We start from the raw sequence: 72,089 nt of genomic DNA, 5'->3' as shown, positions 1-72,089 counted from the left end.
CATATATATAGTAAGCATTAAAGTTGATAAACAAGGTCTAGACATATTAAAACCAGACAACTCATGTATATATCTACCCCTAACCTAAACTCTGTCTTATGAAGTCAATCATGAAGAGAAGTGGTTTTGGGTTTCAAACATGGAAATTTCAAGAACCTCCCAAAAGCTTTATTTTAGAGTGACTAAGAAGGATTCATGCTTAGCTTTTCATTTTCATATTTAAACTTGTTTAAATCTTTGTCAAACCTAGGATTTGACCAAAAGATTCAAATGGGCATAAAATTCATAAAAAATCAGAAAAATGTAAAACAAAAGCATATATTCTTCTTATGTCATATATAGTTGATACGTCTCCGACGTATCGATAATTTCTTATGTTCCATGCCACATTATTGATGTTATCTACATGTTTTATGCACACTTTATGTCATATTCATGCATTTTCTGGAACTAACCTATTAACAAGATGCCGAAGTGCCAGTTGCTGTTTTCTGTTGTTTTTGGTTTCAGAAATCCTAGTAACGAAATATTCTCGGAATTGGACGAAATCAACGCCCAGGGTCCTATTTCGCCACGAAGCTTCCAGAAGTCCGAAGAAGAGACGAAGAGGGGCCACGAGGGGGCCACACCCTAGGGCGGCGCGGCCCCCCTTGGCCGCGCGGCCCTGTGGTGTGGGGCCCTCGTGCCGCCTCTTGACCTTCCCTTCCGCCTACTTAAAGCCTCCATTGCGAAACCCCCAGTACCGAGAGCCACGATACGGAAAACCTTCCAGAGACGCCGCCGCCGCCGATCCCACCTCGGGGGATCCAGGAGATCGCCTCTGGCACCCTGCCGGAGAGGGGAATCATCTCCCGGAGGACTCTACGCCGCCATGGTCGCCTCCGGTGTGATGTGTGAGTAGTCTACCCCTGGACTATGGGTCCATAGCAGCAGCTAGATGGTTGTCTTCTCCCCATTGTGCTTCATTGTCGGATCTTGTGAGCTGCCTAACATGATCAAGATCATCTATCTGTAATTCTATATGTTGCGTTTGTTGGGATCCGATGAATAGAGAATACTTGTTATGTTGATTATCAAAGTTATATCTATGTGTTGTTTATGATCTTGCATGCTCTCCGTTACTAGTAGATGCTCTGGCCAAGTAGATGCTTGTAACTCCAAGAGGGAGTATTTATGCTCGATAGTGGGTTCATGCCTGCATTGACACCTGGGATAGTGACAGAAAGTTCTAAGGTTGTGTTGTGCTGTTGCCACTAGGGATAAAACATTGATGCTATGTCTAAGGATGTAGTTGTTGATTACATTATGCACCATACTTAATGCAATTGTCTGTTGCTTTGCAACTTAATACTGGAGGGGGTTCGGATGATAACCTGAAGGTGGACTTTTTAGGCATAGATGCAGTTGGATGGCGGTCTATGTACTTTGTCATAATGCCCAATTAAATCTCACTATACTCATCATAATATGTATGTGCATGGTCATGCCCTCTTTATTTGTCAATTGCCCAACTGTAATTTGTTCACCCAACATGCTGTTTATCTTATGGGAGAGACACCTCTAGTGAACTGTGGACCCCGGTCCAATTCTCTTTACTGAAATACAATCTACTACAATACTGTTCTACTGTTTTCTGCAAACAATCATCTTCCACACAATACGGTTAATCCTTTGTTACAGCAAGCCGGTGAGATTGACAACCTCACTGTTTCGTTGGGGCAAAGTACTTTGGTTGTGTTGTGCAGGTTCCACGTTGGCGCCGGAATCCCTGGTGTTGCGCCGCACTACATCCCGCCGCTATCAACCTTCAACATGCTTCTTGGCTCCTACTGGTTCAATAACCTTGGTTTCATACTGAGGGAAACTTGCCGCTGTACGCATCACACCTTCCTCTTGGGGTTCCCAACGGACGCGTGTTGAACGCGTATCAATAGTAAGCATTCAAGTTGATAAATTAACAAGGTTTGGACATATTCAAACCATACAAATCATGTATGTACCCCCTAACCCTAAACTCGGTCGATCTTATGAAGTCCAGCATGAAGAGAAGTCGTTTTGGGTTTCAAACATGGAAATTTCAAGAACACATCCCAAAAGCTTCATTTTAGAGTGACTAAGAAGGATCCATCCTTACCTTTTCATTTCATGCTATAAACTTGTTTAAATCATGGTCAACCCTAGGATTTGACCAAGATTCAAATGGGCAGAAAATTAAAAAAAATCAGAAAAATGAAAAACCAAAGTACATAGTCTTCTTATGTCATATACTAAGCATATTCAAGTTGATAAACCAGGTTTGGACATATTCAAACCATACAAATCATGTATCTACCCCTAACCCTAAACTCGGTCGATCTTATGAAGTCTAGCATGAAGAGAAGTGGTTTTGGGTTTCGAACATGGAAATTTCAAGAACATCCCAAAAGGTTCATTTTAGAGTGACTAATTAAGAAGGATACGTGCTTCCCTTTTCATTTTCATGTTTTAAACTTGTTTAAATCTTTGTCAAACCTAGGATTTGACCAAGATTCAAATATATGGGCATAAAATTAAAAAAAAACAGAAAAATGAAAAACCAAAGCACATAGTCTTCTTATGTAATATAGTTAGCATTAAAGTTGATAAACAAGGTTTAGACATATTTAAACCAGACAAATCATGTATCTACCCCCTAACCCTAAACTCGGTCTTATGAAGTCTAGCATGAAGAGAAGTCGTTTTGGGTTTCAAACGTTTAAGCCAAAAGCCCCTTTTAAAATATTTCAAACTTATTCAAATTTGTTTCAAATTTGAAAGACATACAAGTTATAGCACACATAGTGCATACATTTTCACACATACTGCACTAGATAGATGCTAACCCTATAGTTTGAGGCCATTTGGATGAGGTAGAAAAAATTCTTGGATTAGAATCGTGTTGTTCGAACCCCGTAGTTGGATTTTTTTGAACCTTGATCTGTAATACTGGGCAAAACCCTAGTTTAATTAACCTATTTAATTATAGATTCGTATATCGATTTTTCTACCTTTTTATTATTACTATGTAGCACATGTGTGTTTGCCCGTCTAGCTAGTGAAACTCGGAGGAAGAGGGATCACTCGGAAGGACAGAAGAAGGGAGAGCATTATGGTGTCTCCCCTTTTTCGGGTGACGATGTTGACTATTGTGCATGGTTTGTCAGTGAGCAGGAGGTGCGAGCGAGCGAGCGAGTCGAGCGAGGCCGAGAATGAGAGAGATTTGTTTTTTTTTGTGTGAGAGGGACAACCGAAGGATCCTGAAGGACCCAGAGACTTCCAATACGCATCCTGATGCGTCTTCTCTTGACAAAGAAGATGGCTGGGAGTTTGCGTACCTATTGCACGTGACTTGTGCTCACTGAAGTGTGGGACCTCACGCGTGGGCACCACACGTAAGTGACAGACCTGTTGGTGTAAAAACTCGGTTGATTATTATAGTGCATTAGAACAAAGTTTCCTATGGATTCAAGGGTAGGAAATCCAAGTTAAATCATTTACATGACATTATTTTTTCCATGAAGCAAAGTTAACACATCTATCAATTGGTACATTTTGGAGTGACTAAGAAGGATCCAGGCTTACTTATTCATTTTCACGTGTTAAACTTGTCTAAATCTTGGTCAAACCTAGGATTTGACCAACAAGATTCAAATGGGCAGAAAAATAAAATAAAAACAGAAAAATGAAAAACCAAATCACATAGTCTTCTTATGTCATAGAGTAAGCATTAAAGTGGATAAACAAGGTCTAGACATATGAAACCATACAAATCATGTATCTATACTCCCTAACCCCTAAACTCTGTCTTATGAAGTCAAGCATGTGAAGAGAAGTGGTTTTGGGTTTCAAACATGGAAATTTCAAAAACCTCCCAAAAGCTTCATTTTAGAGTGACTAAGAAGGATCCATTCTTACCTTTGCATTTCATATTTTAAACTTGTTTAAATCGTTATCAAACCTAGGATTTGACCAAGATACAAATGGGTGGGCACAAAATTCAAAAAAATCAGAAAAAATGAAAAACCAAATCACATAGTCTTCTTATGTCATATCGTAAGCATTAAAGTTGATAAACAAGGTCTAGATATATCCAAACCAGACAAATCATGTATCTACCCCTGTCGATCTTATGAAGTCTAGCATGAAGAGAAGTCGTTTTGCGTTTCAAACATGGAAATTTCAAGAACATCCCAAAAGCTTCATTTTAGAGTGACTAAGAAGGATACAGACTTCCCTTTTCATTTTCATGTTTTAAACTTGTTTAAATCTTGGTCAAACCGCCTAGGATTTGACCAAGATTCAAATGGGCATACAAATTCAGAAAAAAAATCAAAAGAATGAAAAACCAAAGCACATAGCATTCTTATGTCATATATATAGTAAGCATTAAAGCTGATAAACAAGATCTAGACATATTAAAACCAGACAACTCATGTATATATCTACCCCTAACCCTAAACTCTGTCTTATGAAGTCAATCATGAAGAGAAGTGGTTTTGGGTTTCAAACATGGAAATTTCAAGAACCTCCCAAAAGCTTTATTTTAGAGTGACTAAGAAGGACCACGCTTACCTTTTCATTTTCATATTTTAAACTTGTTTAAATCTTTGTCAAACCTAGGATTTGACCAAAAGATTCAAATGGGCATAAAATTCATAAAAAATCAGAAAAATGAAAAACAAAAGCATATAGTCTTCTTATGTCATATATAGTAAGCATTCAAGTTGATAAATTAACAAGGTTTGGACATATTCAAACCATACAAATCATGTATCTACCCCTAACCCTAAACTCGATCGATCTTATGAAGTCTAGCATGAAGAGAAGTCGTTTTGGGTTTCAAACATGGAAATTTCAAGAACACATCCCAAAAGCTTCATTTTAGAGTGACTAAGAAGGATCCATCCTTACCTTTTTATTTCATGTTATAAACTTGTTTAAATCATGTTCAACCCTAGGATTAGACCAAGATTCAAATGGGCAGAAAATTAAAAAAATCAGAAAAATGAAAAACCAAAGTACATAGTCTTCTTATGTCATATAGTAAGCATATTCAAGTTGATAAGAAAGGTTTGGACATATTAAAACCATACAAATCATGTATCTACCCCCTAACCCTAAACTCGGTCGATCTTATGAAGTTTAGCATGAAGAGAAGTCGTTTTGGGTTTCAAACATGGAAATTTCAAAAACATCCCAAAAGCTTCATTTTTGAGTGACTAAGAAGGATACAGACTTCCCTTTTCATTTTCATGTTTTAAACTTGTTTAAATCTTGGTCAAACCACCTAGGATTTTACCAAGATTCAAATGGGCATACAAATTCAGAAAAAAATCAAAAGAATGAAAAACCAAAGAACATAGCATTCTTATGTCATATATATAGTAAGCATTAAAGTTGATAAACAAGGTCTAGACATATTAAAACCAGACAACTCATGTATATATCTACCCCTAACCCTAAACTCTGTCTTATGAAATCAATCGTTAAGAGAAGTCGTTTTGGGTTTCAAACATGGAAATTTCAAGAACACATCCCAAAAGCTTCATTTTAGAGTGACTAAGAAGGATCCATCCTTACCTTTTCATTTCATGTTATAAACTTGTTTAAATCATGTTCAAACCTAGGATTTGACCAAGATTCAAATGGGCAGAAAATTAAAAAAATCAGAAAAATGAAAAACCAAAGTACATAGTCTTCTTATGTCATATATTAAGCATATTCAAGTTGATAAACAAGTTTTGGACATATTCAAACAATACAAATCATGTATCTACCCCTAACCCTAAACTCGGTCGATCTTATGAAGTCTAGCATGAAGAGAAGTGGTTTTGGGTTTCGAACATGGAAATTTCAACAGCATCCCAAAAGGTTCATTTTAAAGTGACTAATTAAGAAGGATACATGCTTCCCTTTTCATTTTCATGTTTTAAACTTGTTTAAATCTTTGGCAAACCTAGGATTTGACCAAGATTCAAATATATGGGCATAAAATTAAAAAAAAATAGAAAAATGAAAAACCAAAGCACATAGTCTTCTTATGTCATATAGTTAGCATTAAAGTTGATAAACAAGGTTTAGACATATTCAAACCAGACAAATCATGTATCTACCCCTAACCCTAAACTCGGTCTTATGAAGTCTAGCATGAATAGAAGTCGTTTTGGGTTTCAAACGTTTAAGCCAAAAGCCCCTTTTTCAAATATTTCAAACTTATTCAAATTTGGTTCAAATTTGAGAGAGATACAAGTTATAGCACACATAGTGCATACATTTTCACACATACTGCACTAGATAGATGCTAACCCTATAGTTTGAGGCCATTTGGATGAGGTAGAAAAAAATCTTGGATTAGAATCGTGTTGTTCGAACCCCGTAGTTGGATTTTTTTGAACCTTGATCTGTAGTACTGGGCAAAACCCTAGTTAACCTATTTAATTATAGATTCGTATATCGATTTTCTACCTTTTTATTATTACTATGAAGCACATGTGTGTTTGCCCGTCTAGCTAGTGAAACTCGGAGGAAGAGGGATCACTCGGAAGGACAGAAGAAGGGAGAGCATTATGGTGTCTCCCCTTTTCCGGGTGACGATGTTGACTATTGTGCAGGGTTTGTCAGTGAGCAGGAGGTGCGAGCGAGCGAGTCGAGCGAGGCCGAGAATAAGAGAGATTTTTTTTTGTGTGAGAGGGACAACCGAAGGATCCTGAAGGACCCAGAGACTTCCAATACGCATCCTGATGCGTCTTCTCTTGACAAAGAAGATGGCTGGGAGTTTGCATACCTATTGCACGTGACTTGTGCTCACTGAAGTGTGGGACCTCACGCGTGGGCACCACACGTAAGTGACAGACCTGTTGGTGTAAAAACTCGGTTGATTATTATAGTGCATTAGAACAAAGTTTCCTATGGATTCAAGGGTAGGAAATCCAAGTTAACTCATTTACATGACATTATTTTTTCCATGAAGCAAAGTTAACACATCTATCAATTGGTACATTTTGGAGTGACTAAGAAGGATCCAGGCTTACTTATTCGTTTTCACGTGTTAAACTTGTCTAAATCTTGGTCAAACCTAGGATTTGACCACCAAGATTCAAATGGGCAGAAAAATAAAATAAAAACAAAAAAATGAAAAACCAAATCACATAGTCTTCTTATGTCATATAGTAAGCATTAAAGTTGATAAACAAGGTCTAGACATATGAAACCATACAAATCATGTATCTATACCCCCTAACCCCTAAACTCTGTCTTATGAAGTCAAGCATGTGAAGAGAAGTGGTTTTGGGTTTCAAACATGGAAATTTCAAAAACCTCCCAAAAGCTTCATTTTAGAGTGACTAGGAACGATACATGCTTCCCTTTTCATTTTCATGTTTTAAACTTGTTTAAATTATCTTGGTCAAACCTAGGATTTGACAAGATTCAAATGGTTACCAAAATTAAAAAAAAAATAGAAAAAAGAAAAAACAAAGCAAATAGTTTTCTTATGTCATATAGTAAGCATTAAAGTTGATAAATTAACAAGGTTTGGACATATTCAAACCATACAAATCATGTATCTACCCCTAACCCTAAACTCGGTCGATCTTATGAAGTCTAGCATGAAGAGAAGTCGTTTTAGGTTTCAAACATGGAAATTTCAAGAACACATCCCAAAAGCTTCATTTTAGAGTGACTAAGGAGGATCCATCCTTACCTTTTCATTTCATGTTATAAACTTGTTTAAATCATGGTCAACCCTAGGATTTGACCAAGAATCAAATGGGCAGAAAGTTAAAAAAATCAGAAAAATAAAAAACCAAAGTACATATATAGTCTTCTTATGTACATCATATAGTAAGCATATTCAAGTTGATAAACAAGGTTTGGACATATTCAAACCATACAAATAATGTATCTACCCCCTAACCCTAAACTCTGGCTTATGAAGTCAAGCATGAAGAGAAGTGGTTTTGGGTTTCAAACATGGAAATTTCAAAAACCTCCCAAAAGCTTCATTTTAGAGTGACTAAGAAGGGTACATGCTTCCCTTTTCATTTTCATGTTTTAAACTTGTTTGAATTATCTTGGTCAAACCTAGGGTTTGACAAGATTCAAATGGTTACCAAAATTAAAAAAAAAAGCAGAAAAAGAAAAAACAAAGCAAATAGTTTTCTTATGTAATATAGTAAGCATTAAAGTTGATAAACAAGGTCTAGACATATTCAAACCAGACAAATCATGTATCTATACCCCTTAACCCCTAATTAAACTCTGTCTTATGAAGTCAAGCATGTGAAGAGAAGTGGTTTTGGGTTTCAAACATGGAAATTTCAAAAACCTCCCAAAATCTTTATTTTAGAGTGACTAAGAAGGATCCATGCTTAGCTTTTCATTTTCATATTTTAAACTTGTTTAAATCTTTGTCAAACCTAGGATTTGACCAAAAGATTCAAATGGGCATAAAATTCATAAAAAAACAGAAAAATGAAAAACAAAAGCATATAGTCTTCTTATGTCATATATAGTAAGCATTCAATTTGATAAATTAACAAGGTTTGGACATATTCAAACCATACAAATCATGTATCTACCCCTAACCCTAAACTCGGTCGATCTTATGAAGTCTAGCATGAAGAGAAGTCGTTTTGGGTTTCAAACATGGAAATTTCAAGAACACATCCCAAAAGCTTCATTTTAGAGTGACTAAGAAGGATCCATCCTTACCTTTTTATTTCATGTTATAAACTTGTTTAAATCATGTTCAACCCTAGGATTTGACCAAGATTCAAATGGGCAGAAAGTTTAAAAAATCAGAAAAATGAAAAACCAAAGTACATAGTCTTCTTATGTCATATTATAAGCATATTCAAGTTGATAAACAAGGTTTGGACATATTAAAACCATACAAATCATGTATCTACCCCCTAACCCTAAACTCGGTCGATCTTATGAAGTCTAGCATGAAGAGAAGTCGTTTTGGGTTTCAAACATGGAAATTTCAAGAACATCCCAAAAGATTCATTTTAGAGTGACTAAGAAGGATACAGACTTCGCTTTTCATTTTCATGTTTTAAACTTGTTTAAATCTTGGTCAAACCGCCTAGGATTTGACTAAGATTCAAATGGGCATACAAGTTCAAAAAAAAAATCAAAAGAATGAAAAACCAAAGCACATAGCATTCTTATGTCATATATATAGTAAGCAGTAAAGTTGATAAACAAGGTCTAAACATATTAAAACCAGACAACTCATGTATATATCTACCCCTAACCCTAAACTCTGTCTTATGAAGTCAATCATGAAGAGAAGTGGTTTTGGGTTTCAAACATGGAAATTTCAAGAACCTCCCAAAAGCTTTATTTTAGAGTGACTAAGAAGGATTCATGCTTAGCTTTTCATTTTCATATTTTAAACTTGTTTAAATCTTTGTCAAACCTAGCATTTGACCAAAAGATTCAAATGGGCATAAAATTCATAAAAAACAGAAAAATGAAAAACAAAAGCATATAGTCTTCTTATGTCATATATAGTAAGCATTCAAGTTGATAAATTAACAAGGTTTGGACATATTCAAACCATACAAATCATGTATGTACCCCCTAACCCTAAACTCGGTCGATCTTATGAAGTCTAGCATGAAGAGAAGTCGTTTTGGGTTTCAAACATGGAAATTTCAAGAACACATCCCAAAAGCTTCATTTTAGAATGACTAAGAAGGATCCATCCTTACCTTTTCATTTCATGTTATAAACTTGTTTAAATCATGTTCAACCCTAGGATTTGACCAAGATTCAAATGGATAGAAAATTAAAAAATCAGAAAAATGAAAAACCAAAGTACATAGTCTTCTTATGTCATATAGTAAGCATATTCAAGTTGATAAACAAGGTTTGGACATATTCAAACCATACAAATCATGTATCTACCCCTAACCCTAAACTCGGTCGATCTTATGAAGTCTAGCATGAAGAGAAGTCGTTTTGGGTTTCGAACATGGAAATTTCAAGAACATCCCAAAAGGTTCATTTCAGAGTGACTAAGAAGGATCCATGCTTACATTTTCATTTTCATATTTTAAACTTGTTTAAATCTTTGTCAAACCTAGGATTTGACCAAAAGATTCAAATGTGCATAAAATTAAAAAAAATCAGAAAATGAAAAACAAAAGCATATAGTCTTCTTATGTCATATAGTAAGCATTCAAGTTGATAAATTAACAAGGTTTGGACATATTCAAACCATACAAATCATGTATCTACCCCCTAACCCTAAACTCGATCGATCTTATGAAGTCTAGCATGAAGAGAAGTCGTTTTGGGTTCCAAACATGGAAATTTCAAGAACATCCCAAAAGCTTCATTTTAGAGTGACTAAGAAGGATCCTGTGGGGCCACGGACTTACCAGTTGATGGCGTGTAACTCACACGTTCGTTGGGAACCCCAAGAGGAAGGTATGATGCGCACAGCAGCAAGTTTTCCCTCAGAAAGAAACCAAGGTTTATCGAACCAGGAGGAGCCAAGAAGCACGTTGAAGGTTGATGGCGGCGGGATGTAGTGCGGCGCAACACCAGGGATTCCGGCGCCAACGTGGAACCTGCACAACACAACCAAAGTACTTTGCCCCAACGAAACAGTGAGGTTGTCAATCTCACCGGCTTGCTGTAACAAAGGATTAACCGTATTGTGTGGAAGATGATTGTTTGCAGAAAACAGTAGAACAAGTATTGCAGTTGATTGTATTTCAGTAAAGAGAATTGGACCGGGGTCCACAGTTCACTGGAGGTGTCTCTCCCATAAGACAAACAGCATGTTGGGTGAACAAATTACAGTTGGGCAATTGACAAATAAAGAGAGCATGACCATGCACATACATATCATGATGAGTATAGTGAGATTTAATTGGGCATTACGACAAAGTACATAGACCGCCATCCAACTGCATCTATGCCTAAAAAGTCCACCTTCAGGTTATCATCCGAACCCCCTCCAGTATTAAGTTGCAAAGCAACAGACAATTGCATTTAGTATGGTGCTTAATGTAATCAACAACTACATCCTTAGACATAGCATCAATGTTTTATCCCTAGTGGCAACAGCACAACACAACCTTAGAACTTTCTGTCACTGTCCCAGGTGTCAATGCAGGCATGAACCCACTATCGAGCATAAGTACACCCTCTTGGAGTTACAAGCATCTACTTGGCCAGAGCATCTACTAGTAACGGAAAGCATGCAAGATCATAAATAACACGTAGATATAACTTTGATAATCAACATAACAAGTATTCTCTATTCATCGGATCCCAACAAACACAACATATAGAATTACAGATAGATGATCTTGATCATGTTAGGCAGCTCACAAGATCCGACAATGATAGCACAATGGGGAGAAGACAGCCATCTAGCTACTGCTATGGACCCATAGTCCAGGGGTAGACTACTCACACATCACACCGGAGGCGACCATGATGGCGTAGAGTCCTCCGGGAGATGATTCCCCTCTCCGGCAGGGTGCCGGAGGCGATCTCCTGGATCCCCCGAGATGGGATCGGCGTTAGCGGCGTCTCTGGAAGGTTTTCCGTATCGTGGCTCTCGGTACTGGGGGTTTCGTCACGGAGGCTATTTGTAGGCGGAAGGGCAGGTCAAGAGGCGGCACGGGGGCCCCACACCATAGGGCCGCGCGGCCAAGGGGAGGCCGCGCCGCCCTAGGGTGTGGCCCCCTCGTGGCCCCTCTTCGTCTCTCCTTCGGACTTCTGGAAGCTTCGTGGAAAAATAGGCCCCTGGGCTTTGATTTCGTCCAATTCCGAGAATATTTCCTTACTAGGATTTCTGAAACCAAAAACAGCAGAAAATAGCAATTGGCACTTCGACATCTTGTTAATAGGTTAGTTCCAGAAAATGCACGAATATGACATAAAGTGTGCATAAAACATGTAGATAACATCAATAATGTGGCATGGAACATAAGAAATTATCGATACGTCGGAGACGTATCAGCATCCCCAAGCTTAGTTCTGCTCGTCCCGAGCAGGTAAAACGATAACACAGATAATTTCTGGAGTGACATGCCATCATAATCTTGATCATACTATTTGTAAAGCATATGTAGTGAATGCAGCGATCAAAACAATGTATATGACATGAGTAAACAAGTGAATCATAAAGCAAAGACTTTTCATGAATAGCACTTCAAGACAAGCATCAATAAGTCTTGCATAAGAGTTAACTCATAAAGCAACAATTCAAAGTAAAGGCATTGAAGCAACACAAAAGAAGATTAAGTTTCAGCGGTTGCTTTCAACTTGTAACATGTATATCTCATGGATATTGTCAACATAGAGTAATATAATAAGTGCAATAAGCAAGTATGTAGGAATCAATGCACAGTTCACACAAGTGTTTGCTTCTTGAGGTGGAGAGAAATAGGTGAACTGACTCAACATTGAAAGTAAAAGAATGGTCCTCCATAGAGGAAAAGCATCGATTGCTATATTTGTGCTAGAGCTTTGATTTTGAAAACATGAAACAATTTTGTCAATGGTAGTAATAAAGCATATGCATCATGTAAATTATATCTTATAAGTTGCAAGCCTCATGCATAGTGTACTAATAGTGCCTGCACCTTGTCCTAATTAGCTTGGACTACCGGATCATCACAATGCATTGTTTTTACCAAGTGTCACAAAGGGGTACCTCTATGCCGCCAGTACAAAGGTCTAAGGAGAAAGCTCGCATTGGATTTCTCGCTATTGATTATTCTTCAACTTAGACATCCATACCGGGACAACATAGACAACAGATAATGGACTCCTCTTTTATGCATAAGCATGTAACAACAATTAATAGTTTTCTCATTTGAGATTTGAGGATTGTTGTCCAAAACTGAAACTTCCACCATGGATCATGGCTTTAGTTAGCGGCCCAATGTTCTTCTCTAACATATGCATGCTTAACCATAAGGTGGTAGATCTCTCTTACTTCAGACAAGACGGACATGCATAGCAACTCACATGAAATTCAACAATGAATAGTTGATGGCGTCCCCAGTGAACGTGGTTATCGCACAACAAGCAACTTAATAAGAGATAAAGTGCATAATTACATATTCAATACCACAATAGTTTTTAAGCTATTTGTCCCATGAGCTATATATTGCAAAGGTGAATGATGGAATTTTAAAGGTAGCACTCAAGCAATTTACTTTGGAATGGCGGAAAATACCATGTAGTAGGTAGGTATAGTGGACACAAATGGCATAGTGGTTGGCTCAAGTATTTTGGATGCATGAGAAGTATTCCCTCTCGATACAAGGTTTAGGCTAGCAAGGCTTATTTGAAACAAACACAAGGATGAACCGGTGCAGCAAAACTCACATAAAAGACATATTGAAAACATTATAAGACTCTACACCGTCTTCCTTGTTGTTCAAACTCAATACTAGAAATTATCTAGACCTTAGAGAAACCAAATATGCAAACCAAATTTTAGCATGCTCTATGTATTTCTTCATTAATGGGTGCAAAGCATATGATGCAAGAGCTTAATCATGAGCACAACAATTGCCAAGTATCACATTACCCAAGACATTTATAGCAATTACTACATGTATCATTTTCCAATTCCAACCATATAACAATTTAACGAAGGAGAAACTTCGCCATGAATACTATGAGTAGAAACCAAGGACATACTTGTCCATATGCTACAGCGGAGCGTGTCTCTCTCCCATAAAGTGAATGCTAGGATCCATTTTATTCAAACAAAACAAAAAACAAAAACAAACCGACGCTCCAAGAAAAAGCACATAAGATGTGATGGAATAAAAATATAGTTTCAGGGGAGGAACCTGATAATGTTGTCGATGAAGAAGGGGATGCCTTGGGCATCCCCAAGCTTAGACGCTTGAGTCTTCTTGATATATGCAGGGGTGAACCACCGGGGCATCCCCAAGCTTAGAGCTTTCACTCTCCTTGATCATGTTGCATCATACTCCTCTCTTGATCCTTGAAAACTTCCTCCACACCAAACTCGAAACAACTCATTAGAGGGTTAGTGCACAATATAAATTGACATATTCAGAGGTGACACAATCATTCTTAACACTTCTGGACATTGCATAATGCTACTGGACATTAGTGGATCAAAGAAATTCATCCAACATAGCAAAAGAGGCAATGCGAAATAAAAGGCAGAATCTGTCAAAATAGAACAGTTCGTATTGACGAATTTTAAAATGGCACCAGACTTGCTCAGATGAAAATGCTCAAATTGAATGAAAGTTGCGTACATATCTGAGGATCATGCACGTAAATTGGCTTAATTTTCTGAGCTACCTACAGGGAGGTAGACCCAGATTCGTGACAGCAAAGAAATCTGGAACTGTGCAGTAATTCAAATCTAGTACTTACTTTTCTATCAACGGCTTAACTTGGCACAACAAAACACAAAACTAAGATAAGGATAGGTTGCTACAGTAGTAAACAACTTCCAAGACACAAAATAAAAACAAAGTACTGTAGGTAAAAACATGGGTTGTCTCCCATAAGCGATTTTCTTTAACGCCTTTCAGCTAGGCGCAGAAAGTGTGCATCTAGTATTATCAAGAGACGAAGTGTCAACATCATAATTTGTTCTCATAATAGAATCAAAAGGTACCTTCATTCTCTTTCTAGGGAAGTGTTCCATACCTTTCTTGAGAGGAAATTGATATTTTATATTACCTTCCTTCATATCAATGATAGCACCAACAGTTCGAAGAAAAGGTCTTCCCAATATAATGTGACAAGATGCATTGCATTCAATATCCAAGACAACAAAATCAATGGGGACAAGGTTATTGTTAACGGTAATGCGAACATTATCAACTTTACCTAAAGGTTTCTTTGTAGAATGATCAGCAAGATTAACATCCAAATAACAATTTTTCAGCGGTGGCAAGTCAAGCATATTATAAATTTTCTTAGGCATAACAGAAATACTTGCACCAAGATCACATAAAGCATTACAATCAAAATCTTTAACCTTCATCTTAATGATGGGCTCCCAACCATCCTCTAGCTTTTTAGGAATAGAGGCTTTACGCTCTAGTTTCTCTTCTCTTGCTTTTATGAGAGCATTTGTAATATGATGCGTGAAAGCCAAATTTATAGCACTAGCATTAGGACTTTTAGCAAGTTTTTGCAAGAACTTTATAACTTCAGAGATGTGGCAATCATCAAAATTCAAACCATTATAATCTAAAGCAATGGGATCATCATCCCCAATGTTGGAAAAAATTTCAGCAGCTTTATCACAGGCAGTTTCAACAGTTTTAGCAGTTTCAGGCAGTTTTTCGCGCTTTGCATTAGAAGTGGAAACATTGCTAACACCAATTATTTTATTAGTAATGGTAGGAGGTGCAGCAACATGTGTAGCATTAGCATTACTAGTGGTGGTAATAGTCCAAACTTTAGCTATATTCTTCTCTTTAGCTAGTTTTTCATTTTCTTCTCTATCCCACCTAGCACGCAGTTCAGCCATTAATCTTATATTCTCATTAATTCTAACTTGAATGGCGTTTGCTGTAGTAACAATTTTATTATGATGATTCTCATTAGGCAAAACTTTTGATTTCAAAAGATCAACATCAGCAGCAAGACTATCGACTTTAGAAGCAAGTATATCAAGTTTCCCAAGCTTTTCTTCAACAGATTTGTTAAAAGCAGTTTGTGTACTAATAAATTCTTTAAGCATGGCTTCAAGTCCAGGGGGTGAACTCCTATTATTGTTGTAAGAATTCCCATAAGAATTACCATAGCCGTTGCCATTATTATAAGGATATGGCCTATAGTTGTTACTAGAATTGTTCCGGTAAGCATTGTTGTTGAAATTATTATTTTTAATGAAGTTTACATCAACATGTTCTTCTTGTGCAACCAATGAAGCTAAAGGAACATTATTAGGATCAATATTAGTCCTATCATTCACAAGCATAGACATAATAGCATCAATCTTATCACTCAAGGAAGAGGTTTCTTCGACAGAATTTACCTTCTTACCTTGTGGAGCTCTTTCCGTGTACCATTCAGAGTAGTTGATCATCATATTATCAAGAAGCTTTGTTGCTTCACCAAGAGTGATGGACATAAAGGTACCTCCAGCAGCTGAATCCAATAAATTCCGAAGAAAAATTTAGTCCTGCATAGAAGGTTTGGATGATCATCCAAGTAGTCAGTCCATGGGTTGGGCAATTTTTAACCAGAGATTTCATTCTTTCCCAAGCTTGAGCAACATGTTCAGTATCTAATTGTTTAAAATTCATTATGCTACTCCTCAAAGATATAATTTTAGCAGGGGGATAATATCTACCAATAAAAGCATCCTTGCATTTAGTCCATGAATCAATACTATTCTTAGGCAGAGATAGCAACCAATCTTTAGCTCTTCCTCTTAATGAGAAAGGGAACAATTTTAATTTAATAATATCACCATCTACATCTTTATATTTTTGCATTTCACATAGTTCAACAAAATTATTAAGATGGGCAGCAGCATCATCGTAACTAACACAGAAAATTGCTCTCGCATAACAAGATTCAAAAGAAGCAGGTTTAATTTCAAAGAATTCTGCTGTAGTAGCAGGTGGAGCAATAGGTGTGCATAAGAAATCATTATTATTTGTGGTTGTGAAGTCACACAACTTAGTATTTTCAGCGTTGGCCATTTTAGCAACAGTAAATAAAACAAACTAGATAAAGTAAATGCAAGTAAACTAATTTTTTTGTGTTTTTGATATAGCAAACAAGATAGCAAATAAAGTAAAACTAGCAACTAATTTTTTTGTATTTTGATTTAGTGCAGCAAACAAAGTAGTAAATAAAACTAAGCAAGACAAAAACAAAGTAAAGAGATTGAGAAGTGGAGACTCCCCTTGCAGCGTGTCTTGATCTCCCCAGCAACGGCGCCAGAAAAAGAGCTTGATGGCGTGTAACTCACACGTTCGTTGGGAACCCCAAGAGGAAGGTATGATGCGCACAGCAGCAAGTTTTCCCTCAGAAAGAAACCAAGGTTTATCGAACCAGGAGGAGCCAAGAAGCACGTTGAAGGTTGATGGCGGCGGGATGTAGTGCGGCGCAACACCAGGGATTCCGGCGCCAACGTGGAACCTGCACAACACAACCAAAGTACTTTGCCCCAACGAAACAGTGAGGTTGTCAATCTCACCGGCTTGCTGTAACAAAGGATTAACCGTATCGTGTGGAAGATGATTGTTTGCAGAAAATAGTAGAACAAGTATTGCAGTTGATTGTATTTCAGTAAAGAGAATTGGACCGGGGTCCACAGTTCACTAGAGGTGTCTCTCCCATAAGACAAACAGCATGTTGGGTGAACAAATTACAATTGGGCAATTGACAAATAAAGAGAGCATGACCATGCACATACATATCATGATGAGTATAGTGAGATTTAATTGGGCATTACGACAAAGTACATAGACCGCCATCCAACTGCATCTATGCCTAAAAAGTCCACCTTCAAAGTTATCATCCGAACCCCTCCGGTATTAAGTTGCAAAGCAACACACAATTGCATTAAGTATGGTCCGTAATGTAATCAACAACTACATCCTAAGACATATCATCAATGTTTTATCACTAGTGGCAACAGCACAACACAACCTTAGAACTTTCATCACACGTCCTGTGTCAATGCAGGCATGAACCCACTATCGAGCATAAGTACTCCCTCTTGGAGTTACAAGCATCTACTTGGCTAGAGCATCTACTAGTAACGGAAAGCATGCAAGATCATAAATAACACGTAGATATAACTTTGATAATCAACATAACAAGTATTCTCTGTTCATCGGATCCCAACAAACGCAACATATAGAATTACAGATAGATGATCTTGATCATGTTAGGCAGCTCACAAGATCCGACAATGATAGCACAATGGGGAGAAGACAACCATCTAGCTACTGCTATGGACCCATAGTCCAGGGGTAGACTACTCACACATCACACCGGAGGCGACCATGGCGGCGTAGAGTCCTCCAGGAGATGATTCCCCTCTCCGGCAGGGTGCCGGAGGCGATCTCCTGGATCCCCCAAGATGGGATCGGCGTTGGCGGCGTCTCTGGAAGGTTTGCCGTATCGTGGCTCTCGGTACTGGGGGTTTCGTCACGGAGGCTATTTGTAGGCGGAAGGGCAGGTCAAGAGGCGGCACGGGGGCCCCACACCATAGGGCCGCGCGGCCAAGGGGGGGGGCCGCGCCGCCCTAGGGTGTGGCCCCCTCGTGGCCCCTCTTCGTCTCTCCTTCGGACTTCTGGAAGCTTCGTGGAAAAATAGGCCCCTGGGCTTTGATTTCGTCCAATTCCGAGAATATTTCCTTACTAGGATTTCTGAAACCAAAAACAGCAGAAAATAGCAACTGGCACTTCGGCATCTTGTTAATAGGTTAGTTCCAGAAAATGCACGAATATGACATAAAGTGTGCATAAAACATGTAGATAACATCAATAATGTGGCATGGAACATAAGAAATTATCGATACGTCGGAGACGTATCACCAGTCCAGAACTCCTGTTATGCATACAATTTCACGATCCCAAGATCATTCCATCGTGAATACATAACCGAACTGATATCAGATTACAACATCCATTACAGTACCGAATTAAAAGTATTACGGAAGTCTTACAACATCGGCCATCAAGGCCGTAATTCAACAAACAGCAGCGGAAACATCTTGACTCCAAACGGCGGTGGAACCCAAGTCAGGCCTTTACCCTACAGGCGGCTGACTGGGAGATCGTCCTAGTTCACGTCTTCAGCGTCGTACTCTTCTTCTTCGTACTACTCCTCTTCAAAGTCTGGCCAAGCAAATAGCCAGGACAACAATGCCAATGAGTACAATTGAATGTACTTGCAAACCACCTTAGAGAGAAATAAAGGATATGCAGTATGGCAGTAGCAAAGAATAGGCACTATACTAGTGCGACAAGGAGCGAGAGGTGGTTCCTCTCGAGAGTATGACATCTATATACCTTTGTTGAAAACCTTTTTGAAAACAAGTTTATTTGAAGACTAATAGGTTAGGAGGACCCATTTTCATTTCCGGTCATCGAAGTGACCAAAACACTTTCATCTTTCCACCGTACCTCCCAGGTACATCTCCACCAGTCCCACTGGTATCTTTTCGTACCTCCCAGGTACATTTCCAAAACCTTTTTGGAAAACACTTTTGTAAAACAAAACTTTCCTTTAATGCCAAGCAACAACCTTTCCCATGTCCATAACCGCGGACACGGCTATTCGAATAGTTTTACACTCTGCAGAGGTTGTACACTTTCCCCACAAGATCCGAATACTCATCGTGTGGGCATCATCCCTGCATAATAACATATGCCACGACAAGTACTCGATCGTAGTTTTTCGCTTGCTTGCCTTAGCCTAAGACATGCCGAATGAGTTGTACCTCCCAACACCAGAGTCCGAGGGCTGTCCAGGAGTAGAAAGGTCCCCAGCACACTCGACCCTCCGGAATGCCATCCAACCACTTAGGCATATTTCAATGGGAGCTCATGCATTGTACCCCGCGTACCTGAAAAGGCAAATGGGTTGCGTCCCTTCTCATGGGAAGAACCTCGGTCGAAGCATCTGATACGTCTCCGACGTATCGATAATTTCTTATGTTCCATACCACATTATTGATGTTATCTACATGTTTTATGCACACTTTATGTCATATTCGTGCATTTTCTGGAACTAACCTATTAACAAGATGCCGAAGTGCCGATTCTTTGTTTTCTGCTGTTTTTGGTTTCAGAAATCCTAGTAAGGAAATATTCTCGGAATTGGACGAAATCAAAGCCCAGGGGCCTATTTTTCCACGAAGCTTCTAGAAGTCCGAAGGAGAGACGAAGAGGGGCGACGAGGGGGCCACACCCTAGGGCGGCGCGGCCCCCCCCTTGGCCGCGCGGCCCTATGGTGTGGGGCCCCCGTGCCGCCTCTTGACCTGCCCTTCCGCCTACAAATAGCCTCCGTGATGAAACCCCCAGTACCGAGAGCCACGATACGGAAAACCTTCCAGAGACGCCGCCAACGCCGATCCCATCTCGGGGGATCCAGGAGATCGCCTCTGGCACCCTGCCGGAGAGGGGAATCATCTCCCGGAGGACTCTACGCCGCCATGGTCGCCTCCGGTGTGATGTGTGAGTAGTCTACCCCTGGACTATGGGTCCATAGCAGTAGCTAGATGGTTGTCTTCTCCCCATTGTGCTATCATTGTCGGATCTTGTGAGCTGCCTAACATGATCAAGATCATCTATCTGTAATTCTATATGTTGCGTTTGTTGGGATCCGATGAATAGAGAATACTTGTTATGTTGATTATCAAAGTTATATCTACATGTTATTTATGATCTTGCATGCTTTCCGTTACTAGTAGATGCTCTGGCCAAGTAGATGCTTGTAACTCCAAGAGGGAGTACTTATGCTCGATAGTGGGTTCATGCCTGCATTGACACCGGGACAAAGGATGTAAAGTTCTAAGGTTGTGTTGTGCTGTTGCCACTAGGGATAAAACATTGATGCTATGTCTAAGGATGTAGTTGTTGATTACATTACGCACCATACTTAATGCAATTGTCTGTTGCTTTGCAACTTAATACCGGAGGGGTTCGGATGATAACCTGAAGGTGGACTTTTTAGGCATAGATGCAGTTGGATGGCGGTCTATGTACTTTGTCGTAATGCCCAATTAAATCTCACTATACTCATCATGATATGTATGTGCATGGTCATGCTCTCTTTATTTGTCAATTGCCCAACTGTAATTTGTTCACCCAACATGCTGTTTGTCTTATGGGAGAGACACCTCTAGTGAACTGTGGACCCCGGTCCAATTCTCTTTACTGAAATACAACCCTCTTTGCAATACTTGTTCTACTGTTTTCTGCAAACAATCATCTTCCACACAATACGGTTAATCCTTTGTTACAGCAAGCCGGTGAGATTGACAACCTCACTGTTTCGTTGGGGCAAAGTACTTTGGTTGTGTTGTGCAGGTTCCACGTTGGCGCCGGAATCCCTGGTGTTGCGCCGCACTACATCCCGCCGCCATCAACCTTCAACGTGCTTCTTGGCTCCTCCTGGTTCGATAAACCTTGGTTTCTTTCTGAGGGAAAACTTGCTGCTGTGCGCATCATACCTTCCTCTTGGGGTTCCCAACGAACGTGTGAGTTACACGCCATCAAGCTCTTTTTCTGGCGCCGTTGCCGGGGAGATCAAGACACGCTGCAAGGGGAGTCTCCACTTCTCAATCTCTTTACTTTGTTTTTGTCTTGCTTAGTTTTATTTACTACTTTGTTTGCTGCACTAAATCAAAATACAAAAAAATTAGTTGCTAGTTTTACTTTGTTTGCTATCTTGTTTGCTATATCAAAAACACAAAAAAATTAGTTTACTTGCATTTACTTTATTTAGTTTGCTTTATTTACTACTACTAAAATGAGTAATCCTGAAGTTGAAGTTCGTACGTTTAAGCAACGAGGGGGAGAATGTTTGAGAGATGCTTGGTATATAATTAGTGATGCCCATAATAGATGCACTAAGAAACACTCCACCATTATTTTACTCAGGAACTTTTATGTTGGTATCTCTAGCTGGAATAGATATGTTCTTGATAGTCTCGCAAAAGGTGACTTCTTAAGTACTCCTGCATTAGAAGCTAGTTGCATTATTGAGAGTTTATTTGGAATACCCCCTGTTGATAAAGTTAAAATTGAAATCTCTCTTGAAGATGTTATGAAAAAATTGGAAACCATAGAGAAAAAATTTCCAAGTATTGAAGCTAAATTGGAAATATTACTTGATAAAACTGATGAACTTGATAAATCCTTAGGAGGAATTGATGAAAGAATTAGTGTCCTAGAAACTAATGCTGTCCATGATGATCAAGTCAATAGGATTGACGAAGTTGAAAAAGCTATGGGAACCTTGGGTTCAACATTTTCTTCTCTTAAATATAAGGAGAAAGCTTATGTGGGTAAGGAGCAAAAGTTTATGTATGTCTCTAAAGTGCCTAGACCAAAGAAGTATTATTATAGGCCTAAAATTGAAAAAGCCCTTAGTACCACTATGGATGGGGGAGCTCATGATAAAGATGCACCACCCTTCGATAATACTTGATACACACTTTCTGCGCCTAGCTGAAAGGCGTTAAAGAAAAGCGCTTATGGGAGACAACCCATGTTTTTACCTACAGTACTTTGTTTTTATTTTGTGTCTTGGAAGTTGTTTACTACTGTAGCAACCTCTCCTTATCTTAGTTTTGTGTTTTGTTGTGCCAAGTTAAGCCGTTGATAGAAAAGTAAGTACTAGATTTGGATTACTGCACAGTTCCAGATTTCTTTGCTGTCACGAATCTGGGTCTACCTCCCTGTAGGTAGCTCAGAAAATTAAGCCAATTTACGTGCATGATCCTCAGATATGTACGCAACTTTCATTCAATTTGAGCATTTTCATCTGAGCAAGTCTGGTGCCATTTTAAAATTCGTCAATACGAACTGTTCTGTTTTGACAGATTCTGCCTTTTATTTCGCATTGCCTCTTTTGCTATGTTGGATGAATTTCTTTGATCCACTAATGTCCAGTAGCATTATGCAATGTCCAGAAGTGTTAAGAATGATTGTGTCACCTCTGAATATGTCAATTTATATTGTGCACTAACCCTCTAATGAGTTGTTTCGAGTTTGGTGTGGAGGAAGTTTTCAAGGATCAAGAGAGGAGTATGATGCAACATGATCAAGGAGAGTGAAAGCTCTAAGCTTGGGGATGCCCCGGTGGTTCACCCCTGCATATTCTAAGAAGACTCAAGCGTCTAAGCTTGGGGATGCCCAAGGCACCCCCTTCTTCATCGACAACATTATCAGGTTCCTCCCCTGAAACTATATTTTTATTCCATCACATCTTATGTGCTTTTTCTTGGAGCGTCGGTTTGTTTTTGTTTTTTGTTTTGTTTGAATAAAATGGATCCTAGCATTCACTTTATGGGAGAGAGACATGCTCCGCTGTAGCATATGGACAAGTATGTCCTTGGTTTCTACTCATAGTATTCATGGCGAAGTTTCTCCTTCGTTAAATTGTTATATGGTTGGAATTGGAAAATGATACATGTAGTAATTGCTATTAATGTCTTGGGTAATGTGATACTTGGCAATTGTTGTGCTCATGATTAAGCTCTTGCATCATATGCTTTGCACCCATTAATGAAGAAATACATAGAGCATGCTAAAATTTGGTTTGCATATTTGGTTTCTCTAAGGTCTAGATAATTTCTAGTATTGAGTTTGAACAACAAGGAAGACGGTGTAGAGTCTTATAATGTTTTCAATATGTCTTTTATGTGAGTTTTGCTGCACCGGTTCATCCTTGTGTTTGTTTCAAATAAGCCTTGCTAGCCTAAACCTTGTATCGAGAGGGAATACTTCTCATGCATCCAAAATACTTGAGCCAACCACTATGCCATTTGTGTCCACCATACCTACCTACTACATGGTATTTTCCGCCATTCCAAAGTAAATTGCTTGAGTGCTACCTTTAAAATTCCATCATTCACCTTTGCAATATATAGCTCATGGGACAAATAGCTTAAAAACTATTGTGGTATTGAATATGTAATTATGCACTTTATCTCTTATTAAGTTGCTTGTTGTGCGATAACCATGTTCACTGGGGACGCCATCAACTATTCATTATTGAATTTCATGTGAGTTGCTATGCATGTCCGTCTTGTCTGAAGTAAGAGAGATCTACCACCATATGGTTAAGCATGCATATGTTAGAGAAGAACATTGGGCCGCTAACTAAAGCCATGATCCATGGTGGAAGTTTCAGTTTTGGACATATATCCTCAATCTCAAATGAGAAAATTATTAATTGTTGTTACATGCTTATGCATAAAAGAGGAGTCCATTATCTGTTGTCTACGTTGTCCCGGTATGGATGTCTAAGTTGAAGAATAATCAATAGCGAGAAATCCAATGCGAGCTTTCTCCTTAGACCTTTGTACAGGCGGCATAGAGGTACCCCTTTGTGACACTTGGTAAAAACAATGCATTGTGATGATCCGGTAGTCCAAGCTAATTAGGACAAGGTGCGGGCACTATTAGTACACTATGCATGAGGCTTGCAACTTATAAGATATAATTTACATGATGCATATGCTTTATTACTACCGTTGACAAAATTGTTTCATGTTTTCAAAATCAAAGCTCTAGCACAAATATAGCAATCGATGCTTTTCCTCTATGGAGGACCATTCTTTTACTTTCAATGTTGAGTCAGTTCACCTATTTCTCTCCACCTCAAGAAGCAAACACTTGTGTGAACTGTGCATTGATTCCTACATACTTGCTTATTGCACTTATTATATTACTCTATGTTGACAATATCCATGAGATATACATGTTACAAGTTGAAAGCAACCGCTGAAACTTAATCTTCTTTTGTGTTGCTTCAATGCCTTTACTTTGAATTATTGCTTTATGAGTTAACTCTTATGCAAGACTTATTGATGCTTGTCTTGAAGTGCTATTCATGAAAAGTCTTTGCTTTATGATTCACTTGTTTACTCATGTCATATATATTGTTTTGATCGCTGCATTCACTACATATGCTTTACAAATAGTATGATCAAGATTATGATGGCATGTCACTCCGTAAATTATCTCGTGTTATCGTTTTACTCGCTCGGGACGAGCAGAACTAAGCTTGGGGATGCTGATACGTCTCCGACGTATCGATAATTTCTTATGTTCCATGCCACATTATTGATGTTATCTACATGTTTTATGCACACTTTATGTCATATTCGTGCATTTTCTGGAACTAACCTATTAACAAGATGCCGAAGTGCCGATTCTTTGTTTTCTGCTGTTTTTGGTTTCAGAAATCCTAGTAAGGAAATATTCTCGGAATTGGACGAAATCAAAGCCCAGGGGCCTATTTTTCCACGAAGCTTCCAGAAGTCCGAAGGAGAGACGAAGAGGGGCGACGAGGGGGCCACACCCTAGGGCGGCGCGGCCCCCCTGGCCGCGCGGCCCTATGGTGTGGGGCCCCCGTGCCGCCTCTTGACCTGCCCTTCCGCCTACAAATAGCCTCCGTGACGAAACCCCCGCACCGAGAGCCACGATACGGAAAACCTTCCGTGAGACGCTGCCAACGCCGATCCCATCTCGGGGGATCCAGAGATCGCCTCCGGCACCTGCCGGAGAGGGGAATCATCTCCCGGAGGACTCTACGCCGCCATGGTCGCCTCCGGTGTGATGTGTGAGTAGTCTACCCCTGGACTATGGGTCCATAGCAGTAGCTAGATGGTTGTCTTCTCCCCATTGTGCTATCATTGTCGGATCTTGTGAGCTGCCTAACATGATCAAGATCATCTATCTGTAATTCTATATGTTGCGTTTGTTGGGATCCGATGAATAGAGAATACTTGTTATGTTGATTATCAAAGTTATATCTACGTGTTATTTATGATCTTGCATGCTTTCCGTTACTAGTAGATGCTCTGGCCAAGTAGATGCTTGTAACTCCAAGAGGGAGTACTTATGCTCGATAGTGGGTTCATGCCTGCATTGACACACAGGACGTGTGATGAAAGTTCTAAGGTTGTGTTGTGCTGTTGCCACTAGGGATAAAACATTGATGCTATGTCTAAGGATGTAGTTGTTGATTACATTACGCACCATACTTAATGCAATTGTCTGTTGCTTTGCAACTTAATACTGGAGGGGGTTCGGATGATAACCTGAAGGTGGACTTTTTAGGCATAGATGCAGTTGGATGGCGGTCTATGTACTTTGTCGTAATGCCCAATTAAATCTCACTATACTCATCATAATATGTATGTGCATGGTCATGCTCTCTTTATTTGTCAATTGCCCAACTGTAATTTGTTCACCCAACATGCTGTTTGTCTTATGGGAGAGACACCTCTAGTGAACTGTGGACCCCGGTCCAATTCTCTTTACTGAAATACAACCTACTGCAATACTTGTTCTACTGTTTTCTGCAAACAATCATCTTCCACACAATACGGTTAATCCTTTGTTACAGCAAGCCGGTGAGATTGACAACCTCACTGTTTCGTTGGGGCAAAGTACTTTGGTTGTGTTGTGCAGGTTCCACGTTGGCGCCGGAATCCCTGGTGTTGCGCCGCACTACATCCCGCCGCCATCAACCTTCAACGTGCTTCTTGGCTCCTCCTGGTTCGATAAACCTTGGTTTCTTTCTGAGGGAAAACTTGCTGCTGTGCGCATCATACCTTCCTCTTGGGGTTCCCAACGAACGTGTGAGTTACACGCCATCAGCGTCCATGGTCGGACTGCCACTACACTTGCAAGACCCAAACTAAGGCGAGACAAACTACTACGCTACGCCCCATCCCACTAAAGGGTAATGTGGTTGTACTGGCTAGGTCCGGTTAGGTACTCAGTCACCAAAGTTTTTCGAAAACAATTTCCTCCACTTGCCTCCAGCAACTTTTCTTCCCAAAAACCTTTTCCTTTTCATAAACTCACACTTGGCAGGGTTGCCCCATTCCAAGGTTTTCGAAGAACTTTCTTTCTTTGAAAACTTTTTCACAAATCCTTTTTAAAGAGGGCTCCCGACCTATAGTCCAACTTTTCTTTGAAACGCGGCGACAAGGGTGATAAGGTCCTAAGCACCATATCACTAGCAAGTGTGTGATCAGTAGGAACCACGAGGGCTGCACCCGTAAGGGTGGAATAATAAAACTTCGAGTGGCGGAACCACTCACATAAATAAATAAAAGACATGCAATTTAACAAAACATGTGATAATGCAAGAGGAAGATAATTAGGATGAGACATGCATCAAGAGGTGGCTTGCCTTGGTTGGCTATTTTTCCCTGGACTTCATCTTCGCGAACCTTCTGCTCTTCCTTCCTCTTCGAAATCCTCACAAAGATCCTCTCATTCTTCTCCGATAGTACTCGCATTCTAACGTCGCAAAATAAAAGAGAAGGAAATCAATCCCTAGACATAGCATCAAACCACACAACAACACACGACATCAAACCACTAAAATAGAGACACTAAACACATCAAATAATAACACCTAGGACAAAATGGTTATTTTGCTAAAAAGGCTCTGCTTCACAACAAATCATAATATAAACAATAAAAGGTGGCTAGACCTTTGGAGATCACCAGTAGGGGTCTGGTGCCAAGGTTCATTAAAAAGCATTTTAAACATAAACAACACAATTTCCCTATGGATAAAATAAGCAACAACACCATATTAACAAACCACTCTATAAAAGTGCACACAAAAATTTGGCAAAATCACATAGAGTAAATCTTGACTTTATAAAGCTACAGAAATTGGATTCACTAAATTTGGGTTGTTAGAACAATAGACATGATTTTTATAAAATAAGAAATGGCTTAGGAACTAAATAAATGACCTAAATATTTCTGTTGCTCACAGAAATACATGCACATATATAATGGAAGATATTAAAATGTGGAACTCACATGCACTGGAAGTTTTCAAAAATAAGCTTTTAAATATTTTTATATATTTTGACAAGGCAGAAACTAGAGCCAACCATTTTCAAGGCAAAATTCATCAGAGCATCTCCAACCAATAAAAAAAACATATCACTTGATAGGTACTGAAAAAATGTGATCTACCAAAATTGGTTTGGTATTTTTCTGACCTATAAAATAATTTACACAATTTTTATACTAAAAAAGATACCCTGTTTAGGTTATAAAATTCCCAGAAATTAAATAAAGCTCCAAAAAAATATTTCCTTTGGCACACTAGTAGCCTAAGGTGGTACCTCGCACTGGGATTTGGGTTTGTTTCAAAAACTATTTTATTTTTCAAACTAAAAATCACAAAATGACCTACTGGTCAGATCTGAATCTATTGACCATGAAAAATCCAGGAAACTCCTGCATGTGAGACCACATCCAAAATAAAGGTACTGACATCTACTACACACAAAAAATTGGTTTCATGCAAAAAAGATTCACACAATTCACAAAATAATTAATACACAGAAACAGCAACATTTTAGATGTTTATTTATCAGCACAAATTTATAAGAGCAAACCACATGCATGCAATTGGAGGCGATTAGTATTTTGTTCAGGAGCATGTAGGAATTTGAATAATCTCATTTGGGCCAAAAATGGATTTTTAAACGATTTAAATCTAAGGTATACCTCACAGGAAAATATTTGCGCTGAGAGAAAAGGAAAAAGAGGACTAGGCCGAAACGCTGGCTCGGGCCAGATCCGGGCCAGATCCGGCCCAGATTGACTCAACAGCCTAAGGAGCCAAAACGGCCCAGGCGGGGGTCGGTGGCCAGCAGCCATGCATGCGGGGCTGGGCCACATGCAGCCGCCGGATCAAGATCCGACGAACTGAAGCGCGTCCTTCCGCGACGACGGGAACGAGCGACATCGCCACGGCCTAGCGACGCAGAGAGGGCAGAGGCAGGTCGATGCTCACCGGCGCGTGCTCGAAGACGAGGAGAATGGAACGTGAAAACAGAGCAGCTCGCCCAGGCGCCTCGGACGCGCATAGGCGCAGTTCCCGGCCTCGCGCAGACGAAGACGAGCCCCGCCACCGCACAGACACGCGTACGACGCCGGCGATTGTCTGAGAAAACCCAAGGGGCACGCGGGCGACGACGCCGGCGGCGTCGTGGAGTGGAGGCGGAGCTTGACGCGGCTCGGGCGGCGAAGCACGCGTGCAGGGGTTCTTCTGGCGTCGGTGCGATCGTGCGCGCGTGCGTTGTCGGAGACGGGACAACGGCATCCTTGCAAGGCTCAGCGGTGCATCAAGCAAACTGGACGGTGCCGGCTTCGTGGAGGGTTCCTGAGAAGAGGTGGGGGGGCTGGGTTAGATGCATCTGTTGGGTGCAGATAAGAAGGTCGCCCACGGACTCGTCCGCGACGAAGACCAACCAGCAGCGCCTCCGTGACTACCAGGCAGTGGAGGGGAAAGAGCTCACCGTGGGTGGTTTGGCGGAGAAGGAGCGATGCGGGACGGCCGCAGAGGGTTGGCTCGATTGACGACGTGTGCATGCAGAGGCTCTCCCCCGAGCGGCTGTGAGGATGCGGGTGCGCGATGTCCGTGGAGGCAGCGTGGACACGACGAACGACGAAGGCGACGCAGGGAGGGGCGGTGGTGACGTCGTGGTGCTTGAGGAGATCCGAACGGATACCTCGGACATGCATGCAGGGCTGCATGGCCGTGGCGAGGATGGCGAGGGTTCCGTGGCTGACGTGGATGGATCTCCGTCGGCGGTGACGAAGATGGTTCTGGGCGGGCTCCAGGCAAGAAAGGAGAAGAGTAAGGGCTCCCAGACGGTGGCAAAGGAAGTAAAAGAGAGGGAACCAAGGGAGAGGGACGGAGGGTGGTGAGACAGCGACGTGCACGACGGCGAGCACCACGGCGAACGCGTCTCGGCTATGAGCATGGCCGAGAGCAAGATGGGGACAGGCTCCGTCTTGGGGCTTCTCTGAGATGCGCAGAGAGGTGAGAGGAGTTGGGGCGAAGCAGAAGGTCTCGGGGTCGTCCTTATACCCAGCCGGCCGGTCGACGCGCGGCGTGCCGTGAACAACGTCCAGCGAGGGAGTGGACAGAGCGGAGCTGCAGAACAGCAATTGGAGGGCGTGGGCGGTGGCCTTGGTGCACTGCGGAGTCTAAGGATGATTATGGTGAGGGGAATAGCTTGTGCCAGGGTCGCCCAAAGGAAGGGTCCGCGCACGGGCGTGCCACGGCGCGACGCGGACGGGCGGAAACGGGGCGTCGCACGGGACAGGGGCAAACGACAACGAGGTGAAGCTGTGCCACGCCAACTAGCCAGTGGAGGCGGGATGTCGTCAGAGGCGAAAGGACAGGGCAGGAGGAACGGTCCGCTCGGAGAGAGGACGACGATCGGATGCACAACACGTGTTCGACGCCGCGTCGGTATCCAGGGCGAGGTCGTTTCTGGCCAGGAGAAACAGGACAAGGGCCAAGGCACACGTGATATGGAATAGTGGTGATGCTGCGAGCCTGGTGGCGTGGTGCCTCGGACAATAGTTAGAGTAAAGAAAGATGATGCATGTCAAGGGTGTCCATGCAAGCAATGGCCGGTGGCTTGGTCTTCCATTTAGCAACGAGGGAGGTGCCTTCCTCCGCTTCTCTCTCTTCTGGGACGATGGGGAGGCGTGAGAGGGAAGCCAGGGCTCCGCCTCCAGCCCTAGGACCAAGAAAACAAGGTCGAGATGAGCCAGAGATTGATGATTCGATCGAATGGTCGATCTGGAAAAAAAAACTGACGAACACAACTTGTCCATTTTCCATAAACCAAACCTGGAAGAATCTGGAGAAAAGTTCAACATCAAAGTTGAAGATGGGCTATCCAGCTACACAAGGAATTTCGCATATGATTTTATGGATCAAGGATCATGGAGATAATCAATGCCAAAGTCAGGGAAAAATACTGGACAGAAGATTCTCCAGAATGCCTAAGTTAAAAAGCTGGCAAACATCATTTGGTGATTTTCTACCGAGCAATCCAGGAAAATTTTGGGAAAAAGTTCAACACCGAAGTTTAAGAGAAAACACGCAGCTTTAAGAGGATTTTTTCCTGATGATTTAATAGAGCAAGGATCACGGAAATATGATGCAGCCAAAATGGACGAAAAATACCAGTCTGCAGGTCCCTTTTCTGAATAATACGAACACCTTCAGATTTTCAACGTTGATTCAGCAAAGGTGGTACACATGCCTTTAGGGTTTAAGAGGAGATGGAGAAGGTCCAGGGTTCTGGTTCTAGAAGTGCATATGCACAAGGTCACAAGTCCAATACGGACTGAATTTAAATTCAATTAGAATTGAATTTAAAAGGCTTGACTAATTCACACAAATATGTACCTAAATGGAAGAATTTAAAATTGAGAAAACATAGTTTTCAAACCAAGAGAAGATTGTGATTTTCGATTTGAGCAAAGGTAATTCTCACTCACCTTAAGTGATTTATTGAATCCCTCAAATAAAAATCACAAGGAATATTAAGTAATACTAGTAGAGTCATCAATATAGAAATGTTTGTATTGGATTACTAAATCCGACACTGTCCACTTGAGGTTTTCATAAATAGGGTTTTAGAAGAGATGGATGATCCATAGTCGAATTAGAAGAAAATATGGATCACCCCATTTTACTTTTGGAAATCAAAACTGCATATAAAAGCTTTTATAAAATTTTGAAGTCACACAAAGTAAGGGCAAGACATTTGGCAAATACTGTATTGTCAGAACAAAATAACTTTAGAAACCCTTCTTGTGGTACTATGCTATGAGGTGACCATAACCACTTAAAAAAATAAAGGTCTTTGGCAATATCTTTTTGAAACAAAAACCTTGAGTCATAAGACAAAACAAAGGAGGTTTTTGTTAGACAAAAGGTTAAAATGTTCTTGAAGAGAGAAGATTAAGGTGATACAAGAGTGGCCATAGCATAAGTGTTCTCTCGAGACAAGAAGATGTGGATTGAGCCACTTCACTTAACATTATTTGTAACACCACAACTTTTTCAACCTTGATTAGTTGTCCTTATTTCAAAAATCAGGGGGAACAAAAACTTTTTCTATAGACTAATTAAGGTGAATTGCCTTGATCTGTTTGCTATGATGAATTTCTTTGATCTGTTGGTAGATGTATTATCTTGTTTTGCTTGTTGAGTTTTGTCTTGAGTTACCTCAAAGAACAACACCTCTAGTGGTTAAACAAGCAACTCACCAAATAAAACACATGTGTGGCTTAGGAAGAATTATTTTCCTTCTTACTACATCAAACCTCTCTCCTGATGACAACATGAGTGTGCCATCTTGATTTTTCTCTTTGTTGTACAAGATAGCTCAATCATCCTTAATTCAAAACTTGGGATCGTCTACCCCTAGTTACATCCCTCTCTTATACCCACTCATCCTTGTTGGTTTTGAGGCCATGACGACCATCTGTGTCGACAGGCTTAAAATGTCCAGACTCTGGCAATTGATCTCATCTGTGCAATACCCTCTTCAACCTCCATGTCTTGCATGTCTCAGACTATCCTTGCAACTCATATATTCAACTTGATCTGGTATCCTATCCAATGTTTCAGCACCAGATCACTTCTTCCTCTTTTACCTCTTGTTTTTTTTAATCCAAGTTATCTTCACAAAACCAAGAGTGGGAATGATGGATACATTTTGTAGCCACCATCTACCCTTGAGAACACTCCTCCCTAAATTAGTTTCCCTCCTCAAAAATCCTAATGTTTTCCTTCTCTGGTTTTGATCACAAAACTACTTCTAGTTTTATTAAAACTTTTCAAGATATTTCTTCAAAGAAAACAAAGAACTGAAATGGGTTTTCTTTCTCATCCCATTACTACCAAGTACTGATTTCTAAAACATTATTTTCTATCTTGCCTTCTTTTTAACAAAAGGCTTGTTTATGGTACCTACACTATTTCTTGTTTCCCTCTTGATTATTTTACATTTGAGAAAAACTCTACCTAACTTGAGAAAGCAAGTAGAATATTTTGAACTCCTATGTTCCAACTAGTTTCCTCTCAACATTTTCAAATTCCATTCCTCTTGAGTTCATTCTCAATTGTCCCTACACAATTGAGGTGTTCCATATACCTTTGAAATAAATCCTTCTCAAATGACAACTCTTGCACACCTTGTGTTCATCTACCACAACCCATTCCTCTATGGCATACCACCTTCACCACCACCACCTTCCTCTCACATTGACTTTCTTTGTCAACCTTGTTACAAGCTTGCCATGCTTATTATCCTACCACTCTTTCATATGAGGACTTGGCTCAAGAGATGATCCGGCCACCCCCATGCAATATTGCATGAGGTCACATCATCCCTCTCTCTTTTTCATCTTGTGTTGAGTTGTTCAAGTCCAAAATCTTGTGGAGGTCATCTCCAAGATGGCATGCACATGAAACCTTGTACATCACCATCACCATTATCTTCTTGGCACAAAGCCATCATGCAACAAATACCATCATGGTATATTTTACCATCACAATCTTCCTCCATCTCTATATCTCTCACATTGTTCACTTGTGTTTGGCAAGAATGGAGCCGGCCAAAATGTGTATGCATGGCAATTTCGGCCAGCCATGCCTCTCCATTTTTCTTCCTCTACAAGACTTGCCTCCCACCTAACCCAATCACTAAATGGGCAGCCACCCACCTTAGCCAATCAAAAAAAGGAGGCAGCCACCATCCTCCCTCTATTTAAAGAGCTTGGCCGGCCACTCCCTCCTCCTTTGCCTCATTTCTTTTCACTTCCCACTCCTTTCTTCACTCCCACACACTCTCCTCCTCCCCTCCCCACGAAATATTGCTCCCCCAAGGCTTCATGGCCGGCCATAGCCATGGAAAGAACTCCAAGATGAAGCTCCCTCCTCCCTCAAGCTCCTCCTCACCATGAGAGCCTCCCTCTCCTTCTTCTCCCCAACCCTAGATGGTTTTCTCTCCTCTTCCTCTTCCTCCATTGCTAAGATTGGATCTTGATGCAGGTGCATGTTGGTCCAAGCATGGAGAAGCTTGAGCTATCCTCAGATCTGAAGTTCTTGAGCAAAGTTCGTCCAAATCCTTGCAGTAATTTCTGCTATCTTGCTGTTTCAGATTCTGGTACGAACTTGTAAAATCCACCAAATCTCGTGCGCAGATCCAAATCGAGTGATTCAAAGTTCCGCAGATAGATACGGAAAAGATCTACAACTTGGCGTTGGTCTCATCCTCAAATTCGTTACGGATTTTGCATGGTAAATAAAGTTCTGCAAACATACAGAATCACTGTTTGTTAGATTTCTCCCGTTTTACCAAACCTTTTTGAGCAAACTAAACTGTGGGTGAAAGCCCTCTCCAATACCTTCATTTTGGCGGTGGTTTCACTTCGATTGACCTCCTGAAACTGAAATGGCTCACAGATCAAGATCTGGTCAGATCTGACTTTGTCGAATTAAACCAGGAGCTTGGAGACGAATTTTTGAATGAAACCAACTGGGTAAGAACCACCTATTCAATAACTTTCAGATGCAGCAGACCTCATATTTTTATGATTTGTGTATGATTTTTGATGAATTAAACTTTTCCTGTATGTTCTGCAGACATGGCTGTTAGCTTTTAGTTCATCAAAAATCCATTTTTGAACCTAATTGAGTGATTCCAATTCTGTAGGATTACTGAATGTTTTCTTAATCATCTCCAACAAGTTTCAAACCTTTATCTGTTTTTCAACTCCATAGTTAAAGCAAATGGTGAAAACATGCAGTAAACTTTTCAATCCATTTGTGAGAGTTTCAGAAATAATTTGAACCCAAATCCAATTGTCTTTGCATCTCTGTTTAATTACCTTTCAAATGCAGGTAGCCTCATATTTTTAGGATTTTTCTACGATTTATGGCTTACAGATCTTCTTTTCTGTACAGTCAGATTCAAGGAAATTCCTAAAATTGTATGTTTAATGTTTTTGGGTGATTCCAATTGGGTTAGTCTTGTATTAGTACTGGCTATATAGGAAAAATAGTATTAGTCTCTGTTCATACATATTTGTTGCTGTTAGTAATGTTTATGTGTGACATGCATTGTTGAAGCAAAACTTTTCGGTTTATTTAAAACCCTTGACCAACTCTTTTATTTAGAACTGGGCAACCTTTGTTTTATGCTTGCAAAACAAAACCTCTGCAACTCAACTTTAGCTCTTTTGTTTTGCTTAAGTTTTCAAATGGTAGGGCATATTATTTGTTTCCTATTCTTGTGTGGTGTTATGTGAGCAAACTAAGTTAGGAAAAACTGTTTTCTACTTTTCCAAAAATGCTTGAAAATGTTTTGTGAATGTATTTGATGTCAAACTAATGCCCTTGTCCTCTTTATGATGTTATCTACCAGGGGATGTTTGGGTTATACCATGGTGATAACCGAGAGAGGCAATTGCTAAGTTATGATACTCTCATACCTTTACTAGGTAAATAACATGGGTTTTCTTTAAGTTGTTTCTGGTATCTATAAGTCCTTTGTATGGTAGCTCTTTATTGAATGGTTAAATTATGGTTGTTGTATGTTTGTTTTGTTGGTGCAATGTGATTGATTGTGTTCCTTTTTATATTTTCCGGCGATAGACGCGAGCAATTCCGGAGAAGAAGAAGAAGTGGAATTGGACAAGGATTTTATTTATATTGTTGGGATTCTTATATTGATAGAGTTGAAGAAGTACAGGGACAAATAAGCCAAGGCAAGCCATCTTTTGATCTCTGATCCGGTGTCTAGTTGGATGTCATTTGTTGATGTTCAAAGCACCTTCATTCTATGTGTGTTATTATCTCTATTTATGTCATCTATGTGTGTTTGCAAGTGGGGTACTCCCTAGTGGTGATGCTCCACTATTTGTCCTTGTGTTATGGGATGCATGGTAGCATGGCCGTGCTATCCCACTTGGTTATCTTGTATGCTCAACTTGAGCATGTTCCATCTCAAGATAGTAACTTACACCACACCCACCCCATTTGTAGTATAGAGGTATCATTGTCATGATCTTGGTGTATTCTCAACTTGAGAGGAGTATGCCGAGTACCATCTTGGAGAATATGTTGGATAGTGACACTCCACTATCTCAGTTGTGTAGTTAGCACCACAAATCTGAGAGTATATTCCTCCTTGTGTTGTCATAATACATGCTTAACTTAAGCAAGTATGATCCACTCCACTACCCCTTTATACCTCATCTATGGCGGGATGACTCTCATCTCGGCCGTAGTGCAATACTAGTTCAACTCATGAAACTATAGCACTAGTAGGAAAACCCTTATAGGCAAAGCTTAGTTTTGTGGCGCACCACTAAAAATGCGCCACAGAATATTGTTTTGTGGCGCACCATACTGGGTGCGCCACAGAAATAGCTTAATTTTGTGGCGCACTACGAAACGCTGCGCCACAAAAACTTGGTGGGGCCCACATCCTGTCACGCCCAACCATTGGTCTTACCTTTTCTACGGCGCATCGCACTGGTGCGCCACGTAAATGCGTGTTCTGTGGCGCACTGGCCTCGGTGCGCCACAGAAATACTGTTTTCTGTGGCGCACTTGTCTGGATGCGCCACAGAATTAATGTGTCTATATCAAGGCCGTACCCCTCCCTCGCCAGACAGTTCCTCTCCCCTCTCTCCCCGCGCCACCGCCTTCCATGGCGAGCGCTGCCGTCGCTGTCGCCGCCGCCGCCGCCTTCCTCCGCGAGGGCCGGATGCCGCCACGCTCCACCCATCCCCGCCACCAGCAGCACAAGCCGCTGCGGCATGGAGGAGGAGGGGCCGGCGCGGCGTCAAGGTGGAGGAGCCGCCGCCGTGTCAAGGTGGAGGAGCCGCCGCGACCTCCACCCCTGCCGTCGTCGTCGGTGAGCTCCTCCACGACTCTCCAAATCGTCGGTGAGCTCCCTCCCCTCCCCTCCCTCTTCCTCCCCCGTGCGAGCACAACGTGCTCGACGAAATGCTCGCTCGGTTGGTTAATCTTGATGCTACTGGTGGGCTTAGCTATTAATCTTGATGCATTGCTGCTAGTGATGCTTAGCTGTTAATCTTGATGCTACTGGTTCATTTGTTGGCTCTGGATGCATTGCTGCTAGTGATGCATTGCTGCTCGGTTGGTTCATTTGATGCTACACTGGTTCATTTGTTGTGCTCAGTGAGGTTAACTGTTAATCTTGATGGCTTATTACTACTGGTTCATTTGTTGTGCTCAGTGAGGTTAACTGTTAACAATTTTCTTGATGGGTTCATAGGAATTTGATGCTACTGTTCATTTAAATGCTTGTTGTGCTCAGTGAGGTTAACTGGTTCATAGGAATTTAAATGCATGAAATGCTACTGGTGGGCTTGTATACATACATATTTATAGTTGCTCTTGGTTGGCCTGGGATTAGTTTTCTGGACCCCAAGTAATTCTCTGTTGGGATTAGTTTTTCGGACCCCTGATGATTTACTTGATGGATTCTTGTGAGCTTATGGTATGCTTATAATGCTCTGATTAGTGGGGATGCTTACTGGATCATGTGCATATAGTTCATATAGTTCCCTAAAAATAAAGAATGCTCCCTGGCCAGAAGCTTGATGTCTTAGCTCAGCCAGTGATGTCTTAGCTTTGTTTTGAACTCAACTGAGTAATGATAAATTTCTATTTCTTGTGTTGGCTTTGATGAAAATAGAGATATCCACAGTAGGGGATCATGTAAATGAATGCCACTGTGGTATCCTTTGAAGAAAAAGGACTGTTTCTGATGGTTTTAAAAGGCTAGGTGGTGCTAGGTGATTCAGTTGGCTACCAAGACTTGTCTCATCTGGTTAGCTGGGATATGCTATGTGTTGTTGCTTGTTTAGGCATATCTATCACTTACTGGATTTACTGGTTCTTGATTGGCCTCTCTTTTGCCAGCATCACTTGGTCTATATACCAAGTGATGAATAATCCCTTTGGAGCATCTGCTCCATGCATGCTATGTGTGTTTGAGCATCTTGACTTATGTCCCTATGATAATGGATCATCAAATGTTTCCCTTTGTCCCTGGTTGCCTCCTTAATTGATGCCTTATGATCCAAATGACCTTGTAGTGTCACTTGACTATTCAAGTTTCAATGTTGGTTACTTTTCCTCTAGTGCAAGAAATGGTTGAGCAGATGTTTATCCACTGTTGGCCTTTATTCTTGGGTAGCTCAAAGTGTCATGCACTTACTGGATCATCAAATGTTTCCCTTAATTTGTCCCTGGTTGCCTCCTTAATTGATGCCTTATGATCCAAATTACTATATTATTGGATTGAGTGATATGGCTACTGCTTGTTTGCTCTCCAAATGCTTTATATGTGTATTTGACCATGCTTATGATGGATTTCTTTTAAGGACTCTAGCTAGATTAGAGGGGAAAAAGTTGCTGCTTTGTTGCCTATGATAATGGATCATCAAATGTTTCCCTTTGTCCCTGGTTGCCTCCTTAATTGATGCCTTATGATCCAAATGACCCAAGTCCCTTGCATGATCCCATTTGTCCCTAATGTTGCTTAAGATGAATAAATTCCCTCTAATCACCATTTGGAGATCAAGACTAGTTCTTGATTTCCATTAGCTAGACTCCAATATTAAAAATGTCTCCCAAATATGGAGACAAACATTTTAACATTACCCCAAGTGATTTACTTGTCGATGATTAGATGGTTGGTCGATCACTCGTACACTCGGGGGTGGAGCAAGTGAGGCTTGGTGTGATGGCACAAATATCAATATCTTGTGCATCCTACCTGGCCTCACTTACTCCATCCCTGGATGTTAATATTTGTTTCGACCAACAAAGTATGAGGCATTCCATTTAGTTCATACCACTTGGCTCTTTCTTCCATTTTAGTGCCGATGATTAGAATGTTCGGTCAACTGTACACTCCGGGGTGTCGCTAGTGAGCCTGGTGTGATGGCACAAATATCAATCTCTTGTGCATCCTACCTGGCCTCACTAACGCCATCCCGGGATGTTCATATTTGTTTCGACCAACAAAGTATGAGGCATATGATATCTAGTTGAGATACCACTTGGCTCTTTCTTCCATTTTAGTGCCGATGATTAGAATGTTTGGTCACCTATACGCCGCAATATACTTTGTAGACGAGCCCCCCTTCCACGGCCACCGTTCCGTGAACGAGTCCTTGACGAGACAACTAAGCCGACATGCCTCTCCGGCGCGGCACCACTTTTCTTCTCTCGCCGTCCAGTACGTGAACGAGTCCTTAATGCCAAGACGGTGCCAGCCTCCCTAGCATCATGCCGACCCCTGTTGTCACGCTTCAGGCCGTGTCGATCACACGGCTTGAAGCGCGGCAACACGGCCCGGCATAATGCTGGGCAGGCCGGCACGGTCTTTGCATCAAGGACTCGTTCACTGGACAGCGAGGGACTGGCGTGGTTCTGCGCCGGAGATGCAGATCGGCGTTGTTGTGTCGTCAAGCACCCGTTGACGGAACGCCGACCGGGGAAAGGGGGCCCTTCTGCAAAGTATACGGCGGTGTATACTGCAACTATGGTTTCTGACCATAGTATTTGTGTTGACCAACAATGTATGAGGCACATATTCTATTTTGTCATTCCATTTGCTTTGAGATTTTCAAAATGCCGATGATTAAAATGTTTGGTCACCGTACACTTGGGGGTGGCGTAAGTGAGCCTGGTAAGATAGCACAAATATCAATCTCTTGTGCATCCTATCTGCCTCGCTTACACCATCCCTAAATGTTAATATTTGTGTTGACCAACAATGTATGAGGCACTTATTCCATTTTGTCATTCCATTTGCTTTGAGATTTTCAAAATGCCGATGATTAAAATGTTTGGTCACCGTACACTTGGGGGTGGCGTAAGTGAGCCTGGTAAGATAGCACAAATATCAATCTCTTGTGCATCGGACTTGGCCTCACTGACGCCATCCCTAAATGTTAATATTTGTGTTGACCAACAATGTATGAGGCACTTATTCCATTTTGTCATTCCATTTGCTTTGAGATTTTCAAAATGCCGATGATTAAAATGTTTGGTCACCGTACACTCGGGGGAGGCGTAAGTGAGTCTGGTAAGATAGCACAAATATCAATCTCTTGTGCATCGGACTTGGTCACTTACACCGTCCCTGAATGTTAATATTTGTGTTGACCAACAATGTATGAGGCATTTATTCCATTTCTCTTGTGCATCGGACTTGTTGGTCTCACTTTCTTCCATTTTCATCATAGTAGGAACTGGATGAAGGACCCCGATGCAAGCGAGCCTGGTGGGTAGAGATGACGGAGCAAAGGAGGAACCGGATGAAGACTACTTTGTATCTCGAAATTGTGAATTTTGTATGAATTAAGAGTTGTATGCAAAACATTTGACACTTGCCACTATATATGTATCTCGATCGGGCTCTAAGTAATGTGATGATGATGTCTATGTTATATCTGTGCAATGTACATGATATTTATATTATATCTGAATGTTGCTGTATATAACCTGTGTATCTGTATTGTGTATCTGTATTGCTGTGTATAAACTGCATATGTATAGCAGGCAGCACAAAATTGTGTATAATACAAGCAAATTCTGTGGCGCACTTAGAACCAATTCTGTGGCGCACCATTTTCTGTGGCGCACCTAACAACAAGTGCGCCACAGAAACCTTAATTCTGTGGCGCACGGCCAGGTGCGCCACAGAAAGCTTATTTTTGTGGCGACGTTTCTGTGGCGCACCCTCCATGCGCCACAGAATCGAATTTTCGTACGCCACTGATGAGGCTTTTCCTACTAGTGTAGGTTGGGAACCCCTCAAGGTTTACCTTGTTGTAAAAGTTTTGAGAAAACCTTGGGTGAGTCGACCTTACCCGAGTGTATGGTTTATGAAGGAAAAAAGGATCTTGTCAAAGATGATTGAGAAAAGAAATGTGGGTGTGACTTGGGTTTTGAGAAAAACGACACATGGTTCTTTGTATTCGTCCGGAACAATTAACCCGCGCAACCACACTACTCCAACGTGGGCACGGGGCTTAGCTTGATGTTTGTTCTTCTTAGCATGAGGCACCACACAACTATACAAGGGTACGGTTACCCCCGAGTCCGGGTTGTCATGGTTGGGACAATAGTATAACGGGAGGCCTTCGGGGCTGACCCGTCCGGAAGACACTATGGGTCTCCTGGCTTGGCGGTGGAGCCACGCTCAAAAGGAGGTGAGCTGCCACGGTGCCGGGGAGGTACATACTCCATAGGGTAGGACCTCTTGCTAAGTTGAATGGGCGAAAGGCTTCGACTGATTATCCGAGACTCGCATACTTTCGTATGACGAACTAGGGATGATCCCGGCGGATTTATCAGATCTTGTGGGGAAAGTGCGCACACTCTGCAGAGTAAAATCTATTCGAATAGCCGCGTCCGCGGTCATGGACGGTTGGGATGGCCGTTACCGAGCTGTGTCGAGTTTTGGTTTTGAAAATGATTTCCAAAGGAAATGCGTGTGTTGGAAGTACCGGAAGGGTACGGGAAAGATGTTGTGCCGACCATGTGGAGATGGTTGAGGAAAATGAAACAAAAATTGGGTGACCCTTCCTAGTGTTTTCATGTAGAGGAACTCTTCTTCTATAAAGATGTAGAGATGTCATAGTTTAGCTTTTGAAGAATCTTCTTCAATAAAGATATAGAGATGTCGTAGTCTATCTTTTGAAGTATCTTCTTCAATAAAGATATAGAGATGTCATAGGACCACCAAAGTGTCCGCATCACTTGAGATGCCGGCATGCTTTATCCACAAGAGAAATTGATTCTCTTTCACATGCTATATCCACAAGAGAAACTATTCTTCCTCTCTTGTCTCTTTTAGTTAGCTCTGTTAGCATCTTTCTTGATGGTTTGCGAGTACAATTCCAAATGTACTCACGGCTTTGTCTCTGGCTATTTACTTGGCCAGACTTGGAGGAACACGATGGATGAAGAAGGAGTTGACGACGTCTATGCGAGCTAGGAACGTCTTCCCAGTCAGTTGCCTGTAGGGTTATGTCAGATGACTTGGGTACTGCGCTGCTGAAGTGATGATGCTACTCTGATGTTTAGTTAGGCCCTTCGAGGCTATTATGTAATTGTCGGTCATGTGACCATGTTGTAATTTTCTTATTCCGCTTTGTAATGGATGGTGTAATTTGATATCAGTTCGGTTATGTGTTCACGGCGCACTGATCATGGGATCGTGAACTGTATACATAATAGGGAATTTCGGACAACTAGTCCGGGGTCCCCACAGAGCTGGTATCAGAGCTATCCTGACTGTAGGAGACCTTAGTTAGCATGGACGATAGTTAGGAGACAAGTAATTGGGAAAAACTATTTACGAAACAAATTATTTCTTTAGTAGGAAGCATAGCTTCTACTCCTCTTATTTCTTCAAAGCTTCTAAATTCTTATCTCTCCGCTTTATTAAAATGTTTGAAAATTCTTACTCTATTGTCTCATCCACTTCAAACCCACATGTTAGACGATGTCCCCAACTCAGACCGGAGACTCAAACTCAAAGATGGATCAATCCCTCGGGAAGACTCGTGTATCTCCAACGACAGCTGTTGAAGATTGGATGCCGACTTAGCCGTGCACATAAAGGGATAAAGGATCATGTCTTTGGTTGTCACCAAAGTCTGTCAGAGAGCTGACCTTGTTCCTCTTTGGACTTGCACTTTCGCAGTTGTCAAGGATCAAGTTCTCAATTTCTTGACTAGTTATTTTTAGGCCAGCCACGAGAAGATCTCTACTTCAGAAGCACCTCAACAGCTACCTCTTCGAAGACCTCATGTTTCCGGGATGTCGAGACTAGAAGTTCTATGCAGCTTTCTCCTCCGCCTCAACATCAACGACTCAACACCCGGCCCCTTCACCACCAACTGCTACAAGGATCCAAGTTGAAGCTGATGCTAATGTTATGAAGACGTCAACATATGCGACCAGCCCCAAACCTATAGGATGGATAGGACAAACTCAATCGCTTGGATTGAGCTACCCCGCGCATTAGGAATTTCTGGGTACTTAGAGTACCATGTCTGGTGTGATGATTGCTTGTGGTTCCCTAGTGTGCTGCCTTGAATGTTTGTATCTGTTTGCTGTGTGCATGTATGTCTTGCTATTTAGACGTTTCCTCCCTTTTTAATTGTTTGAAATTTGTGAAACAGAAATTAAAAATGGAAATCTGCTAGTGTACTGTTTTGCTAATAAAAATAGTTTGGTTGCTCCGATTGATGTGATTCCAATTGCACTAGAACCAGTATGAAATTATCTTTCAGACGCCACTGACCTTGTATTTTTAGGATTTTTGTGCGATTTTTAATAAATAAAATTTGATCACTGTTTCTGGTTAGTATTTTGAGTCTCAAAAATTGAAAAATAAATATTTTTGAATGATTCCAATTGTGTTGATCTTGTTTTGTTACTGTGCATCTAGGAAAAATACCAGTAGCCTCTGTTAGTGGTATTGTGTCTCTGGTTATGGTTGTATGGGTCTCACATGCAATGATAGGATTAAAGTTTGCCTCGCCGATGTATTGCTAACTATTAATTAAATTGGGTAGACTAACGAAAGACTCTAACTCTAAACCCGTTGGAAGTTGTTTTTCAACCGTCAAGAAAACTAACCCGACCCCTATCTACGCTGACTTCCTTCAAGATCAGCTGGAGCATCCCCACTACGCCAAGAAAGAAGAAGCCCTACCTTCAAGAGTGACTGCACCTCTACGAGAAGACATGCTAACTTAGTCTAACCTTGGAGTATACTCGCGCTAACCGCGAGGATATCTTTTTGAAAACCACCCCCCCCCCTAACACACCGTCTAAGTAGATGAGAGGACATTAGCGTCAAAGACAAGCTACATCACATGGTTTATCTAGTCCTCCTCAAATGAAGCTTCTGAAGATACTCCAAGACTCAAGACTTTAGGCGTAGTTTACCCGCTAACTTCTTAGTTGTTACTGAAATCAGCACTGACCCTCAAGCTGAAGATTGTCTTCGACGGCCCCTGTTGCTGCTTCATATGGGTACCAACCAGGCGTTTCTTCAACTTTCTAACTCGCCGCGCGTCCCATATGGTTCAGTTAACACCGTGAGTGCCTCTTGAAGTGGTGGTCTGCACGTCGCCCCCGAAGATTCTTCAGCTGAACAAGGAAGACCGATGACTTCTTCCGAAGCCCCAGACAGAACTACAAGGCAGAAGCTCTGAGTTTTTTTGAGAACCCGATGAAAAATCTTAAGGGTGGAAGACTTCGTCTCCCACTAAAATCAAGCTAACTCTAAAAAGGTTTTCAGCCCTGCTCAAGCGCCGTTGGGTGCACTAACCCTCCCACAGTCTTGAACCTCCGCCAGGATCGTGAAGAAGCTACAGATCCAACACCTGCATGGAGTAGTCAACCTCTTCATGAAGCTCGCCATCGGCCGAAATCCAACATGTCTCCCAGAAGATGAAGCAAACGACTTTCTCTACAACGGCACGTCTACAGAAGAATGGAGTCTGACTTTGGTTAAACTTTATAACCCCTCTAGTTCTACACTCAGTAATCTCGGGACGAGATTATTTTAAGGGTGGAAGATCTGTAACACCCCAACTTTTTCAACCTTGATTAGTTGTCCTTATTTCAAAAATCAGGGGGAACAAAAACTTTTTCTATAGACTAATTAAGGTGAATTGCCTTGATCTGTTTGCTATGATGAATTTCTTTGATCTGTTGGTAGATGTATTATCTTGTTTTGCTTGTTGAGTTTTGTCTTGAGTTACCTCAAAGAACAACACCTCTAGTGGTTAAACAAGCAACTCACCAAATAAAACACATGTGTGGCTTAGGAAGAATTATTTTCCTTCTTACTACATCAAACCTCTCTCCTGATGACAACATGAGTGTGCCATCTTGATTTTTCTCTTTGTTGTACAAGATAGCTCAATCATCCTTAATTCAAAACTTGGGATCGTCTACCCCTAGTTACATCCCTCTCTTATACCCACTCATCCTTGTTGGTTTTGAGGCCATGACGACCATCTGTGTCGACAGGCTTAAAATGTCCAGACTCTGGCAATTGATCTCATCTGTGCAATACCCTCTTCAACCTCCATGTCTTGCATGTCTCAGACTATCCTTGCAACTCATATATTCAACTTGATCTGGTATCCTATCCAATGTTTCAGCACCAGATCACTTCTTCCTCTTTTACCTCTTGTTTTTTTATCCAAGTTATCTTCACAAAACCAAGAGTGGGAATGATGGATACATTTTGTAGCCACCATCTACCCTTGAGAACACTCCTCCCTAAATTAGTTTCCCTCCTCAAAAATCCTAATGTTTTCCTTCTCTGGTTTTGATCACAAAACTACTTCTAGTTTTATTAAAACTTTTCAAGATATTTCTTCAAAGAAAACAAAGAACTGAAATGGGCTTTCTTTCTCAACCCATTACTACCAAGTACTGATTTCTAAAACATCATTTTCTATCTTGCCTTCTTTTTAACAAAAGGCTTGTTTATGGTACCTACACCATTTCTTGTTTCCCTCTTGATTATTTTACATTTGAGAAAAACTCTACCTAACTTGAGAAAGCAAGTAGAATATTTTGAACTCCTATGTTCCAACTAGTTTCCTCTCAACATTTTCAAATTCCATTCCTCTTGAGTTCATTCTCAATTGTCCCTACACAATTGAGGTGTTCCATATACCTTTGAAATAAATCCTTCTCAAATGACAACTCTTGCACACCTTGTGTTCATCTACCACAACCCATTCCTCTATGGCATACCACCTTCACCACCACCACCTTCCTCTCACATTGACTTTCTTTGTCAACCTTGTTACAAGCTTGCCATGCTTATTATCCTACCACTCTTTCATATGAGGACTTGGCTCAAGAGATGATCCGGCCACCCCCATGCAATATTGCATGAGGTCACATCATCCCTCTCTCTTTTTCATCTTGTGTTGAGTTGTTCAAGTCCAAAATCTTGTGGAGGTCATCTCCAAGATGGCATGCACATGAAACCTTGTACATCACCATCACCATTATCTTCTTGGCACAAAGCCATCATGCAACAAATATCATCATGGTATATTTTACCATCACAATCTTCCTCCATCTCTATATCTCTCACATTGTTCACTTGTGTTTGGCAAGAATGGAGCCGGCCAAAATGTGTATGCATGGCAATTTCGGCCAGCCATGCCTCTCCATTTTTCTTCCTCTACAAGACTTGCCTCCCACCTAACCCAATCACTAAATGGGCAGCCACCCACCTTAGCCAATCAAAAAAAGGAGGCAGCCACCATCCTCCCTCTATTTAAAGAGCTTGGCCGGCCACTCCCTCCTCCTTTGCCTCATTTCTTTTCACTTCCCACTCCTTTCTTCACTCCCACACACTCTCCTCCTCCCCTCCCCACGAAATATTGCTCCCCCAAGGCTTCATGGCCGGCCATGGCCATGGAAAGAACTCCAAGATGAAGCTCCCTCCTCCCTCAAGCTCCTCCTCACCATGAGAGCCTCCCTCTCCTTCTTCTCCCCAACCCTAGATGGTTTTCTCTCCTCTTCCTCTTCCTCCATTGCTAAGATTGGATCTTGATGCAGGTGCATGTTGGTCCAAGCATGGAGAAGCTTGAGCTCTCCTCAGATCTGAAGTTCTTGAGCAAAGTTCGTCCAAATCCTTGCAGTAATTTCTGCTATCTTGCTGTTTCAGATTCTGGTACGAACTTGTAAAATCCACCAAATCTCGTGCGCAGATCCAAATTGAGTGATTCAAAGTTCCGCAGATAGATACGGAAAAGATCTACAACTTGGCGTTGGTCTCATCCTCAAATTCGCTACGGATTTTGCATGGTAAATAAAGTTCTGCAAACATGCAGAATCACTGTTTGTTAGATTTCTCCCGTTTTACCAAACCTTTTTGAGCAAACTAAACTGTGGGTGAAAGCCCTCTCCAATACCTTCATTTTGGCGGTGGTTTCACTTCGATTGACCTCATGAAACTGAAATGGCTCACAGATCAAGATCTGGTCAGATCTGACTTTGTCGAATTAAACCAGGAGCTTGGAGACGAATTTTTGAATGAAACCAACTGGGTAAGAACCACCTATTCAATACCTTTCAGATGCAGCAGACCTCATATTTTTATGATTTGTGTATGATTTTTGATGAATTAAACTTGTTCTGTATGTTCTGCAGACATGGCTGTTAGCTTTTAATTCATCAAAAATCCATTTTTGAACCTAATTGAGTGATTCCAATTCTGTAGGATTACTGAATGTTTTCTTAATCATCTCCAACAAGTTTCAAACCTTTATCTGTTGTGCAACTCCATAGTTAAAGCAAATGGTGAAAACATGCAGTAAACTTGTCAATCCATTTGTGAGAGTTTCAGAAATAATTTGAACCCAAATCCAATTGTGTTTGCATCTCTGTTTAATTACCTTTCAAATGCAAGTAGCCTCATATTTTTAGGACTTTTCTACGATTTATGGCTTACAGATCTTGTTTTCTGTACAGTCAGATTCAAGGAAATTCCTAAAATTGTATGTTTAATGTTTTTGGGTGATTCCAATTGGGTTAGTCTTGTATTAGTACTGGCTATATAGGAAAAATAGTATTAGTCTCTGTTCATACATATTTGTTGCTGTTAGTAATGTTTATGTGTGACATGCATTGTTGAAGCAAAACTTTTCGGTTTATTTAAAACCCTTGACCAACTCTTTTATTTAGAACTGGGCAACCTTTGTTTTATGCTTGCAAAACAAAACCTCTGCAACTCAACTTTAGCTCTTTTGTTTTGCTTAAGTTTTCAAATGGTAGGGCATATTATTTGTTTCCTATTCTTGTGTGGTGTTATGTGAGCAAACTAAGTTAGGAAAAACTGTTTTCTACTTTTCCAAAAATGCTTGAAAATGTTTTGTGAATGTATTTGATGTCAAACTAATGCCCTTGTCCTCTTTATGATGTTATCTACCAGGGGATGTTTGGGTTATACCATGGTGATAACCGAGAGAGGCAATTGCTAAGTTGTGATACTCTCATACCTTTACTAGGTAAATAACATGGGTTTTCTTTAAGTTGTTTGTGGTATCTATAAGTCCTTTGTATGGTAGCTCTTTATTGAATGGTTAAATTATGGTTGTTGTATGTTTGTTTTGTTGGTGCAATGTGATTGATTGTGTTCCTTTTTATATTTTCCGGCGATAGACGCGAGCAATTCCGGAGAAGAAGAAGAAGTGGAATTGGACAAGGATTTTATTTATATTGTTGGGATTCTTATATTGATAGAGTTGAAGAAGTACAGGGACAAATAAGCCAAGGCAAGCCATCTTTTGATCTCTGATCCGGTGTCTAGTTGGATGTCATTTGTTGATGTTCAAAGCACCTTCATTCTATGTGTGTTATTATCTCTATTTATGTCATCTATGTGTGTTTGCAAGTGGGGTACTCCCTACTGGTGATGCTCCACTATTTGTCCTTGTGTTATGGGATGCATGGTAGCATGGCCGTGCTATCCCACTTGGTTATCTTGTATGCTCAACTTGAGCATGTTCCATCTCAAGATAGTAACTTACACCACACCCACCCCATTTGTAGTATAGAGGTATCATTGTCATGATCTTGGTGTATTCTCAACTTGAGAGGAGTATGCCGAGTACCATCTTGGAGAATATGTTGGATAGTGACACTCCACTATCTAAGTTGTGTAGTTAGCACCATAAATCTGAGAGTATATTCCTCATTGTGTTGTCATAATACATGCTTAACTTAAGCAAGTATGATCCACTCCACTACCCCTTTATACCTCATCTATGGCGGGATGACTCTCATCTCGGCCGTAGTGCAATACTAGTTCAACTCATGAAACTATAGGTTGGGAACCCCTCAAGGTTTACCTTGTTGTAAAAGTTTTGAGAAAACCTTGGGTGAGTCGACCTTACCCGAGTGTATGGTTTATGAAGGAAAAAAGGATCTTGTCAAAGATGATTGAGAAAAGAAATGTGGGTGTGACTTGGGTTTTGAGAAAAACGACACATGGTTCTTTGTATTCGCCCGGAACAATTAACCCGCGCAACCACACTACTCCAACGTGGGCACGGGGCTTAGCTTGACGTTTGTTCTTCTTAGCATGAGGCACCGCACAACTATACAAGGGTACGGTTACCCCCGAGTCCGGGTTGTCATGGTTGGGACAATAGTATAACGGGAGGCCTTCGGGGCTGACCCGTCCGGAAGACACTATGGGTCTCCTGGCTTGGCGGTGGAGCCACGCTCAAAAGGAGGTGAGCTGCCACGGTGCCGGGGAGGTACATACTCCATAGGGTAGGACCTCTTGCTAAGTTGAATGGGCGAAAGGCTTCGACTGATTATCCGAGACTCGCATACTTTCGTATGACGAACCGGGGATGATCCCGGCGGATTTATCAGATCTTGTGGGGAAAGTGCGCACACTCTGCAGAGTAAAATCTATTCGAATAGCCGCGTCCGCGGTCATGGACGGTTGGGATGGCCGTTACCAAGCTGTGTCGAGTTTTGGTTTTGAAAATGATTTCCAAAGGAAATGCGTGTGTTGGAAGTACCGGAAGGGTACGGGAAAGATGTTGTGCCGACCATGTGGAGATGGTTGAGGAAAATGAAACAAAAATTGGGTGACCCTTCCTAGTGTTTTCATGTAGAGGAACTCTTCTTCTATAAAGATGTAGAGATGTCATAGTTTAGCTTTTGAAGAATCTTCTTCAATAAAGATATAGAGATGTCGTAGTCTATCTTTTGAAGTATCTTCTTCAATAAAGATATAGAGATGTCATAGGACCACCAAAGTGTCCGCATCACTTGAGATGCCGGCATGCTTTATCCACAAGAGAAACTGATTCTCTTTCACATGCTATATCCACAAGAGAAACTATTCTTCCTCTCTTGTCTCTTTTAGTTAGCTTTGTTAGCATCTTTCTTGATGGTTTGCGAGTACAATTCCAAATGTACTCACGGCTTTGTCCCTGGCTATTTACTTGGCCAGACTTGGAGGAACACGATGGATGAAGAAGGAGTTGACGACGTCTATGCGAGCTAGGAACGTCTTCCCAGTCAGTTGCCTGTAGGGTTATGTCAGATGACTTGGGTACTGCGCTGCTGAAGTGATGATGCTACTCTGATGTTTAGTTAGGCCCTTCGAGGCTATTATGTAATTTTCGGTCATGTGACCATGTTGTAATTTTCTTATTCCGCTTTGTAATGGATGGTGTAATTTGATATCAGTTCGGTTATGTGTTCACGGCGCACTGATCATGGGATCGTGAACTGTATACATAACAGGGAATTTCGGACAACTAGTCCGGGGTCCCCACATTATTCATCAAAAAAAGTCAGACAACACTTCAATCAAACACATGACATCACAAACAAAGCTTAAAAAGTTTTTGACCCCCCTGATTTTTGCACTCTAGACACTTAAACAAGGTTGCGAAAGTTGGGGTGTTACAGATCCATGCTTACCTTTTCATTTCATGTTATAAACCTGTTTAAATAATGGTCGAACCTAGGATTTGACCAAGATTCAAATGGGTAGAAAACTAAAAAAAAAGAAAAAAATGAAAAACAAAGTACATAGTCTTCTTATGTCACATAGTAAGCATATTCAAGTTGATAAACAAGGTTTTTTGTGCAACATACTCCCTTCGTCCACAAATAAGTGTACATGCGGGTTTTCCAAGATAAATTATGAAGTGGAGTAAAAAAACGCATTGGGAACATGCATCTCTCCTCTTTAATTTTTTTCACCTCCTATGAGCTAAGTACGAAGTAGGAGGTGGTGGAATCTGCAATTCCCTCGCCTATATATTATATACAAGTCGAAGACTACAACCCTCTATCCCTATCTCCTTCCCATCCTCTAAATTCATATTCCATTTAGAATCGTTGGGCATGGAGGTTCCCCCTGGTAGCATTAGAGTTTCTGTCGACTTTGCTAAATTGAGAAGACTGTTCAGCTGCAGATCGAGTGTGCTCTCAACCCATACAACCTCCTGCAATATCGTCGGTTAGTACTTTCTTCACTAGGTTCATCCAGATGTATTTTAATTTCGGCCAATAGTCTGTGTTAATTTCCTTGTATTAAGCAGTGCCGTGGGTGCCAGAAGTTGGTATCCGGCAGCTGCTCTAGGATACTGTCCGGTCGCGCGTGCCCGGGATGCCAGGGCGTCTTGCAAGGTGAAAGTCTCTCGTCTGAAGTCATGGAGTTACCAGTGGATGTTTTCTCCAACCGAATGGGGCGAGAATATCGTTCACCTGCGGTTTGTGCTTTCAAATAGCACGGCGTCCACTATACAGGTTAGTACTTTCTTCGTTAGGTTCCACCCAACTGTATTTTTCTTTTGACCAACAGTCATGTTAATTTCCTTGTATTAAGCAGTGCGTTCGCAGGGATGGGCGAGGGCACCTTACATGTGGAAGCTGCGTAAGAAACCTGCCCAGTCTCGCGTGCCCGAGATGCGACGGCATCCTCGAAGACGTAGGAGGAAGCAGTTCGATTAATAGATATCCCTCCCTGTTCAAGGTAGATTGCAGCAACGATAGTTGCGACATGAGCGGCGACTTGCTCGAATACTTGCAACACGAGCGGACGTGCGAGCATAATCCAACGAGACGGTAGGTGGATGGTCTTGCCGGTCTCGATGGAGAAGATGATCACGCTTCGAGGCTAAAATCTGAGCTCGTTGGAGAAGGATCAGATGGAGTTTCCTTTTCTAGATCTAGGGTTCTTTTTGAACTTTTGGATGTCTTTTCTGTAGTTTCCTTTTACTTAGAGATTTCTCCTTGCAATCTGTAATCCCACCGTCATAATATAAAATCAGTGCCGCCAGGTCCTTCGGGACTTTTCTGTGTTCAAAAAATGTGTGCGATGTTGTATCGCCTATTACCGTGTTTAGTTTGAGCGTGTCCATGTCCTAGTACAAAACTTTGGCATGATGTATCTTGTCACATGTTTCCCCACAAATGAAAATTGGATTGGTGGTAGACAAGTCAAGGCACATTTATATGTGCGACAACCCAAAATGCACATATTTTGCAAAATTTTGATGCGTGAGTGAAAAGTTGCAAATATATACATAAACTTGGGCCCTAATTAAAAAGTTTGACATGGTTCTTGTGTAGTAGTACCAAGCTCACATGTGGGGAGAAATTAAGCTGGACGTAGTCCAACATGTTGCCAAACTATTTGAAGGGCTATTTTCTAAAACACTGGTATGGCAGTATGGTATTTTCCCTAGCTATATATGTAGAAAATGATGAACAATCCATGCCTTTTGTTTGCCTTTTTTGAACCATAGGAAACTTTGTACTAATGCAGTATAATAAGCACCTGAGTTATGACACCGACAGGTCTGTCACTTACGTGTGGTTCCCATGCGTGAGGTCCCACACTTCAGTGAGCACAAGTCACCTGCGGTAGGTAGGAAAAATGCCAGCCATCTTCTTTGTCAAGAGAAGAGGCCTCAAGACTCTCTCTCTCTCTTTCGCAAAAAAAACACACTTTTCACCAAGTTAGGGAGGTAGATGTAATTTCCTATTTATTTTGTGTCCTGTTATAAACCGTGCTCTGATGCGTAGTGGAATTCTAGGTCCTTCAGGATCCTTCGGTTGTCCCTCTCTCTCGAAAAAAATCTCTCTCTCATTGTCGGCCTCGCTCGCACCTCCTGCGCATTGACAAACCCTGCACAACAGTCAACATCACCCTAAAAAGGTAAGACACCATAAATAAGAGGGGCCCCGTGACTGCTCTCGCTTCGTCTCCTTCGGTGTGATCCCTACTCCCTAGTTAAAATAATTTGAAAATTTCAACCCTTGTATGAATTGCAGTTGGGGTAAATTTGAGTCCCGTGGCGGGAATTCTCGCTACCTCACTCCTCTCGATTTATAGGCCCCTGCCACCTCTCCCCATTCATCTTCAAAATCCTATAGCCCCAACCTGTACAGTTCTCGTCGGCGGCTGTACCATCCACAACCTATGTATTAGCGCCTCCCCTCTGCACCCCCATCTTCCGGCGATGAATCCCACGAGTGGACTAGGGGGCCTGTTAGGTGTGCGGCCCACCGTCGTAATCCCCCAGCAGCAACTACAGGACCTCGCCGCCAACTCGCACGCCCCCCACAGCAGCTGCAGCAGGCGCATGGCGGCCTCACCGTTGAGTCTGATGTGCCCACCCTGTGGCAGCGGATCAACGACCTCTTCGTGGGCTCAGACGTGACAGTCCTGCTGCAGCTGCAAGACAACCTCGCTGTCGCCGGGGAGTCGGTCCTCTCCAAGGAAAAGAGCTTCGAGGTCAGTGGTTCATGTAGTTTAATCATTGGTTTAAAACTACTTAGCCCCCTACTGAGTATTATTTGGAGGGGATTTGGTGCAAAATACTTCATTCACCATGTTTTGGCGTGAGTATTTGCGGCAGATCAGGACAACCTGAGAGATAGCCTGGCCTGGGGCATTATTAGTTTTATTTTTTGAGGGGTTCCTCGGGCCTTATTAGTGAAGCGTCCAAATTCTATTCACGTAATCCATGCCAGCAGGCCTCAGGACTTGTAATTTTGCATTGGAATCAATCCCTCAGCCTGATCCATGCTAGAATGGGGTGGAGGCCTGGAAGGAGAAGCAGCAATCGGAGCACGTATGTGCAACGACTAGAAACGCGAGAGCAGAGAGGTGTTGCGATTCCACGTCCACCCGACGTGCGTGGAAGTGTTTCCTGAGGATCCCCGCAACTCTGATCCTGTCCAATACTCTCCTGCCAAACAGATAAAATGTGTTCTTATTAAGAAAGACCCAGATATTACTCACTGAACCATGTGAAAACACGTCAACCAAACAAGGCACAAAGGATTTCTACTGCACTAATACTAGCTGCATTACCACTTTCGAACTTCAATGCAAACTTCAAACTTCACTGCAATCTTTTTCCCCCCTTTCGAACTGGAGATCCAGCCTCTCCATCGATTTATGCATAGGGCAAACTTTATTAGTTCATGTTTGGTTCTTAGTTTGAAACTTTATTGCTCCAAGCTCTGGAGTACTCATATTACTACAGTATTGCAATTGAAATTTATACATATTACAATTACTATTGAAGTTAGTCTTGTACATATTACTATGAGTATTGAAGTTTAAGTCCTGCAAACTTTCGGAGTACTATATTACTATTGAAGTTACACTCTTGCACTTTATTAGTATAATATCATGTGTCACACAGGGTCGCTCTGTGAATCTACCATCTAATGAAGGACGACAACATGAAGCATCTATGCAAGTAAACCGGCGGTCGCTCCTGGATGAGTCGCGCGAGTTGATTGACCATGCGTCCAAGCTCCGAGATGTGAACGCACATCTGGTAAACCGTGCTGTGAAGCTATGGAATGAGTATGCCGTACTCTTGAATGAGCACTCATCTCTATCAAAGGAGAACTCATCTCTATCGAAGGAGAACATCTCCATCCTAAAAGAGAACTCATCTCTGAAAAAGGAGAACATCTCCATCCTAAAAGAGAATTCATCTCTGAAAAAGGAGCACACCTACTACAAGTGGCGGAGCATGACAGGAAACTCCAGTAATCTTCTTCGGGTGTGAAGAAGGTGTACCCATATGTTCATGTAGAGAGGTGGAGACTGTTGCTGATGAGACAAGTGAGTAGATTGAAGAGGGCAGCCACAGCCCACAACGTTTGTTGTTACAAATCTTCTATCATAAAAGTTGTAGTATCGAAATTAATATGTATCCCTTAATATATGTGGTGTTTGGCAATATATAGTTTAACATGCAAGGACTCTGCAATCTAATTTGTATCAGTTTGATTGGCTTTCTACCAAAGTGAGCATGTGTCATATTTGTCCAAGGTTTGATTTCTGCATCTTATCAGATTTTGTTGAATACCATACTAAAAAAATCCATGTGCATCATTTTGATGCAGAGGCTGGAGGCCTCAACCTCCATTACGAAAAGGATATGTCAAGACATGAAACATTGGATAAAATCGACTGTACCCTGCAAGTGTGGCACCTAGAAACAATGATTAAAATTCAAAGCTGCATCTCCTACCAATACAAATGGTATACCAGACAATTTTGAAACAAATTGAATCCAAACCGAAATAATTTAAATTATATTTGGAAGAAGATATGTAGAAGTACCCCTGTATAGTAGGACGCTATGTGCAATGCACTACATATTGGCAAAAAATACCTGCATATACCAAAGGTATGGGCACCAAGATCTGATGCAAATTTGAATTCGGCCAAAGGAGGGTACTAGCAAAGATTTCGATCGTGCCAACGATCCAGACATTCTTATGAAGTAAAGGGAATTTGATCATCTTGGTCTTGCAAGTAATGAAATGTGGGGACTCCTAAGATCGACGCCTTGAACACTGATGTTTCTTTTTCATCAGAAGCTAGTGGCTGACAACTTTGATTCCAATTCAGCTGATGCAGATGTCCATGAGATCATCAAGAGGATCTTGGAACATGTTGAAGCACGTGTCGACATTCTGCTCTCGTGTTTCAAGGAAGATGATTTTGATAGGGTGATGCAAAAGCCTCCATATGGTCAATAGATTGTTATTATATACATGGAAGTTGTTTCTTGGGTCATCATCTAGATCTTTTGTTTTCTTATGTGATAGCAGTACTTTATGGAAACTATGTTAGTATTGTCTTATACTGAATTGTTGCTATATCTGGACACCGGATGCTTATGTTCTATGACATTATGGAATGTATGGAAAAAAGATGAGACCTTTTTAGCTATTCAGAAAAGGCAAAAAAACAACAACAATTTGTTTCCCACAAAAAATGAAATCTTATTGCACCTTTCCCCAAAATGGTAATGCACATTTTACCTTGGACATTTTCATTAAGACCCATGGTTGTTTATATAAAATAGTAGGCCATATTTTGAAGCTAGTTTGTTTTAAAAAAAACTTATCAAAATTCAACTTTATCATTTTATAGCCACAAGTTCACTTTTTTTCTTCATTTTTTCCGAAACAGGGTGGGAAACGACTGCATGCCATTCCTTGCAAACATTGGTGAATGTCGGAAATAATCTTAGATAGGGCGAACTATAAAAGAAGAGGTAAAAATCGAAATAGTCCCGAGACATTGTGGTGCATGTAATTCTAACGCAATCCCAATAAACAAAAACATATTTTATTATATGTAGAGCCTATATACCTACCAATTATGTGATCAATGGTAAAACTTTAGTTCTTTTGAAAATCATTTTATAATTCGATCGATCAAGAATTTTCAATATCTTTTGCTCGATGCACAACTCGGAATTTATGATCTTTTGTTGTCGAGCCATTTCAGGAGTCCTTTAAGTCATAGGATAGGAAAGACATATGTACATCTTGTCTATTTGAATCCTATGGGAATATGAGTTTCTTTGATTGTACCAAAGGGATTTTTCCATGAGGGATGACCTAATGTTTTGTTCATATAGGATTTGTAGTACAGTACAAGATTCATATAGGATATGTTCCCTATGAATATAACAAATAGTGTAGAATAATTCCCGTAGGATCTAAATCCTATAAATCAAAGGAGCCTCAGTTGTTTTCATCACCACATATAAAATCAACGCCCACTCAATGAGATGATAAATGTTGTCAGATGAAACATGTCGTTTCTTTCAAATATAAAGAAATATCTGAAGTCTTCAATTCTCCGTGTATGATAATGAATAGCTCAAGGTTATTTTACATATACTAAGATCCATGATACATCAACCTTTTTAATGCGGAGAACGAGTCTATGTATGGTTTTTGGTACCTAGTCCATGTTTTCTTTTCGAAATCGGCTCCACGCAGTGTTCACTAAAATAGGCGCAACTTTGTCATATGAATTCCGTTTTAAGCACTCAAATGTTCAGAAAAACACATATATATGAATGGATATTCACTAAAAATCAAGGTAGGATGGCTGTCGTACTGCCCATGCTTACAAATGAGACCTTGATGGGGTCGGACCGCGTCCATTTTTTTTTCGCGCATCCACCAAACCATTTTCGTCGAAGCCCCAAAACACCGGCGAAAATAGCTCAGGTTGCCGCCTCCAATTTTCAAATGTTCGAATTTCCCTTCTTATCCTTTCATCAAAAACGTCCCCAGCGGTTCTTCTCTTATTCGGGCCAAGGCCAATCTCACCCCAGCCATTAAAACATACCACCGACACAGGCGCCGAATCCCACATCTCTCACGCGTCACCCACCGAATCGGAGCATCTCGCCTGACGACGGCAGTGCACCACCGCTCGCCACCACAGCCTCCTGACCAGCCGCTGTAGTGTCCGAGAAGACGTTGTCAAGCAAGCCGGAGCCGCTCCCCCGACGAAGGCGCACACAGCACCATTTGTGCTCCACCGTAGCCGACGCCCACCACGCCGGATCCTGCTCAGGGACGCCGTCCACCTCCGCCGCCGCGTCGGATCTGCTTCCCGAATCCCTGGTCTACCGCACGGTGAAATGGTAGACCCCACTCCCAACCGGTCCACCACGCGAAACCAAAGCGCAAACCCGTCCACTCCCCATGCGAAGGTTGGTGTGTAGCCGCTTCCGTTATGCATTTCATTTCCAAACATCAGTTTGGTGCGATCTGTTTTAGGGGTTCCAAGTTTACTTTTCCTACAATCTGTTTGGTGCTATCTGGCATGACTATAGTAGAAGTCAAGCCTGCAGAGTGATTAGTCGACATTATTAAACTGCATGTTTATAAATCTTGTAAATAAATTTGTGCCATCTGCTTACCAATTGGCGTGCACAGGGAAATCATTTATTTTTGATCTACGCTTTATTCCTTTTTGAGCTATCATCTACTTGCTACTACTAATTTGCCCTTCTACTGCTCTACTCAAAGTTCCATGATAAATCTCGTTAGCATTTTTTTCTAATGCATGCTAAAGATACTGTACTAGAGTACAAAGAGGGCCGGAGAGAAAATATAGGCATCACCAGTGAACAATCAAACCCCTCTCCTGTCTCCATCGATAACAATCTATTTTCTTATTCAGAACTTGATCCTACTGAACAAGAGTCTGAGGGAGACCTGAGTAAAGAGGATGCCCTTGTCAAGCACCATACTCCACCCCCCAAGGTGATTGCTCGCTCTTTTCATTGACATTATTGTTGCATCTTCAATAACTGTGATGTATCCGTCTAACCCAGCCCAAGTTATAGCATTATCATCTGCTCAGTTAACACATAATAATAACATATGTTTCATCATGTCTTGGCTTGCTGTTCTTATGTTTCATATTCGTATCAACCATGTATATGATTTTTTTGATTGTACCGTTTATCTCTGGCAGGCATCAGGGACTTCACATAAGGACGTTTCAAATACCAACAAGGTGAAGAACATAGTTCAACAGGAAGCTCAATGGCTGACAGCCCACCTAAAAATAAAAAGGGTTCAAGCTGATCATGTCAGATCACAAACAAATGCAGTGAACAGAGTAAAAACAAGGTCTCAGACTCAGAGTAACTCTAATCTAGTTGAAAATGATGACCAGGCAAAAAAATATTATAATGCGAAACACCAACATAAAAAGCTTCGACCTAACCCCACATCAGTTTGTCCAAAAGCTGTAGACGGAGCAAATACCAAACCACATGTTCCCCAGCCACCTGTTGCCAATCCAGTTACCCAAGAACAATTCACAGCAGACCCAGTTTCAACAGCAGGTTCTCAACACCTAACTAATCACGATCGCCCGCCAATCTTTGGTCCTGCCAGAGACAACTTCTTCCTTAAAGATGATGGTGGGGCCGAATTAGGTACATATTCCCTTACATGCTTCTTTACATAAATACCTTGATAGCTTGATGTAATGCTTAAATTTGCAGTTCCACCACGACCAAGAAAACGAAGGGAGCCAATGACTTTTAAATCACTTAAAACTAAGATTGCCTGAATGGGAACAAGATTTCCCATCACATCAGTTATAGCAGGTATAAGAAGGCCACTGGATCCACAAGAATCATCTAATATAGCATCGATCACAGGCGTTTTTGTTAGGACTCAAATTCCTATATTTCCATCATGGAAACACCACGTAAACACCCCTTCCCATTTTGAAGGTTTACTGCACATGTTACATGTAAGTCATTTTCGTAAACAATACCATGTTGCTCGTTCACATGCCCTCTAGCTTGCTGTTGGCTAGCTATCTAACACATGAACGGTTCCCATTGTTGTAAACAGACCTGTCTTGAGTTTGATGATGACATGAAGAATGTAATCACTGTTATCAGGAGCATATTCTCTTCAGCGTTGCGCCAGGAGCGCCATAGGCTAAAGATGAGATACTTTGCTGGGAGGACTCCTAGCGACATTCCAACAACCTCTCATATACAACAGATGACTGATGATCAATGGTGTGATCTTGTTGAGTATTGGTCTGCTCAAAAGAATTTGGTATGTTCTGTGAAGACAGTGAGACAAGATCACATTACTGATTCCTTTTTAAGCATGTGTCTCACAAGTCTTCATTTGTAGCTCATCGCTCAAAGTAACATGCGTGCTCATAATAATGTACGTTTACATCAGCGTACAAGATCTCGTAGCTTTATTGGACACCTCTACTGTCCGTACAGCTGTATTTAAATTAGTAAATCATTTAGAATTTATAGATGCACAATATACATCGTAAATTGATGTCTCTGTTTTATTTATAATATTTTTTTTTTGAAAACTTTCAATTGTCGCATGTCGGCATGTGACGTGGTTGTGAAACTAATTTATATTTTCTCTTACGAAAATATTAGAATGCAAGGCAAGAATACTGTGAGAGTACAGATAGAGAGATGAGTCTACTTGAGTAATTCAAGGTGTGCCAGACGAGCAAAAATGGTTTGACTGGACATTTTGCACAGAGTGTTATTGTAAGTATACTCTACTAATGTTAGTTATGATTTTCTATTGTATGCAGAAATATCTTATCATATCTGTCAAGCTTCATGCACTAGCCAACACAACCAAATGTCCGAATTGGTGGAAAGGGCTAGTACAATTCACTTATATACTTCTCAGCAATATCATGCACATTACGAATTCTACACATGGTTCCATGCATATTTTTATAGTCCTGCTATTACGTGTTAGCAATAGAAGAAATGTAAATATGATGTAACATGCTCTTACTAAAATGTATATGCGGCAATCAGCCATGCAAGTTTGTAGGATTATTAGAGGTAGTTCATACACGTCTTCACATTATAATCTCTTCTCTTACACATGTGTAACAACTGAAAACTCCTCAGTCTGACATGAAAGTGGAGCTGGCAAAACCAAAGAAAGATGGTATAGAAAAAACCCAGGAAGAATGTCAGAGTTCATTTTCCAAGGTACTACAATGTCATGGTATAGCCAACAACACATTCCTACGTAATGCTGGGTTCACAACTAATTTGTCGAGGTCCAAGTCCAAGTCAAAGCCCAAGCGCAGGTTGAGGTCCAAGTCATTGTCTTTTTATGTTCTCGAGGAACAACTCAAAGAGGAACGAGCAATAGTGGCTGCACAAAGAGTAGTCATCCACCGTATAACTGCAGGATTAGAAGCAAGTCAAGCCCACCTGGGCAACATCCTGAGAAAGTGTGGGAGATGCTGAATACCACAGTGAACACTGACAGTGAAAGGTGTCCCTTAGTTGTGTGAAAGGGTTTGTGATGCTGAACTATTTTGTTGGTGCTTCTATCTGCACTTGTTATGTACCTGGTGGTTGTTTCCTTGGTGATGTGGATTTAATGAAAACTGAATGGATTGGATGCACCAATATTTAATCAAGGTTTAATCTGATTTGTAGTATTTTTTATATTGCGCTGCATGGGAAAAGCATAAGTATTAGTTGGCCCATTGGTGACCATTTTCATACATTATTTTAGTTGATGGGTCCTTGTCCTTGTATCCCTGAAAGGAGGTATTACTATAGTAAGCTACCAAATTTTCTAGTACAGTATTTTTTTAGCGCCAGCTAAATTGAAAATATCTGTCAAGCGCTACAATCTCCCGCCAATAAAATCCAAAATATTCTCTACGCGTTTTTGAATTTAAGTTTTTTTAGGAGATAGTACATGGGAACTGATTTTGGTTGTGATTATGACTAAATGTGACCGTAGGCCTTGGATTCTTGAACAGAGGCACTACGCCGGTCTACAATTTTTCTAGTACTTATATTGCTTCTACTGTAGCAGAGTTCAAAATGTCAGTCAAGAGGCACCCCCCCTGCAAAATGAATCTGAAATATATCAGACGCGTTTTTGAATTGGACTTTGGAGAACTTGAGTGTAAATGATTTTATGATGATGACTTGATGGGACCCCTGGCCTTAAATTGCTGAACAGAGCTACTAAGACTTTCTTTCTGGTCATAGTGGGGAGTAAGGCCATGCACTATGTGACGCCGATTCAATGAAAAAGTTGTCAGGTGTGGAAGCTGCTTCATTTTTCTTGCTATGTAGGTTCGGTTTATTTGTGGACCCAAACTGACAACATGCACTACCTTTTCTGTACTTTATTCATGCAATCACAGCAATCTCTCTCTCCTCTCTCTCTATGCAGCATGGGCCAGCCTAGCATGCATAGTAGTATGAATCGAACCAACAAATTGAGTCGCTTTTGCTGTCAGAGCTATTGAACCGATGCCCTGTTATGTGTTGAATCGGTTCATTGAGCTCCATTGTTCGCTTTTGCTTCACATAGTACATGGTCTAACATATAGTAGTGCCATGCGCATGCGGGAGTGGTGTTTTGAAACATGGGTGCATATGCTCCCTCTATTTTGAAATGCATCTTACACATATTTTGAATTTCAAAAATTGAAACAAAAAATTCACATGTACATCTTCTCGTGCTACGCGCTTACAAAGTTGTTTCATAAAAAATCGACTAGTCATGTGACGTGTGTAAAAAAGATAAAACTCAGTACTAAAAATAATGCTTTTCACAAGATAAGTTTTCTCTTTTTTACATAGACCCCAAAAAATATTGGTTTTTCGTGAAACTTGACGAACGAACATATATTATGAATATGTACATGCAAATTTTTTTGCTGATTTTTTTCGACATTTTAAAATATGATTTTTTTGGTAGAGGGAGCATATGCACCCGGGAGCCAAATTGTATTTCCGCATGCATATGACACTACTCTATGTTACTACCTTCATAATGCATACTAACTTAGATGTAGTACTATCATGCATGAGTGTATTAGTTAGCATGTAGAATCATTCTATCTTGAAAAGTGTTATGGTAACATAGCTAGTTACCACTTACCACAACCATCTCTTTCTTCATTTAATATCATGCCATGTCATCAATTTGCCTAGTTGGCAACTTCGCTGCACGGATACGGGGCAGAGAGGCCATGTCCGTCTCGGATACGGTATCCGATACGGATACGGCTCGGATACCGTATCCCTACGGTTTTTGACGTATCGCTAAATTAACGAATTAAAATAATTGATAATAATTCAGATACCTATTCCGATACGGTTTGGACACAGATCCGATACGGTCCAGCCCAGATGAAAAATCCTAACCTCTTTTTTAACCCTCCCTTGCCAATTCCCACCCTCCCCCGAGACCCCGACACAGGTGCCTCCTTCCTCTTGTGGTGGCACTACAAGATCTGCACCCAGTAGCAGGTGGCGACCTAGCTGGCGGAGGCCCGACAACTTTTCCGTCTCAGCGCAGGAGCCAAGAAGTTTGACTAGCGGCTGCAGCAAGCAGCCGATGCCAGGCAGCAACCAGTAAGCCAGGAGCAAGCTACAAATCCTAACATTCTACTGTGAAGTTATTTATGTTACAATTTTAGATAAATCAAGGGTTGTGGATCAATACCAAATGCCGTTGTATCAATGTATTGGTGTAAATTTATTTCTAATTTAGAAAGCTATTAAAACGTATCCTCGTATCCGCGCATTTTTAAAATACCGTATTTACGTATCCGTATCGGTCCGATACGGATACACGTATCCGTATCGATGCTGCGTAGGTTGGCAATGCATGTAGCTCTATGTTAATACTCCTTAGTTACTCCAACTATGAGTAGTCAAAGTAGCATGGTCTACCCCGGAAGCAGATCCTCTAACGTGCAACAGACAAGTCAGGTAAGCTACACCTCTCTAATTTTCCTTCTCCACATCTACATGATTAAGTCTAATTTGAGCTAAATTAACTTCCATAATATATGTAAGCCATATGTATTTACAATAATTAGTAACCATCAAAATTATGACTATCTTTTTTTAATATTTATACTATATTTTGTATAGTAAAATTATACAGTGATTGCTACAGTAAATACGTACAGTATTTGTTACAGTTCTTGAATTTTCTTCTATGTTTTGCACTACTTAAGCACTGTGCTTACCTGACTTGTCATCTCTATATTACAATCACGAGTATATTACTTAGACCATCTGTATAACATACTTTGGTTGCGACTGGATTACTAATAAAGGCCGTGTGCATCACCACGATGCAGAGGCTGGGGTCATATCCCCTTTTGGAAGAAAAAAAATTACTTAGACCATAGCCTTATTCAAAATCAATTCTCAGTCAAGCTGCAAAATCTCCTACAAATCCCGAAATATTTCGGAAGGGCTTTTCAAAATTGATTTTCAAGATACATCATGATTATGATCGTGGTAACCGATTTTCAACATGATGATGACTTGATGTGACACTTGACCGTACTAGTACGGTCTCATATTTTTGTATTACTTGGACTGTAGCCAAATTCGAAATCTCATTCCAGCGGCAAAACTTCCCGCCCAAAAAATACAAATATTTCACGCGCTTCTAACTTCCCATTCTACCCTCGTAAAGATGACAACAATGTCCATGTATAAGTCGGTTGGTGGGGGGTCTACCAGTCATTTTTTTCGATCACCACCTCCCTAGCCCCGGAAACTAACCAAAAAAAATCATTTCCCTTAGTCTCTCCTCTGAGACCACACCCACCGGAACTTCCCAAGTCCCTCTCTCTCCCACCTCCACGACCACCGCACCGGAACATCCCCGCCGGACTTCCCTGGCCTACCCGAGGCCTCGCGATCATCGTCATCCGGCTGCCTGCCGGAACTGCTTCATCGACGCCGTCATCAACCGGATCAGATCATCCCCGCCGAACCTCGAAACCATATGCTCATCCAGCAGTCTACCGCACCGGAGCCACTTCGCCGGATCCGTCGTCCACCGCATCGGATCTTGCTCACCAACACCGCTGTGCATGAACCGGATCTGCTTCACCGGCGCCGTGCATGATCTAAACTCTTCTACTGTCGCTTTTCTATTGCTTGCCTGCAAGTTCTTGTTTAATCTTGGGGGAACCTGTTGGTGCTAACGACGCACCGTTACGATTTTGCAAATGAGATGAGTAACCATGAAGTGTAATGGCCGTCTCTCCAACCCCAAGTAGCACATGTAGCGTACTTCATCACCGGATCTATCAACCCCAGGAACATCTGCTGTGACTCCCACATAGTGCTTCTCCTAATGTAAGTCCCTTGTTTTAGTGCCATGTTCTAGGTTCAGATGCTTGTTTTTCTGAACCTCTTTTAGTTCATTCCTAGCTATGACCGTAACACCTTTCTGTTTTCTAGTTCATTGCTAACTTTAAGCGATTGAACATTTTGGTTTGCATTCCCTGCTCTGTAGATGTAGCCATCATAACTACTATCTTGCTCAGTCGTTGTTAAAAAAATTATAGGCTGCTAGTACTATTTTGTTCATGCCAATCTTGTTCTCCCTGAACATGTTGGTTTGCATTCCCTGTACTACAGGTGATGCCATTATTATTTCTATCTACTTCGTCGTAAGCTACCAAAGTAACTACCTGCTATTAGTTCCTACATGCTATCGCTCTGCCATCCTGCAGTACAAATTTATTTGAACTCGTCACAGTAGCTACTTCCATCATAATTTTGTCTGCCATCTGATTCTTCAAAAGCTGCAATATTAACTTGTTTCTCTTAATTGGCATGGCGCTCACATATAGAATGGTGAACATATTGGTGTGCATTCCCTCTTCTACAAGTTCATAGGTGATCCCACTATATTCCATTTCTGGTCCATCCTAAGCAGTAGCATTAACTATCCTCTATGTGTTGCTCATTACAACTTTATATCCCGAAACAAACTAATTTGTTTCCCTCATCTACAAGTTTATGAGTGATGCCATTATAAGTCCTATCTGTTTTATTCCTAGCTATTATAGTAACATCCTGCTATTATTTAGTTCATGGCCAATTTTAAGTAATTGCACATGTTGGTTCGCATTCCCTGCTCTATAGCTTTTGGCATCGTAACTTTTATATTTTGTTTACATTCCCTGCTGTGTAGATCTAGCCATCATAACTTTATCTTGCTCACTCGTTGTTACAAAAATTATGGCCTGTTACTATGTTGTTTGTGCCAATTTTTTACTCCATGAACATGTTGGCTTGCATTCCCTGTACTACAGGTGATGCCATTGTTTTGTATCTAGTTCATTGTAAGCTAACAAAGTAAGTATTTAGTTTGGCATGCTATCACTCTGCTATCTAGCCTGTAGTACAAATATACTTGTCATACTACTAGATAATAATTTTGTGTGCCTGATACGTCTCCAACGTATCTATAATTTCCGATGTTCCATGCTTGTTTTATGACAATACCAACATGTTTTGTTCACACTTTATATCATTTTTATGCGTTTTCCGGAACTAACCTATTGACGAGATGCCGAGAGGCCAGTTGCTGTTTTCTGCTGTTTTTGGTTCCAGAAAGGTTGTTCGGGCAATATTCTCGGAATTGGACGAAATCAACGCCAAACCTCCTATTTTTCCCGGAAGGCTCCAGAATGCCGAAGGAGAGTTGGAGGAGTGCCGGGGGGGCCCCACACCCTAGGGCAGTGCGGCCCAAGGGGGGGCGCGCCCCCTATGGTTTGGGCAGCCCAGGCCCCCTCCGACTCCGATTCTTCGCCTATTTAAGCCGTCGTGACCTAAAACTTTGATACCGCTTGACGAAACTCCAGAAAGACTCCAGGGGCGCCGTCACCGTCGCGAAACTCCAATTCGGGGGACAGAACTCTCTGTTCCGGCACCCTGCCGGACGGGGAATTGCCCCCGGAGCCATCTCCACCGCCGTCTTCACCGCTATCTTCACCGCCATCGCTGCCTCCATGATGAGGAGGGAGTAATCCACCCCTGAGGCTGAGGGCTTCGCTGTAGCTATGTGGTTCATCTCTCTCCCATGTACTTCAATACAATAATCTCATGAGCTGCTTTACATGATTGAGATTCATATGAGTTTGTATCACAATTTATCTATGTGCTACTCTAGCAAAGTTATTAAAGTAGTTCTATTCCTCCTACACGTGTGTAAAGGTGACAGTGTGTGCACCGTGTTAGTACTTGGTTTATGCTATGATCATGATCTTTTGTAGATTGCGAAGTTAACTATTGCTATGATAATATTGATGTGATCTATTCCTCCTACATATGCATGAAGGTGACAGTGTGCATGCTATGTTAGTACTTGGTTTAGTTGTATTGATCTATCTTACACTATAAGGTTACTTAAATATGAACAAATTGTGGAGCTTGTTAACTCCGGCATTGAGGGTTCGTGTAATCCTACGCAATATGTTCATTATCCAACAAAAGTGTAGAGTATGCATTTATCTATTCTGTTATGTGATCAATGTTGAGAGTGTCCACTAGTGAAAGTGTAATCCCTAGGCCTTGTTCCTAAATACTGCTATCGCTACTTGTTTACTGTTTTACTGTGTTACTACTGCTGCAATACTACCACCATCAACTACACGCCAAAACAAGCTATTTTTACGGCACCGTTGCTACTGCTCATATATATTTATACCACTTGTATTTCACTATCTCTTCGCCGAACTAGTGCACCTATTAGGTGTGTTGGGGACACAAGAGACTTCTTGCTTTGTGGTTGCAGGGTTGCATGAGAGGGATATCTTTGACCTCTTCCTCCCTGAGTTCGATAAACCTTGGGTGATCCACTTAAGGGAAAACTTGCTGCTGTTCTACAAACCTCTGCTCTTGGAGGCCCAACACTGTCTGCAGGAAAGGAGGGGGAACGTAGACATCAAGCACTTTTCTGGCGCCGTTGCCGGGGAGGAAAGGTAAAAGGTACTCACACTCCGGACCTCGGCTACCCAGCTATTTTCCGCCATTGTAAGTACTCGAAGCTATTTCCTTTAGATCCTGCAATTGCAACTTTTTGTTTCTTGTTTACACTAGTTAGGCATAATGGAAAACAACAAAAAAATTGGTGAGCTTTTTAGTCTTTTTCCTGATTTAGAATTGTTTGATGCGAAAATTAAAAAACCTATGGAACCTTATTTGCATGCTAGTAGCGATGTTATTAGTATGAACGTAATTACTGCTAATGCTATGAAGAAGTCTAAGCTTGGGGAAGCTAGTTTTTGTGATCTTTTTAGCTTCCCATCTTTAGGGGAGAAAATTTGTTCTGATAATGCTTTATCTCCCATATGCGATAACTCTAATGATGCTTCTGATATTTTGAATCCACCTGCTGAAAGTATTCCGTATAAAATACCTATGAAAATTATTGAACGTGTTATGGACAATCACTATAAAGGGGATGGAACTGTCCATCCTAGAGATCATTTACTGTTTTTGCACGAATTATGCGGGTTATTCAAGTGTGCAGGTATCTCTATGGATGAAGTGAAGAAGAAGCTATTCTCCGTTTCGCTGTCTGGTAAAGCGGCGCATTGGTATAAATTGTTGGAGAATAGGCATTCTCTTGGTTGGGAGGAAATTGCATCTCTCTTTTATTCTAAATTTTATCCTCCGCATGAAGTGCATATTGATAGGAATTATATTTATAACTTTTATCCTCGTGATGGAGAGAGTATTTCTCAAGCGTGGGGGAGATTGAAATCTCTAATGCTCAAATGTCCCATTCATGAGCTCCCCCGTAATGTTATTGTTAACAATTTTTATGCGAGGCTTTCAGGACAACACAAGGACTATCTGGATGCGTGTTCGGAGGGATCTTTCACAAGCAAGGAGGTTGAAGCTAGGTGGGATCTTCTTGATCGGATTGAGGACAACGCTGAAGGATGGGAGAACGACAAAGGTAAAGAGTCAGGTATAAATTATGATTATGAATGCATTGAAGCTTTTATGGATACCGATAAATTTCGAAATATGAATGCTACTTATGGTCTTGACTCTCAAGTTGCTGCAAATCTTTATAAAGCCTTTGCTTCTCATTTTGAATTGCCTAGGAAGAATTTTGATAAGTATCATGAACCTTTTAAAGAGGCTTGCATGAAGAATGAAATTGTTGTTAATTATTGCCATAAGCATGCTCAAACTCCTAAGAGTGCTATTTCCTATAAGCATGTTAATTTTTGTGGAATGCATAGACCTTGTGGAATTAATCAAGTCAAAGATGAATATTGCATCCATCATATTAATGAAAAAACTAGAAAGTGGTTTAGGGCTCTAGATGATCTTGGTAAAAAAGTTTGTGCCCTCTATCCTTTTATTTGTGAAGTTTGCCATGAAGTGGGTCATTTTAATTTTCAATGCTTCTCTAATGATAATTTGAACCCAATGAGTGCTGCAAATTTGTATTGTGATGATGAAATTACTCCTAATCAGCATGATGAACTTACTTTATTTTTGGGGTGTGAAGAACTGTCGAGAAAAATCTCTTTGTTACATATGAGTGATCTTGATATTGATGATGTCCTGCATGGGTGTTTTTCTTATTGCATTGATAATAGCCATACAAATACTTACATACAAAATATTTTAGAAGATGACACCTTGCCAAAATATGATAGGACAGCCATGTGTTTTGAACTAATTAATGAAAAGGAGGAATCCTTCCAAGTTTCTTCTATTGTTTCTGAAAGTAAATCAGGTTATGCGGACAAGCTACCCTTCAAGCCTCTTCCTCCTAAAGAAGGAAATAAGGAGAAGGAAGAGAAGAAGAAGAAGGGAACGAAGAAGAAGAAGAAGAAGAAGAAGAAGGAGAATAAAAAGAAAGAGGTAACGGCGTATCCCCGCGTGAATGAGATAACGCTAAGTAACCGTAAGTATGTTGCTCCTAATGATTATTGTGACAATGAATCTGAATATGATGATCTTCCTATGCCCTTTACATACATTAGCAATCATGATTTGAATGAACACACTACTTTTGATATTGCAAATCTCTGGGAAACTAATTCTGAAAATGATGATAATAATTGCCATAGTGTCAGTGCTATCCATGCTTCCTCCCATAATAATATAGAAAGCTGTAAGCTTGGGGAAGAGGTGTTTGAAAATCCTTTTGCTACTGATCATTATGTGTTTGATACATCTCCTTCTAATAATAATGATGGTATGGTCATAGATAAACCGACTGTGAAAGATAACTATTCTATTTCTTATGATGACACTGTGCCTCCGATCTTTGATGATTATTATAAAGAATGCTATGATATAGGTTATAATTATCCTTATGAAACTTGTCATAGTCATGATTGGATTACCAAAAACAATTCTTTTAATATGCAACTTGTTTACCATGTTCAAATTCTTGATAATAATCTTGCTCCAATTACTATTAATGAGAATAACTCTTCTTATGCCAAAATTAATGATACTTCTATGCATATGAACCATGATAAGAATGTTTTAAGTGATGGGTATATTGTGGATTTCATCAATGATGCTACTGAAAGTTATTATGAGAGAGGGAAATATGGTTATATGCATCTTAATAATATTAAGTTTCCCCTCTTTATGTTGAGAATCTTGAAGTTACTCGTGTTTTATCCTCTTATGCTTGTCACTTTGTTCTTCATGAATTCATTTGTGTACAAGATTCCTCTTCATAGGAAGCATGTTAGACTTAAATTTGTTTTGAATTTGCCTCTTGAAGCTCTCTTTTGCTTCAAATACTATTTCCCGCGAATGGATTATTAAAACTGCTGAGCCCATCTTAATGGCTATAAAGAAAGAACTTCTTGGGAGATAACCCATGTGTTATTTTGCTACAGTACTTTGTTTTATATTTGTGTCTTGGAAGTTGTTTACTACTGTAGCAACCTCTCCTTATCTTAGTTTTGTGTTTTGTTGTGCCAAGTTAAGCCGTTGATAGAAAAGTAAGTACTAGATTTGGATTACTGCACAGTTCCAGATTTCTTTGCTATCACGAATCTGGGTCCACCTCCCTGTAGGTAGCTCAGAAAATTAAGCCAATTTACGTGCATGATCCTCAGATATGTACGCAACTTTCATTCAATTTGAGCATTTTCATCTGAGCAAGTCTGGTGCCATTTTAAAATTCGTCAATACGAACTGTTCTGTTTTGACAGATTCTGCCTTTTATTTCGCATTGCCTCTTTTGCTATGTTGGATGAATTTCTTTGATCCACTAATGTCCAGTAGCATTATGCAATGTCCAGAAGTGTTAAGAATGATTGTGTCACCTCTGAATATGTCAATTTATATTGTGCACTAACCCTCTAATGAGTTGTTTCGAGTTTGGTGTGGAGGAAGTTTTCAAGGGTCAAGAGAGGAGGATGATATACTATGATCAAGAAGAGTGAAAGCTCTAAGCTTGGGGATGCCCCGGTGGTTCACCCCTGCATATATCAAGAAGACTCAAGCGTCTAAGCTTGGGGATGCCCAAGGCATCCTCTTCTTCATCAACAAATTATCAGGTTCCTTCTCTTGAAACTATATTTTTATTCGGTCACATCTTATGTGCTTTACTTGGAGCGTCTGTATGTTTCTTGTTTTTGTTTTTGTTTGAATAAATGCTTGTGTGGGAGAGAGACACGCTCCGCTGGTTCGTATGAACACATGTGTTCTTAGCTCATAATATTCATGGCGAAGGTTGAAACTGCTTCGTTAATTGTTATATGGTTGGAATTGGAAAATGCTACATGTAGTAATTGCTATAATGTCTTGGGTAATGTGATACTTGGCAATTGTTGTGCTCTTGTTTAAGCTCTTGCATCATATACTTTGCACCTATTAGTGAAGAAATACATAGAGCTTGTTAAAATTTGGTTTGCATGAGTGGTTTCTCTAGAGTCTAGATATTTTCTAGTGAGGTGTTTGAACAACAAGGAAGACGATGTATAGTCTTATAATGCTTGTAATATGTCTTTTATGTGAGTTTTGCTGTACCGGTTTATACTTGTGTTTGCTTCAAACAACCTTGCTAGCCTAAGCCTTGTATCGAGAGGGAATACTTCTCATGCATCCAAAATCCTTGAGCCAACCACTATGCCATTTGTGTCCACCATACCTACCTACTATGTGGTATTTCCTGCCATTCCAAAGTAAATTGCTTGAGTGCTATCTTTAAACAATTCAAAATTTATCACCTCTGATTTGTGTCAATGTTTTATAGCTCATGAGGAAGTATGTGGTGTTTAGCTTTCAACCTTGTCATTTACTTTTGACGGACTCTCATATGGACTAGTGGCACATCCGCTTATCCAATAATTTTGCAAAAAGAGCTGGCAATGGGATTCCCAGTCCCAAATTAATTAACAAAAATAGACACTCCTCCATGGTATGTGATTGTTGGACGGCACCCGAAGGATTCGGTTAGCCATGGCTTGTGTAAGCAAAGGTTGGGAGGAGTGTCATCATAATAAAACTAAAATAAAAAGGCACTCCTTCATGGTATGAGATTGTTGGCAGGCACCCGAGGATTCGGTTAGCCATGGTTTGTGAAAGAAAGGTTGGAAGGAGTGCCACCCAAAAATAAAATAATTCATGGGAGCCGCTCTTGGAAGTCCGGTTGGCGAGGTAGTTAGTGTACCCATTACCATTCGTTGACAACAACAAACACCTCTCAAAACTTTACTTTTTATGCTCTCTATATGTTTTCAAAACCAAAGCTCTAGCACAAATATAGCAATCGATGCTTTCCTCTTTGAAGGACCACTCTTTTACTTTTATTGTTGAGTCAGTTCACCTATCTCTCTCTACCTCAAGAAGCAAACATTTGTGTGAACTGTGCATTGATTCCTATATATTTGCATATTGCATTTGTTATATTGCTTTGCATTGACAACTATCTATGAGATATACATGTTACAAGTTGAAAGCAACCGCTGAAACTTAATCTTCCATTGTGTTGCTTCAATACCTTTACTAAGAATTTATTGCTTTATGAGCAACTCTTATGCAAGACTTGTTGATGCTTGTCTCGAAAGTACTATTCATGAAAAGTCTTTGCTATATGATTCAATTGTTTACTCATTGCATTTACGTTGTTTTTAATCGCTGCATTCATCTCATATGCTTTACAATAGTATGATTAAGATTATGTTGGTAGCATGTCACCTCAGAAATTATCTTTTATCGTTTACCTACTCGAGGACGAGTAGGAACTAAGCTTGGGGATGCTGATACGTCTCC

The 72,089-nt window shown here is 40.9% G+C and overlaps 1 protein-coding gene and 1 long non-coding RNA gene across 4 annotated transcripts; one reads left to right on the top strand and one right to left on the bottom strand.

The window, feature by feature from the left end:
* Positions 1-28,056: 28,056 nt before the first annotated feature.
* On the bottom strand, positions 28,057-32,118 carry LOC127328963 (uncharacterized). The gene is made up of 3 exons (XM_051355517.1): positions 32,074-32,118; positions 29,048-29,741; positions 28,057-28,911 (listed from the first exon to the last, which is right to left on the bottom strand). The coding sequence occupies exons 1-3, from the start codon at positions 32,116-32,118 to the stop codon at positions 28,874-28,876; spliced, it is 777 nt and encodes a 258-aa protein (XP_051211477.1). The 3' UTR covers positions 28,057-28,873.
* A 1,009-nt stretch (positions 32,119-33,127) lies between these two features.
* LOC127334070 (uncharacterized) lies at positions 33,128-50,029 on the top strand. Of its 3 annotated transcripts, XR_011752211.1 has the most exons (7): positions 33,130-33,678; positions 33,768-33,864; positions 34,030-34,106; positions 34,991-35,066; positions 35,221-35,333; positions 47,833-47,945; positions 49,643-50,029. It is a non-coding gene; the product is annotated as an uncharacterized lncRNA (long non-coding RNA). The 3 variants fall into 3 exon arrangements; XR_007871925.2 differs by lacking the exons at positions 47,833-47,945; positions 49,643-50,029 and adding an exon at positions 41,561-42,295 and having other exon boundaries at positions 33,128-33,678; XR_011752212.1 differs by lacking the exons at positions 33,130-33,678; positions 33,768-33,864; positions 34,030-34,106; positions 34,991-35,066; positions 35,221-35,333 and adding exons at positions 45,929-46,290; positions 46,380-46,476; positions 46,642-46,718; positions 47,603-47,678.
* The last annotated feature ends 22,060 nt before the right edge of the window (positions 50,030-72,089 follow it).

The sequence above is a fragment of the Lolium perenne genome, chromosome 2, assembly GCF_019359855.2.
Source record: "Lolium perenne isolate Kyuss_39 chromosome 2, Kyuss_2.0, whole genome shotgun sequence".
Classification (NCBI taxonomy): Eukaryota; Viridiplantae; Streptophyta; class Magnoliopsida; order Poales; family Poaceae; genus Lolium; species Lolium perenne.
The sequence above is the reverse complement of the archived record's forward strand: the minus strand, read 5'-3'. Positions and strand labels throughout refer to the sequence as shown.

What these genes read in the sequence shown, in the direction of transcription:
- LOC127328963 (XM_051355517.1), bottom strand. Translation starts at nt 32,118, where the DNA reads ATGGAGGTTGAAGAGGGTATTGCACAGATGAGATCAATTGCCAGA. An exon ending in AGATGAGATCAATTGCCAGA is followed by an intron (nt 29,742 to 32,073) that starts GTCTGGACATTT and finishes AATCATCCTTAG; the next exon opens with ACTCCGCAGTGCACCAAGGC. An exon ending in TCTCCGCCAAACCACCCACG is followed by an intron (nt 28,912 to 29,047) that starts GTGAGCTCTTTC and finishes ACCTCTTCTCAG; the next exon opens with GAACCCTCCACGAAGCCGGC.